The sequence below is a fragment of the Pseudonaja textilis genome, chromosome 4 (assembly GCF_049901715.1).
Source record: "Pseudonaja textilis isolate UNSWEBS1 chromosome 4, rPseTex1.2, whole genome shotgun sequence".
Lineage (NCBI taxonomy): Eukaryota > Metazoa > Chordata > Lepidosauria > Squamata > Elapidae > Pseudonaja > Pseudonaja textilis.
The window spans coordinates 59,995,791-60,067,879 of NC_141993.1; the positions used below are offsets into that span (position 1 = coordinate 59,995,791).

Here is a 72,089-nt window from a genome sequence, read left to right on the forward strand (position 1 = left end):
ATCTTTTTTATAATTGGTAAATCTGGAATCCAAGTGTTATCCTTCCATCTAGATAAAATCTTGAAGTCCTAAAATATTGTTTGTTATCAAGCAGGGTGTAGCTCAACTGCAGCACCTTTAATATGTGGGGACTTCAACAAGCTGACTGAGAAATTTTGGGAGTTGATGTTCATCCATCTCAACATGGCTAAGATTGAGAAATACTGGTTTAGAAGAAAAGGAGACATTTAATTCATAAAGAAACAAGACCTGAAGAAAAAGTATTATGGTAAAATATACTACCCTATAAAGAATATTTTATATAGTCTTTCTTTTATGTTGTGAACTTCATTCCAACGCCAATGTTTTTTCTCCCACTCTGATAATTTAAACAATCACATTTTTTTTTTCATTTGAAACACTCTTTTCTTTGTGTTTTAAAAAAGTGAATGAAGTCTGATTGGTTTGAATAAACTCTATTTTATTTTGAAGTTTTGAGCAGTCCAAACAAAATGTTGCCATTGCAGCATAAATACAAAAAGTATTTAAAGCACATATTTGACAGCCAAAAATATGGTATGAAATTAAAAATGAAAGTTTGTAGGAGTGGTAGAATGTTTGACTTTGTAAACAAGAGCTCTACAAAAAACCACTTTCACATATAAAGGGTATGCAAGCTTTCTGTACATAAAATAAAAACCTGAAATTGGACTTCAGGTATTTATCAAAAGATAAAAATTTGAATTCTGAAGTAGCAAACGGATATAGGCACACATCATCAGTATTCTGCTAGATTGTAGAATTTATAAAACCTAATAAAAACAAAATAATCTACAGATTACAGGCTGCAGTTATATCATACAGATTTGAAAGAGTTAAAAATGAGAGGTCACAATATCTTCCATCAGTTCTAAAATTATAGTGTTAGATAGTCATAGAACTACATTTCAATGATACATTACTTTTAATAAGTACATTTTATGCTTTTCGAGAAGAAAGGAAAGCATTGGAAACCTACTAGGTATGAGTAAAGCAGACTACTAAGTACCTCACATGCAAAATCTCAAACTTTTTTTTTGCATGGTGGAATAATAACCCTTTTACATAAAATTTTAGATTGATAACCAGCCTACTGAAAATGTCACATTAGCTGTTTTATCATTTAAAGTGTCAAATTTGAGTCAAAGATTTATGTATGCTTAACAAAACTTTGCTTACAATTAGATAATAACATATAAGAAACCTACGAGTTATTCCTTGATTTAATGTCATTTTACACAGAGTAATAAAAATCTGGCAAGTGCAAGTTTTATTACATTATCTACTATGGCTTGTTTCTGTGCTACACATTAATAGATATGAATATACACATCCATACAGATACACTTCTGGCACTGGCATTACTGTAGTGCCACCTTCTGGTTAAATTTGTTTTATTAAGAGAGTTGTATTTATGGTATCTACCGCAGCAAAAAACCAGATGTTTAGTAGAACGAGCTCATTTATAAGTCACAAACATGTATGCCTTTTAATACATTTTTGTCAGCTAAAGATGCTACCAGACGCCCTTTTATTTTACTGTTTGTGTCTGTCTTGTCATTTTTCAGAAGAATACAACAAAGTTCCAAAGTATATTATGCGCATGGAAAAATCCTCACTTTTGAAGTTTTAAATCCATTATTTCATTCAAAAAGATATACAGGAACATAACTACACAACTGAGGATTAAATTATGTTCATGTTACGTAATTATTTAACCAAATTGTATATGCCTGGAGAAAAATGGGTAACTCTATTAGTTCATCTTATAAATTCAAAGCTGGATGCAAAGATCAAAAAGCCATAAAAGACTAGTACATGGAAAATGTATAGTCTTTTCTTCAAACTATCAAAAAAATGTGGGGCAATCCACTAATATTTTTGTTAATTTTTTTGTTTTTTATTTCAACCCAAGTGGGCACTGGGTATCAACATTCCTTTGGTGGGAAATGGTACTTAGGGAGCTTTCTGAAAATATTCCATTGGGTTTCTGCTTCTTCTTTTAACCTCCCCTGAGGTCCCTAATCTGAATACAGGCTGAAGCTAGGATAGCTCATTAAGGCAATTTTGCTAAAGGTCATCAACATTAATCTTGAATTAAGGGAGTGTTTCCCAATCTCAGCAACTTTTAAGATGTAAAGACTTCACTGATCAGCGTTCTCCAACCAACATGTTGGCTTGGGAATCCTGGGAATTGAAGTCCACATACCTTAAAACTGTAGGAGTTGAGAAATGCTGGACTAAAGCAAACAAGTACCTTACAGATTCATGTTTAGCAAGTAATGCACTAATAAAAAAAAAAAAACTACAAGGAATCAGGATGCAAAAAGAAAGTTACAACTGTCCATACCTTGTTAAATTAATGTAATTTTTTCTGGGATTCTGTAGTCACTGCCTTAAGAAAGGAACAATGACGTTGTTTATAAAGAATCGCTGACAAGCACAACATACACACACACACACACACACACACAGATATAACTATTTCTCCTTTGAACCTAGATATTCCACCACTCATGTCACAGCATATATGAAATGACAATGACAGTAAAAATACTTAGGATGACTTTATTACTTCATCACATCCCTAATTCTTAATATATCCATCATAAATGCATTTTTCTGAAGACAGAGTATAAAAATTTTACCAAAGAAGTTTATATGTTTTGAATTATGCCCAAATAAATGATAGCTAAGAGACTTTGTTCATCTAGCAAAGTCATATGTGCCTTAAGCAACTGCATGATCAGAATACCGCATGATCGTGTACTGAGTGGGATCTACTTTATAATAAACAATAGAAATGTGGATTCATAAAGCTGGCATGCTTGGAACAGCTTATGATTTTGAAATATTCATTTTTAAAGACTTGTCAGATTAGAGTTAGTAAGTAATCATGATTTTACCTACATTTTAAGCTTGCCCCAAAGTTCTCTGACTCATCACCTTTGGCGATTGTTGTTGGAATGCTATCATATAATGGTGATTGCAGGGGGGAGAGACTTGGTTATCTGAATCTACCTGAGTGTAGAAATAGAAATATATGAAGTCTATTTTTCTATAAATTTTTTCATAACAAAGTAATATTACTCAATTTTATCATTTAAGACAGCAAACACGTATAGCCTATTGTTTACTACTAGTAACATCTTTGTCAGTAATATTTACAAGCAAGAAATTTGTTGGGGAATCCATTCCTTTAATGATAAGTTTTCTTCATTCATCTTCAACTAATAATTGTATCTGTCATGTTAATTAAAATAATACAGGTAGTCCTAAATTTATGACCATTCATTTAATGATAGTTTGAAGTTACAATGGTGCTGAAAAAAATGATTTATAGTATGTCCTTGAATTTACAACATCACATCATCCGTGCAAGTCACCTGATCACAATTTGAGCACTTGGTAACAGGCTCACATTTACAACAGAGGCAATATCCTACAGTCGTGTGATCATGATTTGCAACCCCCTTGCAAACTTCCAATAAGTAAGTCAATGGGAGAAGCCAGATTTGCTTAATAACTTTGGTTAGCAATCAAAATTTCAGCCCCAAATGTGTTCGTAAATCAAGGACTACATGCATAACAAGATCAGTCTTATTAAAGAAAATTATTTTCTGCTAAAAAGGTCCAGCAGAATGATTTGTAACAAGAGGTACATTTTAATACAACCATCAAACTAAATATTGCAAGTCTATAGGAAACATATCTGCTACAGAATAGCCAGGGAGAAACTATTTTGACAGTTGGCTATATTCTCAGTATCCCTGCAATATTTTAAAGTAGCCTGCAATAAAAAAATTGAACAATTTATAGAAATAAATGTTACGCCTTCCTCGTGCCACTATGTTTCACTTCTCTGTATTATACAGTAACAAAATATATACAATAAAGGGAACTAACCATGATTTAAGCCAGTTGCCTTTCAGCTATAATTCTATTTAGAAACAACTGACTTAGAAATAAATCTTTCTACATTCTTTGTAACTTCTGAATAGGCAAGAGTAGGATTGCACCATTACAATTGTTTAATTTTCTTAAATAAAAAAATCAAATGCACTAATGATACACATTTCAAGAATATTTTCTTTGAACTAAATACCCGCAAATGAATTCACAAGCTTGTTTCCTGGTATCACTAGCTAAATTTGCAAATAAAAAAATATTCAATTAGAAAACAGTAATACATAGGCAGAAAATTTGCTTGGAACAGAAGGGCTATAGTTAAAAAACTGAATGTAGGATTTTTATATTAATTATATAACACTAAAACAGGTTACTTGTAATACTGTGAATAGTGTTTGTTAAAGACAACTAAGTTACTATGCCTTAGTGAAAACCAACTATTAAATTATAGCAAATGATATTGTATAAATGTTGAAATAAATTTTAAGGATTATACTTTGAGGGGAAAAAAAAGAAACATTCATTTTTCAAGTTCTGTACAATGCACCAGAAATTAAGCAAATAATAAAACACAAGGGACTGCTTGAACGCTGCGTATTGTTATTTCTTCAGTTAATTCCATTAGCATTTGATTTTGATATGGCCTTGAAATATAGTGAAGTTTGGCATTTAGTTGATGCAGATTTTAGCTCAGGTGAAGTAACTCTTACAATAATTCAGTTTGCTGAAGTCTAACATAATGCTGAATTATTAAATTATTTGCCACTATTCAAGGGTTGGTTCATTCTCGGTTCAAAATAACACAATCTAGAAATACTTTTAAGTCCTACTAGGATTCATCAGGATTCATCTAATAGGATTCATACAGGAGAACAGAAGTAAATCTTACGCAGATCTTAACATTCTTCTATTTGTACAGCAAAAATAAGTAGGTTATTAAAATATGCACCTACAGCACACTGAACCCCAGGGTTAGTTGTTAAAATTATTAGAATTTTGTTCTTTCTGTCCTGCCCCCATTTATATAAATGAAGATTTCTATGTTTTTAGAGGGATTTAGGGATTTACATTTCCTCCTGAAACCCACTGAGGTAGTAAAATGGGAAGCTTAATGTAAATCTTCACCTTTCATTTTATTTCAATTGCAAAATGGACTTTCAGATACGAGCATGAATCAGGTTTATCCTGACATAGCCTTCAAACTGCTGTAGGAGAACATAACTCTATAGCCAGTAATGGATTTACACCTTGCACTAAAAGTTAAAACTTCCTTACACCAAGCCTTCTCTGCTCACTGCATAGAAGTAAAAAAGTTAACATGTTAATAGGAAATTGCAACTGAAGTATGACATATTAAATGCAGTCCTCAAGAACAACTTGCAAGAAATACCATATAACAAGCCAGCAGAAGTGTAAATGATTGCCTATCAACAGTCTTCCACTTTGTCCACATATGCATATAGTTGTTATACGGGTGATATACCTGGATGATATATATATATGTGTGTGTGTGTATAGCTGCTCTCTGTCATTCATAATGTTTATGGTCCATTGCAAACTTTTGGTCTTTCATTTCCCTATAGTCAGATAGTAGTGCTGCTGTCTATTGAGCAAGTAGACTACCACTTCATAGGTAGTCATCATTATAGCCGTGTTTGGTATTTGTCTTATTAAATGTGTGGCTAGGCCACGGTAGAAAGAACTATAGCCTTCTTCTTGCATAAGCAATGACAGCGTCTGGAAAAAGGATCGGTACTTTGTTCCTTCTTCTCGTAGTCTTGTTCGTACAACCTCTGTATTAAAGAAAAAGGAGAAAGTCTCATATTTGATAACTGTATTTTGTATAAAAATCTCAATTTCTAAAAAATATTCATAAGCAATCACTATACAAAGACCAGGAAAACAAATTTCATCTCTGTTTGATTCAATCCACATTCAACCACCTTTAGCTGCATGGATGGCTGCATGTATGCTTTAATCAATACTGCTTTCTCCAGGAACAAAGCATGTAAAGTAATGGCCAACAGACTGTGAATTTGATCCATCAGGTCCAAAATAATTAAAGCCATTTACCATCTTAGATTGGCTGACAACAACAGACTGTGAATTTGATCCATCAGGTCCAAAATAATTAAAGCCATTTACCATCTTAGATTGGCTGACAGCAATATAATATTTCTTTCCTTCATCCAATTATAATACTTTTCTAAGTGATTAGCATATTTTCATCAGAGTTTGGGCCAAGATCCATAGTGATGCTCAAAGTCTTGAAAGACTTGCAGTTAAAATAAATCAAGAGTATTTCAACTAATAGCTTTAACTATTTTGCCTAGGCTACCTGATCCTTGTTCAGGTCCTTGTTCAAATATCTTCTTAAACTTTACTACAACACAGAGATCATTCTCATTTTGGCTACCTCTCTTTGAAATGATCTTTCCAAGAAATAAAACCTGTTACTTGCATTTTGTCTTTTTCAGAAACTAGGTAAAGATATTCTTGTCCTGACCATATATATTTAAATGTCTGCATTACACCGGAATAATGACTTTTAACTGCATTAAAGGCATATTTCTTGTATGACTTATTAATTGTATTTTATTGTTTTTGGTTTATAATGTTTTAGAAATATCAGTGATGAATATTTTTATTAATTATGTCTGGCTAGCATTTTCATCAGTTTTCTGAAAACTGCATGTTTTAAAGAAGATGAACATGGTCATCATTTAACCCCAAAAAATTTAACATAGTCTATGATTTATTGCAATATATGGACTGTGATGCTATCTTATTTTGTTCTAAGCAAATGATCCTTACCATGTGGATAGGCTATAGATGTAGCACAGGTTTTGGAAGTGGCTGCAGCTGCCATCATACTAACAAAATCAGATGCTTTTTTGACAGGCTCATCCTCTTTATCCATCCCAGAAGCAGAATTACATTCCAAGATTTTTTGTTTAATATTCTCATAAATAACAAAATGAATAACAGTCTCTGATATGCCTGCATAAGAGGCAGACATCCCTCGGTAAAAACCTTTAATTCCATCTGACCGATAAACTTTGCGTACACATTCAAAAGCATTCATCCGCCTTTCTCCACGATTCCTAAAATGGAAAACAAAACAAAAATAAAAATTATTTCAAATCTGAATAGTTTATAATATTCTACCAAGAATCAGCATAACATACTCCATGCAGCAAAGTGGCCCAAAGCTTTCAAAGTCCTCACATTTGCATATTGTTTCATGCAATCATTTATACATTATCAATGATCAAAGAAAAGATACAGCCTTTCACCTACATACAATAGCTTGACTACATTAACCCTGATTAAATAGTTCAACTAGAACTAAATGCCTCAATGTGTTTCAAGGCACAGGACTATTGTTTACTGGTAGTTCTTAACTTGTTATCATAATGGAGTCCTTCCACAATGTTCGTAAAATGGATTGGTCATATGACTGACTTGATTTTATGACTTTCCTGCAGCGAACATTAAGTGAATGCTGTGGTCAAACTATTTCAAACCAAAGATTCGCAATGGGTATGATTTTGCAAAAACCTGTAAGTGCTAATTGTTGGCAAAACTTTTGTAAAACTCGATCTTGTGACCACTGGACACTGCAAATAGTTCTAATGCAGCTATGTTGCCAAGTTCCCAAAATTCGGCCATGTTCACATAGCTTTTTATATTCTTTAATTCTGATAGACACATATAGGATATCAATCAAGACTAACATTTCAATCTTAGTTCTATATGTCTGGATGCTCAGATAAATATGTAAGAAAGGCTTCTTGAACCATGTTATTTATTCATCAAGTTGCCAGTATTACAAGTGAAAGCCTTATGACTGATGCATTTTGAATCAAAATTCTTCCATTTAAGATAGTCCTTCTTTAAAGTCAGTATTTTATTTGTGTGCCTTCAAGTCAGTCTTGGCTCCTAGTGATTGCCTGGATTAGTTCTTGAAGTTTTTGTAGCTATTTGTTTGGAACTAAGACATAGAGGGGCAGACCTAAAGTCACATAGCCTACTAAGACGAAACATAAGCAGAAAAGTTGCTATTTCGGAACCTTTGTTTGAATTGCAGACTTAAGATTACTCCTCTCAATATTTTTTCCAGGCCATTTAGACTGTTAAGAAGCCACTATAACATGTATTATTGACAAGTTCTATGATCCAAATCATTGCCAATCAACAATTTGCCTCAGGTTTCTTGCTAATATATGTTCATAGAACCACAAAATAAAAAAATAAGAACTCAGAGCATTTATAGAACTAAAAAAATTATGATTCACGTTAAAAGGATTAAAATATATGAACGCCTACAGATGATATTTCTAGGCCATGTAGTAAAAGGTCTGATGATACCTAGTTACATTTTACAGCTTCAGTTATCAATACTGTCGATGTACATTCTAGAATCTCTTCTATTATGTAGATAATATAAACTAGATACTGAAAATAAACGTTTTAGGCACATGAAATTTGTGTTTTTGAAATACTGAAGTAAAAAAGATGTATCAATTGTCAGCAAGTCAACAGGTTCATTTTAAAACAGACATAGGACAGCAGTTAACGATGGAATCTTATTGGTTCCTTACATTAACTTTTTATAATGAAACTTTGACCAATTTTATACATACTGATCTACTTATATTTTCAAAAGATCATTTGAGATTTTACCTTGCATCAAGTTGTAATCGTGTCTTTACTAACCAAATTGGATTAGTTATGGTGATTGCAGTAAAACCTAAACAAACAATTAAAGAAAAAAATTATTTTTTCCAACATCATGGCAACAATAGGCTAAACTACAACATACACAGCAAGAAGATATAAAGTGACTTGTACTATGTTTATTGTAAAAATTCAGAAATAATTATCTGCCAACATTTTATTACTAAAAGTCCACAAGGCAAATAATACTCTGCATGATTTCAAAAATGCATTTGTTATTCAAAAATTATTAACCATAGGTACATTTAACTCAGCTTGTACCATTCTATTCATATAAATTTCATTTGGCACCTGTCCCTCAGTTTGAAACAAGGCCAGCTAAGTCTAAATAGAATCCATAAAAGTAAATTGCAAATAACATTAAACCACATCAATAAATTATTCTCTGTGAATTTGCTTTATACATTGAAAATTCAAAGCAGAACATAAAAATATTCTAACTAAACAAGTCGGACAACTTCCTCTATATAAATGCTTGAAATATTTGATAAAAAAGAAGTTGGATATCATACAATTTATGCCAGCAGCTACTATTTAACATTCAAAGTGGGCCACAGAAATTCTCATACACAGAAAAACAAATTATTAGAATGTGAATATTTGTATAATGTGACCTATTAAGCAGGCAAGATAACAACTATTCAAAGTTCCAGTAAGATGATATTGCTGAGACTACTAGATAAAAGTTTATCTCACCCACTGCAGAATCACAAAACACGGAAAGCAGAAGGCTGAAAGGGCAGTTTTAAATAGCTGTTCAGTTACAAGATTTATATAAAATGCAACATTTGTAAGGTGACATAGAAAGAATACATTTTACTAGATTCTGACCACCCATTTCTTTATTGGAAAGAATTCCACTATTCTTGCTATCACAAATCCTACTTTCTTCCTAAAGAAAAAGGATATAAGGATCTTAGAGTCAGTATTGGGTTATCTTTTTCAAGATTTTGTGCACATTCCAAACCAGAGAATGTAGAAACTTGATTTGCTAATGTCATATATAGAGCTTCTATATAATTTCTACAATTGTTCACAGCATAAAAGTTATATTTAGACAACAGCACAATCCTATATATGTCTATTCAGAAGGAAGTCCCATTCAATGATGTATTATTTATAAAAAGTATAAATAAAATGACCAAACAATTTTGAAATTAATCTATTTTTAAAAAAACCATACAATTTTTTAAAAAATCATGGTTTTGAGCGCAAGCATTTTAATTACTTTCTTATTTATAAAGTTATCTTAGAATGCTTCAAATAAATCAGTAACATTCTCATTCTCCCAATGTTGTAATTTTTAAAAAGTTTATTATTTCACCTCTTTCATGAGTTTTTCCTTCAAAAAGTTTGAAGCTCTACTGCACTTTTTATTCCCATTTGACTTGGATGTTTCTCTACAACAAACAAAATTATTTTCCTGCTATTATGTTTAAACATTAGATTCTAATTTTACAATAATTACTTCTAACTTGGGAAATATAACATAAAACAGCATAATATATTTTAAGCTTAAATTTTATTTCACAATAAAATATATTAATTATCTGAACTTATCCCTATTAATGTTAAATTTCTTCTGGTTCTTAGTAAATTAGTCTCTCTACTTGGGTATCTTTAATGTGGACATATGGGTTTTAATATTTTAAAAATGGCTTTTTAATATTTAAAAAATGACTATTTGTACTCTGAAATGTGTGCAGAAAATGATTTAAATAATTTAAAAATGACAAATATATGTAGAATTACAATTTTAATTTATGGTTTGAGACTAATATCCTATAAATCCCAGGAAAAAGGCTCTCAATAAAACTTACTTCTGAGCAGATATGCATAGGACTGTACTGTGAACTTATTTAATTCTGAAAGCTATTGGCTGAAAACTCTGACTACGGCAAATAGCAAGTATACATTGGATGATTTTTAGAAGAAAAAATATCCCATGTTTCAATTAAAACATCTCAAGATCCCAGGAATAATCTGTGCTGACTTTGTGAAATAAACTGAATTGATAAATCAATATGAACCCAAGTAATGCTAAGCTCTGTTTTTAAAGGAAAAAAGGCTCTGATCAGTGAATTCAATTAACTGCAATGGTATTACATGCAGTTGTAAATAACTACTTTGAAATTTCTGTGTAAATTCTGCATATTATCAAAAAGAGAGCTTACTAAACAAATAAGGTTAATTTTATAGCAGTTGATTCAAAGGTTTTCTACCTCTCCCCAAACTGAACGAAAGAAACAGCTGAGTGAACAATATAAGCAACTGGAGTTCAGAAATAAAGATTCCCCTTAGGTTGTTTCTTTAAGAGTGCTTACAAACCCAAACTCTGGTTCTTACTCTAGAGGCTGCAAGAGATGCTCAGTTCAGTACTCACGAGGTTTAAGTTAGTCCATATTTCTGCAGGAAGTGACCTGCGGATGGGGAACATGAGATGACACGATCTCACTCTTTCACGGGAGAAATGTACAGTAAATGCCTAAAATAGACACAGGCTTTTCTGTATCATAACAACAAGCAGTGACCTCATCAGATACATGTGACAAAACTGAATCCCATTGGGAGGGTTTGTGACTTAATAAAAGGTGAGATCTAATTTTTAAAAGTTTAGAACAGTAAAAAAATAAAAAAAAAAGAATACAGGCCACAAATATTTAAAAAAAGGATTTTGTAAAATGCACTGAGTACTGAAATTTTTGACATCTGCAGCAATTTAACCATTTTATAAAATACTTACCTATGAACTTTAAAGAAACACAAAGTATTGCTTTGGCTTTGTTTTAAAAATAATTTAAAATGCTAACCTTGTCATCAGAAATAATATAATGCTGATAAATGTCACTTTGAATATGAAGTCACCCCTGAACTTTGCTACTACAGATCAAGCTGGCTTTGAGCTTTATTAAAAGCATTAACAATAAGGAAAAAATAAGAAAAATCATAGTCGAGCTATTTATTTCCTTTTTTCAAAACAGATGTTTAAACCATTATATCAGCAAGCAGATTTATTGTGAAATGATTTTTTAAATTCAAAACTGTAAATTCTGCTGTTGCTATATAAAATTCATCAAGAAGATGATGTGGGAAAAGCCAATGAATTACAAAATTAGACAGTTCTTCATGATATAATTTTTGTTGTTTCATATTAGAATTGGTGTAAGAAGAAGATCTCAGAAAACAAAAGCTTTAAAGCATACATTTTATATTTATGGCCAACACTACCTGGAAATATCTAATCCAGTATTTTTTTAAATAATTTGCAAAGAACTGTATTACACAACACCTGTAATATCATATCCAACAAATTAACAAAGGTATTGTATTGATCAGGAATAGAAAAACTTTTAGTGGAATAGGTATTTAAATGATAATGCTGTTCCTGTTACCCATCCACAGGAAATGGGGTACAGAAACTTTATGCATACAGTTTTACTATGGTGGCAGAATGTTATCTGTACTTGGCATACATCTGTATCTGGCAGTGTTATAGTTGGGCTGCTTACATAGAACACCATTAAAACAACTAGAGTCTGTAACAATATTAGTCCTTCTGTAATGGGATCAGAATAGATTTTCAAGGTTTTTCTGGATGTGTAACATCACACTTGTCTGAATAGTCAATCTACATTAGTCTATTTTGTTCACCAAGAATGCACTGATATCCATAACAAAATGTCTAACAAAGTATTTCTTACTGGATAACAAAATATTAACACATACTAGTCACTAAACATGTAATAATTAGGCTTTGATAAATTTATTTAGCTTTTGTAAAAATTATTACTTGTATGATTTAATACATTAAACAACATTTAAAAAAACAATTAAAAATTACCAAAAAAGTATTGATTGAGAAAGTTAAGAAAAAATTCATACTCTGTGAAAGATTTTAAAATATATTTGTATGCAGAAAGTCTAATATAGTATTTCTTCCTTAAGACATATTAATTGTACTAGTAAATGTAAACTAAAATGTATCTTGCAGGCAGAATTGTTAATAGTTTAACTTATTACAGTAAGTAAGCATTTTAAAAAGCAAAAATGACAAGGTTAGCATTTTTCTCATATGCTGTTTGTATTAGTTATGAGCCAATCAGCCAAAATTATATGTCAGTAGTTTTATATTTATCTAAAAAAATTTCAAATGCAATCTATGGGATTTCTAACATCCTAAAAATATGCTAATTCAAAGGGAAAGTAGCTACCTTCAAAGCCAATATGCACAGGACATTCTCTTTCACCATGTAGTTTAAGGTATATAACTGCAAAGCTGAATGTTATTGCCAGTCAATTTTTTGTAAGCACATGAACAAGATAATTTCATGTAATAAAAACAGAATCACAGAAATTCAAAAGAGGTAGCCTTTTATATTAAATGTAGAACAAAGCATATTTGCCTCAAAATAACAGCTATGAAAAACTAAATAATTAAAGAAATAGATCTAAAACAGAATTTTCATATACATAATTCAAATCATAAATATAAAAAAAAACCCTGCTGGATAGGCAAACTGGACTTGCATGTAGATATGAAATTTGCCAACAAATCAGTTTTCTACATATTCTGGGCAAATATGCATATTTACAACAATAATTATAACAACTAGGTAATTAATGTTTAAGCTAATTACAAACAACTATTAATGTGTATATATACAGGTCATTTTCTGTTAAAAAATTACTAATCCATTTTCATCTGCTGCTCTGTTCTTTATCAAGAGAAATTTAATTTCTTTGTAACTTCTGAGGAAAAAAGAAGACAGGTAACAGTCTCTAAATCAATGTACAATTTTAAAGGAATCCTCATTTGCACTTCCTTCCTATTCCCCATGGATTCTTTAAACAACTGTATACAAACAGCTACTTAAAATGTAAATCTCTATTCTCCAAAATAATAAGACAGAACATTAGCTATGCTTATTAATTATATGGGCATTGTCAGGATTTGATATAGAACACATTATGTAAGCCACTAACTGAAACATTTATTCTAGAATAGCACAATCTTACATTTTCTCATCACATGCCTCAGAGACAACTATTACAGAATTGCAACTGCATGAATTCTATTATTAATTCTGAATAAACATGTAAATAATGTTGGAGTACATTTTTATCTCCTCTGTTTCCTAAGAAACTCATTTTCATATCCTCCCCCCCCCCCATGCCATCAGGAGAAATTTTGCTTGTTTTCTTATCCCTTATGAAGGCAATGAGCTTTGAGGATTTATCTGATACAAGCTGGTGCACAAAGAAGATATTGCAGGTGACTTATCAGAGGAAGAAGTTTGCAATATAAAGTCTGTCAATGAAAAGGAAAAAAAGAGGTGCTCCTTTATTCCACATAAAATTTTCTTAGCTTGACAGGACTATGCACTGATCAAGATTCAAAGGGGAATGGTGCACTGGAGCATACATAAGTGAGCACATGTATCTGTTGGCATTTCTTAAAAGCGTATGTATATTTATCTGCAATTATATGGCTACTGTTTTGTAAGCCCATGAAATAATGCAGCTTCTTTAAAGAGTTAATGGAAATACGTATAATGCTCCTGCATGCTACAAATCACCATTTCCCTTACTCCAAATCCCTGAATACTCCTACAAACTGTGTCTACCTGATTCACTAACTTGGGAGTTATGAAGAAAATAAAATACTTTCTAACTCAATCTTCTATCAATGATTGTAGAAAGCATTCATACACAATCAGTAGATTTTCATATACAGTATTTTAGTCATTGTATCTTCATTATATTCTGAACTATTTCCATTACTTCTTTAGGTTTCATTTATTATTGCAGCCATTTCATTAATAGCTTTTCAATAGATTAAAGCAGGAATTCAAAAATCCTTACCTGCCACTCCAGCTGAGGTCATATGTACTTGAGTAGAATCTGGCTCAAATATGTTATTCATAATTTCTTTGGACTTGGAGTAAGTTGCAAAATATAGCGCTCTAAAAGTAGAACAAAAACAGTTAACCACAACATAGCTATGCTTTAGACTAGTATTAATAGTTATGTTGCAGTAATAAACAATGTTCCACAGTAGTGTTTCTTGGGTGAAGTGTGTGGAGGTGCAGTTTTCCGTTCACCATCTCAGCTCGTGTGAGTGAACTGGCAAGACTCACCACCTCAGTTTCACCTCTTCACATAGACTGACAGCTTGCTTCCCATTTCTACACCTGCTTCCTGAAGTGGTCTCTGCCCATCAGCTGGTTTGTGAGAATAGATCAGTGGCAGAAAACTGGTTCATCAATACAGGCAGGTGATAATATAAATGCTCATAAACACTCAAGTAATTCAAGTAATTAAGAGATGTCTAGTGCAGTTAACATTCTGGAGGTTCTCATATGTTCAGCTAAGTGGAACTATGTCTGATAAAACCAATTCGAAGAGAAAAGATAGTAAGAGATTTAAGCAACAAAAATGGGAATTTATAGAGAAGATAAATATTTATAGAGAATTAATGTTCAGAGATTTCTTGTTGAATAGTATTCTTTAGCAAGTTGTATTAAGATTTATTATTATAGGACATATGATAATAAAATAATTCATGATACGTAACATGCTTAATTTAAAAAGGCCTCTAAAATCAATGATATGGGAGAGCACATATGTGTGGGGCTATAATAATTATTTTATAATATGAATTTCCAATATTTTTTGAATGTTCATTTAAATTTGAGAAATTCAATTCTAAGCTTTCAATATTTAAAAAAGGAAGTACTTAGTTATACTACTGACATATTAAAATTTGAATGTTAAGGATTAGTATTCCACTATGTCCAAATTCAATTCTAAGCTTTCAATATTTAAAAAGGAAGTACCGTATTTCCCCATGTATAAGCCACCCCTTTTTTCCAAAATTTTCAAGCCCAAAAAGTAGGGGGGTGGCATATACAAAGCAGGTACACTTTTTATATGTGAAAAATGCATAAAATAATAAAGTAGGAATAAACTGGTTTTCCAGCAGTATGCTATCCTTTTTTGTAAAAATTGTACGTGATGATACAATTACGAGTGCGAGTACGCGATAGAAATGCATACGCTAGGCATCGGCCTGAATGCTTCGTTCCTACTCTCGTTCCGATGCGTAGATTGCTAGCGTCGCCCGCACCGCTTTCGGCGTCATGACCGAAGTTGTAGATCTAGACGTCGAATTTTGTTTCTTTGTAAAATTTCTTTCTTCATAACTTGTTTCTCTAATAAAATATTTTTTTCAAAACTTCACAGTCCAAAAATTGGGGGGGTGGCTTATACAAAGGGGGTGCTTATACATGGGGAAATACGGTACTTAGTTATACTACTGATGTATTAAAACTTGAATGTTAAGGATTAGTATTCCACTATGTCCAATAGTTAGGTATATTACTATAACAACATTGAACATTTAATGATATTTTAACATAAAGACTTTTAAAATAAACTTCATAATCAATAAACCAAATTATTATTTTGCCATACATAATTGTACTGATGGTTTGGAAAATGCTGTCCACAGAGGTTGTGATCTGAATAAATTAATTCACACGTCAGAACATTAGTTAATGCCATTAACTTTGCAAACATGTTGCCTTTCACAAAATGTGATAAAGTGGTTGTTTTACGTGATGTAGTTAGCAACGGGGAATTTGAAATCAGTGGTGTATGCTATATATGTTATAAAACAGGCCTCATTATGTCTTATTTAAATAGAGAAGTGCTGTTAAAGCTACTCAGCAATGTTTAAACAAAACATAATGTATTTGTCCAAAGTTGATGACTTGAAAAGAAAAGCATTAGAATTTATTCATAACCCCAAGAATACACAAACAAATGGACAAGCATAATACAAAAATTGAAAAAAGTCCAAAATTATATTTTTATTCAAAAGTGAAAGAAACATACAAACTAGATAATATATTTTTCAGGCTAATTCCCATTTCTCTCCAACCTTTTGATTCCTATTTTTGATATTCTATTCAAGTGTTGTATGTTCCTTATGTTTACATAAAAGATTATATAAAGGATTATTTTTGCCTACTTTTTTCTTCAATGCAGTGAATAATGGATTATATAAACTAGTTGCTAATTAGAAAATTTAATTAATAAGTCCTGCCTTATTCATGGGTTAGGTTTACATTTCTTTTAAAATTCATTCACAGATAATAGCAGCCAAAATTGCAACTTTAATACTGTAGTGAAATCTTTATTAAACATATACACACAATGAGAAGACATGGTGAACTTAAATCTGTCAAATGTATATAATTTTTATTAATGTGATGGCAGCTTATGATACTACAAAACTAAGCAGTACGTCATATGATTATGAGAACCGTAAGTACATAACCATATTCATAATAAGACTAAACTAATATTGTCTCCAATGCAAGCATCTAAAAGGAATCATGTTGAATCAACTCTTGGTGTCTCAAAGCTTTTAGACAAGTGGATAAGTTGCAAATTAGACGTGCCTGGATAATTCAAGTCTCTTATTTCCTGCAAACAATGACTGAAGTTAACTCAGAGGATAATCCATTTTAGGATGCTATACAAGGCATTCCAAAACTGGGCAGGCAACCATATGATTCATTCAAAGAATTGTTTCTTAGCATGCTTTCTCCTCTGCCATTATAAACTGTTTGTTGTTCATGGTTCATTCCACTCATTCATCTTCTATAGAGGAATAATGAACTTAATATCTACACGAATTCTATATTGACTATCACTCTATAGATCTGATCTTATTTTGTACAATGTGAATTACAGGGAACTGATATTCTGATTTCATGAAACAAAAGTTTACTAAAATTGTCCTAAATAAAATGGCATGTACCTATTTTACTACGCAGTGTAAAATTAAAATTAACTGTACAGGTAGATATTTACGTATATATCTCAGTTATATAGTTGCAAGACTTAATGACATTTGTTTACAGAAAATTTCAATTCCCAAATTAGAAAAAAATACAATAGCATGTATTATTGTTTATATGGTTTCCATTATAGTATATTTTAACTTGAGAGTATGATGCAAGTTTACATGGTTAGCATTTTTGCCAGGATTCATAAGATGACTATAAATATTAAAAGTATAGTTTGCATCATATTTATATTAAAAGTTCAATAATTATCACTGAATAGTGATAATAAGGATAGAGAAATAGCTTCCCAACAAGGAATGCCCAGTGACTTTAAAATAATGAAAAGCATTATAAATTTCTATTATCAGATGAAATAAGCCAAATAATTTTTTTTTCAGTTTACCTGGATGGAGCCACGCCTACCAAGTTAGGACCTAGTCCTCTGAAAAATGACCGGGGACCTTCATTTTGTAAGATCATCCTGTGAAAGAAATACATATATGATACCATAGATTTAAGGTCAGATGGAGAGATTCCAGTTAACCCAGTTTACAGAATATCTGTTATACAAATGTTGTGGTTCCTATATGGAATATGCCACTTCAGAATGGCAGTGATCCAAGCAGAAGCTGTGATGTTAACAAAACTAGCATTGCTTGTCTCTGGCAACTACGTTTTTTACCTCAACTTCCTGTAATTATATGATATAGAGAAATGGTGTGGGGCTATCTGTCTCCCAAGAATATATTTTACCAAAGAGAATAAGAGAAAGATTTTAGGATACTATAGTTAATCGAAAATGCAGTTCACACAACATTTCTCAACAAAAACTATAAGCCATGAGCCACCATATGATATGGTCCTAAAAACAAGCAAAGCAATAAGCACCTGCCAGGAATTAAGAACAAATTAATAGTTATGTGCCACCTCTAGTGTAATGAAAAGCCTGAGAATATCAGTTAAATCATATCAGCTAGGATGACTGAAGAGAATCACTATTTTAATATATTTTCCTTTAAAATCAGTCTGCTGAGCTTTAGACCTAGGATTCCATGTTCTAAGTGTGTCCAAGACCCAGTTAGATGAAAAAATTGCTGCAAGTCTGAACCTGAAATATCAAGTATTCTGTAGCAGTTAAAACACATATTCTCTAGTTTTAATTTTGTCTGTGTAATCTCATTGACCACAGACAAGCATGCATATAAGCAATGTGGTCCAAGTTTTCAGAAAATGCCACAGAAGAAATATTCTACTATGGATAATTATTACCAATTATCTTGTAAGCTAGGAAATTTCCGGGACCAGCTTCACTTAGATTTGCAGGAGAAAATTGGCCAAATGTTTCAAGGACAGGCACTTTGCTTGCAACAGTGGTCTTTGTAAAGAATATCTTTTAATATTTTCTAATTATTATTGGTGACCCACACAGTGTCATCTAACACTGAAGTGTTAGTTTCAATTGTTAAAATACTGTGTTTCTGAATATTTTCAGAGCTAGTTTATAAAACTCTCAAAATTAACATTATCTAATATCAACATGCTATATACCGCAGCATATTTACCAATAGTGTTCTGTATTATCAGAATGTCTTTAAAGTATTTCTTGTACAAATAGAAATACAGGGTGATGACATGAAGATTGAGCAAACTGCAAACAGTATTTAAAAAAAAAAACCTCAGTTGTAACTGTTTAAACATACAGCCCAACAGCATTATGCAATAAATTATAGTAGTTTCAAATGTCAATATTTATTCTTGGTAACAACATTGAAAATAATGATCCTCCCAATTTCTCCTCCAATTGTACAATCAAAATATGAAGTTTCTCTTATAAGAATTGCTTATAAACAAATTTGGTTCCTGCAATGCTTTTAATCCACCTGAAGAAAATTCAGAGCTCTGAAATATGTTGTGCAACTGCATTCCTGAATGATCATGTACCTTTAATTATTTAGAGAGTTAAGGTATGATTTTGCAATCTTAGCCATCAGGTGTATCAGTACACAAGACAAGCAAGATCAACAAGAATATAAATTTTCTGCTGTTAATTTAACTGTAGTTGATGCTTCGCATGCATTTCTCTCAAACTAAATATAATTTATCTGAAAGTTTCTTCAAACCGCAGAGTGTGAGGAATTTTGGGAAACTTCAAAATAATGCCCAATATAACAATTAATTCCTAGCTTAACTGAACTATCTTTGCTAGTTACAGAAAGCTGGCAATCATTTATGGATTGTGAACTTCATTGCATCAAATGGTAAATCATTATTGGTTTTATTAGTAGACTCCGTCTACTGAAGTACTGACTGAACAGGAACATACATGCAAACCCAACTCCACTTCCCAAAATTTCCACTCATTGAGCCATTGGCTTTTTAAAATTGTGGGAAAATATCTGAAGGAGGCCCTGTATTATGTCCATTTGAATACAGACAGAAAGAAATCCTTAGCTATTTTTATTCACATTCTGCCAGTGTGAAAGATCTTTTCAAAATACTTTTAAATCTCCTTACTCATGGTGGATAATCAGGATTCAAACAGTTTAAAAAGCCAATGACTGGTTTTTTTTTAAACCTTAACAAGGCTATCTCCAATCTCCAGGTTGAGACATATTGGCTGCAGCTAAAATGTGTACCAAATGAATTTAGGAACAAGCCAAAATAATTACACATTTTAACAACAGAAATAAAACTTGTAGTTGAGGAAAAAGAACATTTTTAGAAATATCAGATTGTTTCTAGTTATTAAACTAATTGCTGACATCCACAACGGCTGATGTGTGTGTGTGTGTGTGTGTGTGTGTGTGTATGTATGCATGTATGTAATCAAAGAGCTTTCCTTTATTCATTCAGCAAGAGCAAGATAGATGGTTTTTGGCTGGCAGTACACATTCTAGTTCAGTTAGATCACTTATCCTAAATAAAGGATAATGCTGGCTAGTTTTCCAAAATCTTTAGCTTCTGGCTTTGACATATACCATGTAAATAAATAAAACAGAATTAATTCTTATGATTGAAGAAATAATTGTCCACAAGATTTCAATAAGTGAATATTAACCATAGTATCAAAAACTTGTGAAACTCTCTACTTTGCAAACTAAAGGAATAGGTACCAAGATAAAGATGATAATATGGACAGCTGCACTTAACTTGAGAATACATTTTATTTTAATTGTCCTTTTAGAATTTATTCTTGTAAGATACTTAAAATGAATTTATGTAATAGTAAGAGGTGATGCTATTCAAAGTGAAATTCCATGTCTATACTCTATAACAGTGGTCGCCAACCGGTGTTGGAAATGCCAGCACATATTTCCAGCATGGTCTCCTCTGTTCCGAAGCAGGATTGAGTGCATTAATCAAGATCAAGCGAGGTACTAATACCACTCTATAAAGCCTTAGTAAGACCACACCTAGAGTACTGCATCCAGTTTTGGTCACCATATTATAAAAAAGATGTTGAGACTCTAGAAAAAGTGCAGTGAAGAGCAACCCGGATGATTAGGGGATTGGAGACTAAAACATATGAAGAATGGTTACAGGAACTGGGCTTGGCTAGTCTAGTGATGAGAAGGACCAGGGAGACATGAAAGCAGTCTTCCAATATTTGAGGGGCTGCCACAGAGAGGAAGGGGTCAATCTATTTTCTAAAGTGCCTGTGGGCCAGACAAGGAATAATGGATGGAAACTGAACAAGGAGAGATTTAACCTGGAAATAAAGAGAAACTTTCTGACAGTAAGAACAATCAACCAATGGAACAGCTTGCCCTTGAAAATTGGGGAGTGCCATCACCTTCAAATCCTGGCTGGATTTCCTTTGGTATGGGGGGGGAGAGACCAAATGCCCAGACCAAAAGAGCTCTGAGGAAGATGGGCTCCTAATAACCAGCCTGTTTGTGCAGGCAAGAGCTCGAGCTTTTCTGGGGTCAGCACTCTGGTCCCTTTCGGCCTTCTCTGGGAGAGACCCTTCTCTGCTTGGAAGGAGTGGGAGAAACCTGGAGCTTAGCCTCGGGGGGGAGTCTTCTTATGTGGAGGCCGAAGGGGAGGGTTGTTGCCTCGTTATTAGGAGCCCGTCTTCGTCGGAGTTTCCAGTCCGGCCCTCCTTCCCTCCCCAACTCCAGGTAGCCACACCTGGCAAAGGAGAGAGAGGTTTCCTCTGACTTGGGGGAGATATGAGATGGCTCTGCTTTTTTACTTATATATTATTAAAATTATTTAAATTTAAATTATTAAATATAATACTAAATTTATATGAAATATAAGAATTAAAAATTTTATATTAAATATATTATCTTTTTTAATAATTCGTATTAGTGGCCCTCGGGATTTAAAAGTATGAGTTTGGTTGTCCCTGAGGTCCAAAAGGTTGGCGACTCCTGCTCTATAAAACAGGTCACCTAAACTTGTTCTCTATCAAATATTCCTTACTTAACTTAAATCCTTATTATACACAGAAGTAGGAAGAAATAGGTGCTCACTTAAAGCAATGGAAAGCCCGTGGAGAAACTCGATTAACACTTGCACCATTCACAGTATTCAGCTGAACTTCAGAAATGTAGAGAGTAATAGATGAAGATTGCAATCGTGTTTTCAGAACTTCTAGTGGACATGTCAGGATTGCAGCTACTGTGCCTCCACATCTGCAAAGAAAAAAATTGGGATTATCTCATTGAGATATATATTCCTTTCATAAAAATTCAATTTTATATCTCTCCTTCTTAATAGTCTTATAATTTTCACTAAAAAGACTAGTAATATTCAATAGGAAATCTAGATCAAGCTGAAACATACGTTTTCTCAGCCTCAGCTAAATAAGACTATTAATTTAGATGCTATAGTTATAAAAACGTTACTTCTTTGTTTTACATAATTTCTACTAACTTCCAAAACTCAAAAGAAATTTATATAACTATATCAAATAATATGATCAATTCTATTATACTTCATGCAAACTGGTAGTCCACATCAACCTCTTATCCATCAAAATCTCTGAAACAGTTTTGTCTTCAGGGGAGGATGCTATTGAGATTTCTGGAAACAAGCTTTTCCATGGGAGCATATTAGAGATGAGGAAAAATACTCCTAAACCTATTTTATCCAGTTACAATTTAAAATAAAAAATAGAATAAATCATCCATTTTTTTTTAAACTGGCATATATTTATGTTCATTTCACTTTTTGTACTTTCTAGAATAGGAAAGAATATTAGAATTGAATTGAATCATTAATCTCTGCACCTTAGAATGTCATATTAATTTTTCAAAAAGCTTAATGTCATTCACACCTCTTATATTGAAACCTGTTGAAAGAACAATTATAGACATACTATCAACTATTACAATCTGCCCTGCAAGACTTCCTGCACATCACTACATTTTTATTTTGAATGTCTAAAACTGAATAGGGATTGTTTTAATTATTGAGCAGCAATTTTCACCATTTTCTCAGATTCAACTCTGGAAAGAAAGATAGAAATAGTTGGCAACCATATAATCAATACATAATCAATTATCTGAATCAAAATTCGTCCACCAGCAAAATTCCAAAATTAGCTTCACTAACCAGCATTCACACCTCTCTCTCTTTTTTTTTTTTTTTGCACCAATCCTGGCTTACTTTAGCTAAAACAATGAATTCTGTTTTGTTCTTCCCTTAAAGAAGACTTAAGGGGATCTCTGGGTTTCTAGTCTGGTTAAATATTCCTACATTTCCAATTTCTGTGAGCACTCTCAGAAAACTCAATACACATCCAGATTGATAAAATGACTGACCGATGGTAATATAGTTTCCTATACTATGATGATATGCAGTAAACCTGTGAGAAGATACATCAGGAAAACTGAATGTTCTTTTATTTGGTATCAGAATAAAGAATTTATTTTCTTTGTATGAGTATGTATATATTCATATAAAATGTCCATTATATATATAACTGTAATGCCCAAAACCAAATTAGCCATTTGTGTGTTCCTTCTAAATAAAGTTCAGTCTAAGTGAGTAAATAGTATATCTACAGAGTTCTAAAAGACATGTTAAGCTGCCAAGTACAAAAATTGACAAATGCAGGTTTTTAAATGTGAGACTTCATGTTCAATATGCTTTCTTTTTTAAAAAAAAATTCTTAGTTTATTTACTAAACTATTTCTAGAAACACAGGAAAAGAAACAGGAATATATTTAACTTAATTTTCTCATGAATGGAAACTGGTGATTTCCATAAATAATCTCATGTGTTTATCACAAGTACTGCATGACTGGGTTCCTTTTTTTTTACAAATATGACTTGTTAAACAAAGATGATATATATTAAATTTGTATAACTCTTTCATTACAGAAAGGATTTATCCTTTTTCTGCATTTATAAACAATTATTTCCACTCACAAAATATCACTTTTAAATAAGCAAATACAATGAGTTATCTTCTTTCACTATTGCATAACTACTCAGTTATCTACAACATGTAGATTTTCTGTCAGAACTTTTGAAAATATGTAGCAAGAATTACTATCAGTAAATTTAAAGAAGCCCAATTTCACATTTGGTTTCTAAAAATGGCAAATAAAGATTCCAGTGGAAATATATTGACGAACACATACCTTTTCTTAAAAAGGAATCACTTTTACCTTTGCATTTGAATCAATTGCACTAGTACTAGTGTATCAATAACAGCAAAGTAGAGGGCGCCTGCATTTATGGCATATAATTTAACTACTAATTTTTACCATGGCTTTTAGTGCTCTGAGCATTTTTTAAGTAGGAAAAAAGTATAAATTGCAAATATACAAATTTGAATATTACTATTTTTATTTTAATAAGTAACTTTTATTAAGATGTATTTCAAACTCAAGCTTGGAGTCTTGACACAGATAGGCTGGTAAATTGGCCAAAGTTCCAATTAGGACTGGAGACACCCAATTTCAAATCCCCATTCAGTAAGTTTAATAGAGGAATCTTTCAAACAAACATGTTTTGATACAATGCACATATTTATTTTTTAACATTTGGTAGTAGGATGAATTTGAAATCAAATTGATCTGTTTTCAAATTTCATTACCTTTACATGATAAGTTGAACTACAGAAGAACTTGCCTATAAGAAGTTTACCACTTTTATTTATGCAACTAATGCACTTTTATTAACATAATACATTACATTATTTGACATAATGGCATTTTTACCGTACTAACTAAATAATAGAGTACTAAGATTATAGTACTCTAAGGTTAGATAACTTAAACCATTAAAGATACAAAAAGGAAAGTATTACGTCAATATTAACTATCATGTCGGTGTTAATAGACATGAGATTATTTAACTTTGTATCCAGAACTAAATATAACATTAAAAACTACTACAAATTTAATCAACTATTTGTTGCACCAAATGGGCTTCTGCCTTACATTAGTTTCCACTGTAATGCTACTTATCTGTCTGTATTGAAAAAAATAAAGCAAATTTGACACTAACTAAAAATAAAAGAGACAAGAGAGAGGCTGCTTGTTTTCTAACTACCCATTTTCAGCTTCTTCTAACTTACTTTAAAAAGATTTCTGCCCTTTTAGAAGCCAAAGTGAAAACGTATATATACATTTGCAATACTGCACATATGGGAATCATTCTTGCTTAAATTTGATTAACTTCTGTTGTAAATATATACTGTTAATTTTCCTCCTGCTATCTATTCTACTGTTTTGATTTTGGTAACTCCTTCCTTTCTTTAGAACATGCTTTTTCCCCAGTTAAGATAGTTTTGTAAAGCAGTAAAAGTGGTATATTTTGACTTTATGCTAAAGCAAAATAAAAACTAGAGGACTAAAAACTAAAATAACTTTTGCTGGCTGCTAGTAATAAAAATACTTGGGACTGATAACTCTAAGCTACTTTCACCCTGCTCTGCACACGAACACATATTTTTTGTATTTTGCTGACTGAGGGATTAGGCAGAAGCCTTCAACTACTCTAATAACAAGGCAGTCAAGGTCTGTAACATACCTTCTGTACAGTATGAACTTTGACCAACTTTCTGAGAATTGGAAGCAGAAAAAAAATCCTACCATAGGAAATAACCCAGAATAAAAAGAAAAATGATAAGTTTTGAGAAAGCATATGCCTCTGTGATATATGGTTATGGTCTTTGTCCGCAAGAAAAAAGTACTACTGAATTAAGAGGTATAAGAACACTGGGGAAAATAGTATAACTGGGGGTGTCCATATGATGTCAAAAAGAGTGTTGTGTTATACTTGCATAATGATATGATGCATAAATATGTAAGGGACAAATTTGCATCGTCATGTTGCAATACACGCTTCCTCACTTGCCTGTCCTTGCCCCCGATGACATGACAGACAGAATGAATCAATCAAATTCCTAAAAGAATTATTGACTGTCCATGTAGACCATCTCCAAATATGCAACTACAAACCAGAAAGCGTTCAGTAGAGATTCTGAGTCATCCAGGTCACGGTTGTCCCAAAGGTGCTTTTTCAGGAGGCAGCTAGATTTTCTTGTCTCCCCCCCGCTTTTTTTTTTCTTTGAAGACGATTCGCTTCTCATCTTAGAAGCTTCTTCAGCTTTGACAGGATAGTGGGGAATGGAAGGATTTATATTCCTTTCAGGCAGCAAATGATCAGCTGTCTGCAAGGAATATAAATCCTTCCATTTCCCATTATCCTGTCAGAGCTGAAGAAGCCTCTTAGATGAGAAGAGAAATGTCTTCAAAGAAAAAACAAAAAAGTCCAGTTGCCTCCTGAAAAGCACCTTTGGGACAGAGATCATTCAGAAATGAAAAACTAATTGGTAAATCTGGGTGAAAAGAAAAAGAATTTAACATGTAGGTTTGTAATTTGAAACAAAAGCTTGAAATTCAGAGGCCTCAATTAAATAGCATGTGGATTTTGATAATTTAGAAACTAGCAGAATATTTCAAATTTTTGAAGAAAACGAATTCTACAAAATCATAGCTTTGATATACAATGCCACAATATCCTACTCTAAATAAAAACATCCTACAGATATTTTGAACCAAATAATCTAGAAAGATTCCCATACCAACCACAATAATGGCAGAGAACCATTATTTATGTTCAATTATCCTATTTATAGCCCTTGTCTGATTCAGATACATTATCTTTTGCACTATTTGGTTCCACGCTCTGTTCCTAACCTCAAAAAATAAGTATTTAATTTCAAAACATACAGCTACATTGCACCAAAGAATATTTTTATGCTCTAAGACTTTTCTGGTAATACTACAAAATCAGGATCAAAATCCATTTCATCACTAAATAGCAGCACAGAAATCTAACTCTTCCCAATTTTCTTTCAGTTGTCTGGATCTACCTATTTTGCCTGCAAGCCCTATATAAATCCAGAATTTTTATTACAACATGAGGCATCACAAAATTCTTTCAGGGAAAGTTATATTTATGGATGGAATTTAATTTTGCTTTGTATAAGGAAACCACTTCCTTTATCTTGAATATTCTCATGACCAACTAAAATATATTCTGGGCAGCTCAACATTTCAGGGCACATTTTGACTGTTTTTTGCAACACAATGAACAGTAAACTAGCCTGCCATATATTAGTTTTGTCGGTTGTGTATAAACTCACCATGCATTTGCTAATAGATCAGTTCATTCTTTTAACTTGGAAAATTTAGTTAAATAAACCAAGGTTCAGAAAATCAGCTTAAGTAAATCATGAATATGTGTGTCATCTAACAGACCTGGAAATATTATGAAAGTTGCAGAATGGCGAAATTTAATTTCATTACTGGAATATTATCAGTGAAGCTTTAGTCCCACTGAGGTCAGTGGGACTTGTTTCGCCATATATTAACAATGTCATTTGAGTTTCCTTGAAATGTTCAGGACTGTACTAAATCTGCAAAGCCCTTCTTTGAAAAATAAAAACAAGTGTATATGGTCATAATTTTTCATTCAATTGCCTTTTTACATATACATACATAAAACTACCCTCTAGTATTTGGTATTTCAGCTAGACTAAGTGGGCTGTATATCTGATAAATGATATAAGATTACAAGCCAAATTGTTGGAGTATATTATCTATTTCTTATTTATACAAGGTCTATAAACAAGAGCAGTGTTAGAATCAGTTGTCTCTGGATCAGCTTGAAGATACTACAGAAAGAAAATGCACCTACTACACTGCAGTGGATTATCTGATCGACTGTATATTTCAAGAAATCAATGTTATCCAAAAGAAGTAATTTTTATACGTTCAAATACGTTCCTAGTGTACATCTGTTTGCAAGTTAGAAAACATACTCCAGCCCCCAACAATAATTGATGAAGAAGAATAAAGAATGCAATAGGGAGAAAACTAGTCAATTCAAGATCATAACCTCTGCACAAACTAACTGAAGTTTTAACTTTCTTCCCTGCAGCACACAACATGAATGTTACAGATGTATCACACCATTTTATTTTAAATCTCCGTGAAATAGTAGTAAAAACCTGTATTACCTAATGTGAATTACTGCACGGTGACTTAAAAAGGGTTGAAAGTCAGTCCGAAATTTCTTAATTCCCACAAACTTCCATTCTATTTTGAGAAGAAAAAATGCCTGTCTATCCTATGCATAACACGCTTCCACACACTCCAGCAATTAAATGTCGTACGACACACAGAAGTTTTGTCTATGGAGCAGTCAGTCAATAAATTTCAAGGCAGGAAGGAAGGGAGGTTATCATAATATTTCACCTACCCTCCAGCAAAGAGATGTACGCAAATGTCTCTCTGGCTCATATTTTCATTCTTATCCCGCTTAAGATAGAAGACAGACCGAACGGGGGAGCCTCTTCCCACTCCGCTTTCTTGTTAAATCTGAACTGCGATGAGCACAAACTCGGAAGCCGTGACGCCGCTTCCTCAGAGACGCCTTAATCTTAAGAGAAACTCCGGTCCCAGCAGGAGAGGCAAGAGCAGCACCAGCCAAGCAGGCAAAAGCGCAACCGCCTAGCCTCTCGCTTCCAAGGCGAAACGAAGCCCAATATAAACAGACACGGCCATTGGCTCACGAACGACCGTGACATCACCGGCTGAAGTTGTGCTGGCTTTGTGCACGTGACTACCCGCTGAACTGTATACTGATGCAAAACACGAGCACCCCCCCCCCCCCCCCAAAAAAACCCAAACCAAAACAATAAAACTTCCTAAGTCAATTGCGCCGGGATAGCGAGCAAGAGGTGCTGCATCTCTAGTTTGCCTGGGAAGCGCATGCTTCCGCATTTCTTTTTCTTTTCTTGGGATCAAGGCCCCTTGAAGTCATTGGCTTTCACTTCCGCGTAAATATGCATCAGAGTGGCTTACAGATCCACGTGTTTGCAAGCAGCAGAGGAGTGTAGAGACTTTTTTCACATTGTTTCTCGCGGGTGGAGGAAAAAAGGGCATTGGAGCTATTCACTGAGATTCATATCCATCTCAATTTAAAAAAAAAGATATGAAGTATTAAAAAGTTATGAAGTAAGATAAGTTTTGCACAACCTGTTTTCCACAGCTAGCAAAACCATGATATTTAGTTCATCTAATTTTCTGAATCTATTGGGTAAAGATAGTTGGATATGTAGATTGATCAAACAGGTAGTGATGGTCTCAAACAATATCCAATGGTTCTAACTACACCATTGTTTTGGTGGATTTTTTAAATTTTTAAATATTACATAATATGGAATCAATATCTGTCCCATGTATGTTCACAATTCTAGTTCCTGCTATACTCCCATCAATTTTACTAATTTTGAAAGAACACAAGACATAGATGATACTCAGCTTTACAAATATCTCCTTTACATACTGTTTACCCTTCCTCATCCCTATGGAACTCAACATCTCAGATTGTAATTATTCCTTATCAACTTGTTTATGTAATTTAGGTCCAGGACCTTTCTATATTTCCCTTACAATAGTTGTACATTTCTAGTTTGTTACAAGATTCTCTCCCTCTATCCATCTCTTCAATGGATATTAGTTATTAGTTTTTTTAAAAAATGCATGGCCATCAGCTTTGGAAAAATTCTATCATTCCCCAATCCCAATTATCAAGAACAGGGGTGTCAAACTCATGGCCCGTGGGCCTGATGAGTTGCGTGCTGGCCACGCCCACTCCCATTTTAGCAAAGGGGAAAAAAGTCACTATGCTCGAGTTTGACACCCCTGATCAAGAGGATTAGACATTATTTGGAAATGATTGCATAAGCATTAAGGGACTTAGCAGAATAGGCCCTCAAGTCAGATCCATTAACAGCCAATTTTTGTGAACTGCTGGATGGGATCTCCCTTCTGTGTAAGTAGCCTTCTCTAGCCCAGCACTTTCAGATGTGCTGGATGACAACTACTCACATAGTATTGTTGGATGTTAAGGAATACAGTTCTATGGTTTTTTTTTAAAGCTTTATCTTATTTAAAAAAGCTTGATTTGATGATACTGTTTGCTATCTTTCTGCATTTTTTTCAGATATCTTGACAATTTACTGAAATGCATTAGTACTAATATCTTTCCTTTCAAAGTTTATGCTACCTTGATAATTTAAATGGACGGTATCTCACTTTTTAAACAAAGAAACTCTGAATACTATTTTAGTATAAGATACAAATTGGATAGTGTTAAAACATTATCTAAGTCTCCCTGAATCAACAGAACTTTACATTCCTAGCACACTTAGATAAGGGTGAAATTGAAAATACCTGAAAAGCTTTCTCTTTCCTGTATTGCAGCAACAACTACTTCTCCTGAACATACTTTTGTGACTTTACTCTCTTTTTTGTGATTATTTGAAGTGCAAATATGGAAAAAGTCCAACTTGGTTTAAAAGGAACAAATACAGGTCCAGTAATTCTGCAACAAGATTACATTTCCCCCATCTGCAAATGGGGAATTTATTATAAAAGACTGCTGAGGCATTTTTGCATTATATTTGTAGCAACATATGTGTAAAAATATATAATCATCCAATGCCTTTAAATAATTTATGCAGATTGTTTACCTGTTATTTCTAAAATGCTAGGGTCAATATTTTCCACAGAGTGAAAAACATCCCAAGGCCTGATCATACTAAATGGACATGTGTAATTAATACATACTGAATTCAGAAGCACCTGAATTCATATCAGATCATTTGATCTTAAAAAGGCTTGAAAACAATGTTGCAATATTCAGTGTTTAATTTATGTTGATTTCAAACCTTTCACAATATATTAAGCTGTTGGCTGTTTATTGCTTTAAGCTTTAGCAGCCCATAATCCTCCATGAATGAACAAATGGCTATTTTCAGCAGCAGAGTATAACTGGTAAACCATATTTTGGCAATATCTGGGTTAAGAGAACCAAGATGAATACACCACTGTATAACCAAATATGCCCCTTACATATTTAGATGCAATACCTAATACAAGTACAAAAAATGTGGACATGTATAAGTATTCAATTGATAAAAAGTTACATCCTGTTTTGATAAGTTTGTCTAAACCTATTGTTTCAAGAATTAAGAATAAAACTTAATAAAAATCTATTAAATCTGTGGTTTTAGCATTTTTGTATCCTGCTAAAAATGGATTAACTATAAAACAGATTAATTCAATATTGTTTGCTGAGTCATTTTATGTTTGATTTATAACCTACCTTTCATTCAGAAACTCAAGACAACATACTGATTTATTCAACAATTCATGGCTTAGTGCATGTGTCAACCCCACCCAAAATTGTCGTGCTATGCTATGTATATATTATTCAGTTTGAATTTGTTAATGAATAAGCAGTGATATGACATAAATGGAATCTCCCTATAATGTCCAGAATATAGCATCATGTGTCTTGATGACACTTGTATCTTGTATTTTTAGTTTGAAATCAGTTTTAGTTCAAAAATTATTTTAGTTGAAAAATTATTCAGCTGAATACCATTATATAAGAATGCCTATTTTGTTTATGGTTTTAAGAACATCGTTGCAATAAAAACGACACAGGATTGATACTGAACCATAAGCAACTTCCAAAGAGTGACTCCTGCCTTCCAATGAAAAGAAACAGAAGAAAAGAAACCGAAAAAGGAAACATCCCCCCCAAAAAAAACCAAATCTTGCACAGGGCCAATTTCATTAGTCAGAGCCAGAAGATAATTCCTTATATACCCTTATTTTTCTGGCCTTAATTCCTACCGTCCAATTCGCAGACAACTCCTTTCCCCATATTCTAGCTTTACATCAGAGTCAACTTGCTTAGGCCTCCTGCATTCATCTGGGCTCCCTCCACGGGCAGGCCCCACACCCTGGCCAGCAGCAGATGCTTCTAACTCTCGGGAAGCCATTTCTACGGGAACTGCAAACAGGAGGCCTGCTTCCACCCAAGGAATTTCTGCAAAATCCGGAGAAATCTCTCGCAGAGCTTATAGCTAAGTTTTTCATATTATCGTCCCCTTTAGCCGCTGACTAGTCTGGGCGAACCAGGGAACCCCTCCCTCTTTCTGTCCAGCATCACAGCCGGCCAGAACGCTTAGGTGCCCGCACGTTTTCCCGTCTGACGTCCCACCCCAGGGCCCAAACCTGCCTCAATTCTACCTACCCTCCAGCAAATAAATGGATGGCGGTATCTTTCCAGCTCATTCTCTCTCATTCTTTTCTCCGGCGGTCGGGAGGGGGGAGAGGAAGAGCAGGAGATAGTGTTGGACACTTCCTTCCTCTGTGATTGCTTAAAGGTGCAGCAGGGCCTGGCTAACCCCCGTGAGCGCCATCTTCTGGGCAAGGGAGCAATTGTCATTTGGGAAAGCGATAAATGATCGCTGTAGACTAGAGGTCCATTCAGAGAGAGTGGGAGGAAGAGCCCGAACATGAATTGAGCTTTACACGAAGTGGTAGAGGCTTCAGACAGGCTTGCTTTAGCTGGGGGAGCACTTAAAAGATTTCGGTGTAAGGTAACTATTTTATTTTATTTCTTTAATTTTACTGACTGCTCAAATGCACTCGGTTGCTAAATGCTTTCGAACCTAGTTATTACTCGGACGGGTGAGTATGGGAAAACCCACAACTACGATACCACTAATGAAGAAAATCCTGAAAAATGGCAGGGGCAAAGGCCATCTCTTCTGTAGCCAACATAAATAGATATGCCCAAGCAGTCGCCAGAAGTAGAAATCGATTTCTCGAATGCTTTAAGAAGGAGCTGCTACACAACGCTGGTCAATTAGTTCACTTTAGAAGGGTAACGTTTCTGTCCCCGACCTTGAGCAACGGTGTAGCAATGCAATTCTCTTCCACTTGTGGCCTCTAGGTGCCTGGATTTTCCATTTGAGGATTGTTGTAAAACACGTTATGGGAGACTTAGTAATGCATGATCTGCCTGCGTCAGCACTGAAGACCAAGCACGGTAACTCTCCCACAAATACATGCATTTTAGATATTGCTTCGTTAGATAACATCTCCTTGGCTTGGCAGTTAGAGGGTTTTCTGTGGAAACTACAACTTCCAAAAACTGGGAGGCAGCACGACGCCACCTTACTTGGAGAAGGGGTGCTGTAAAACAGTCCTCTCGCTTGTCCCGCCCCTTCCTTTTAAACCAAAGGCGGCTCTGGCAGTAGGCGCGCAGCCAGCCGATTGCAGCGCAGGCTCTTGACACGTACGTTTCACTAAGGGGAAGTTGGAAAATTGCGACAACTTTAACATTTGGGGCTAAGAATTATAACTATGTGATATAAAAGCACAGACGATCGTAGAAAAAGTGCACTTTTCCTGATCAATTTAACGGAACAACAACAGAGTTGGAAGATCTTTTAGTCCAATCCCTGCCCAAGCAGGAGATTCCAATCTCTTCTTAAAAACCTATAGTGATGCAGAACCACAACTTCTGGAAGCAAGCTTCATACTGTTAGGAAACTTCTTAGTTCTAGGTTGGATCTTTCTTTTATAAGTTTCCAACTATTACTTCTGTTCTCAAGTGCTTTGGAGAGTAGGTTGACCCCCTCTTCTTTGTGATAGCCCCTTAGATACAGGAAGATTGCTATCATCCCACACCTGGTTTTTGTTAGACACCAGAAAGTTCCTACAAGCATTCTTCATAGTGTTCAAGTCCTTTTGGTTGCTCTTCTCTGTACTCTTTCTAGAGTCTTAACATTTTTTGTAATGTGACCAAAACTGGATGCAGTATTCCAAGAGAGGTCTTAAAAAGGATTATAAAGCAATACTAACACTTCACCTGATCTTTGTTCATTTGCTCTGTTTCTCAATCTTTTCGGATTTCTGGAGATTAGCTACAGTATAGTCAATGGCTATATCTCACACTAGCACAGCTTTCAGAAAGATATCCTTTCTGGGACCTTTAGGAGGGTAGTGTCACACTAAATAACACAGCACACCAATAACTAGTCCTCTTATTTTGTTATTGGTTACAATAAAGCAAACTGATTCAATACCAAATAAGTGGAACACAACAGTTCCTTAGTACTCGGGAAATCATCCAAGTATAGGCTATCTCACATTTTATGCATAGAACACAGTAGCATTCATATTCCTTGTTAGAAGTAGTCCTTGATTTATTTCCACAGTTGTGACCAGAACTTCCATTACTAAGCAAGAGGGTCATTAATATGATATCATACCCTATTTTATGGCGTTCTTGCCACAGTTGTTTGATGAATCCCTGCAGTTGTTAAATAAATCACATTGTCATTTAAGTGAATCTGGCTTCTGGATTGACTTCGTAGGTGGAAAGCCAGCAAGGAAAGTCACAAATGACAACTTGCATACATAATCCTGGCATACTGCAACCATCATAAATACATACTAGTTGCCAAGTGCCTTATTTTTTATTTGACTGCATGGATGCTGCAACAGTCATAAGTGCAAGGACTGATTGTAAGGCACTTTTTTCAGTGCTATTGTAACTTTGAATGATTGCTAAACAAATGATCATAATTCAAGGGCTACCTATCATTGAGAGGCATTCACAACAAAAAGCAAAACAGCAGATGAATATTTTGAGATTAAACAACAGTGTAATCATCAGCTGAGTATCTGCAAATAATATAGTCATTGTGTAATGCACAAATTACAGATACAACTTAGGTTATAATCGTCCATTCAGCAACCATTGAAAGTTACAATGGCACTGAAAGAAAGGGACTTATGACCACTCTAGGAAGTTGCAGCCATTGTTTAGTATTACATAATATCCATTTGCAACCTTCTCTTCCCACAAAGTCAATGGGAAAGCTAGCTGTAGGTTGCAAGCTGCTCCTTCTCCTTGCTACTTGCTGACCCACTCTTTGTAGTATCCTTATAGTAATTTTTATGCCTGTTTTTTATAGGACACTCCTACAACACCTTCCTGCCTGCACATCAGCTCACTTCATATGCTTTGTAGTATCCACTGATGTCCTCCATGCTCTCACCTGGCAGCCTATTTGTCTGGGACTCTAATCACTTCCCATGTGCTCATTTAAAACCTCATTAATTGAAATTACAATGGCAACCAGGACTGCTGGTATTTCCATCACTAAATGATGCATCATGTGACATTTTACTTTACAATCACATTATGTAGCAATGGAAATTTCAGTCTCAGTTGCTCTCATAACCTGCTGACCACTTGCATTTCTAAACCAAGGTTTTTTAACCTTTTTTCATCCATGGTCTTGTTCCTTATTTTTTCCCTCACAGTGTCCACCCAGGTGCTACTATTAGATACAGACACAAGACTGTGTGTGTGTTTTCTGGTGTCAACAAGTTATACCAGGGCAAGTAGATTCCCACATTTTACGGTGGAAGAGTGTCACAGAGAAAATAAGAAGCTCTGTCAGCTTTAAGTGTAAGAAGCAATGGGACTTCTTACATTTCTTTATTTGTTATCCCACCTTTATTATTTTTTATAAATAATTCAAGGAAGTGACTGTTATGTCTTGGGGACCGGTTGGGGTTTCTAACCAGGTCCGTTCTTTAAGCGGGAGCACAAGCCGCTCCCATTGGCTGGCTCCGTTTGACAGTCGGCTATAAAAGCCAGCTGTCGGGCTGAGCCAGTCGTCGTTCGCTAGCCAGGTCTGCCTGTTAGTAAGCAGACGCGACGACCCTTTATTCCCTGAATAAAGCCTGTTCCATTTATGCTCTGGTCTAGCCTCTCATTTCCTCGATCCACAACAGTGACCATACCTACTACTCCTTCCTTCTCTTTTCCATATAACGATAACCCTGTAAGGTGAGTTAGGCAGAGAAAGAGAGAGCAACTGGCTCAAAGGTACCCAACCAGCTTTCATGGCGAAGGTGGGAGTAGAACTCAAGTCTCCTGGTTTTTAGCCTGGTGCCTTAACCATCATTCACATATCTATGGTTGCTTCACACCCAAATGGGCACAAATAAAAAAAAAATCCAAGTATTATGAAATTTGTTGTTGGGTTTTGACAGTTTTGTCCAATCTGATGCCAGAAGTTCTTCTGGATAACAGAAGAAATAGGCAGACTTTTGGTGGTTATATGTTTGGGAGTGAGACAAGAACCAGAGGGGTTATAGCAAAGATGCAAAGTGTTTAAGGCCCAGCTTTTTAGTTTTTAAATTTGGGAAGAAGAGTTTCCTTATTTCATTTACTCAAACAAAATTCTTCTGTTGTCAGAGTGGGAAAACAGGGTTCCAGGAAAGAAAGGAAATATATTTGTAGCTCAGCATCAGGATAGCCAAATCTGAATTAAATGTTCTATAATCCCCGATTCAACTACATATCTGAATGATTATGAAGAGGAAGACACATCAGGGATCAAATGCATGGAAGAAGAAAGTGATTGCTACATTTGTGAAAGTCAATAGGAAATATTCAATCACTGAGAATGGGAGAAAATGTTACAAAACATCACACTAAGATATTCCCTCTCTTTTCTTCTAATCCAGTTTGAATCTCTCTAAGATATTTTTCTGTGGTTTTTTAAAATGAAGTTTTGGAACATATAATATATAGTGTTTTAATCCTTTTAAAATCCTTTTAACAATTTCAAACAAAAATTACCCTTCATACCCTCTAAACAGAACCTTCAGTTCTGATTTAGATACTTAGTTTTGTTTCGCCTTATGAGCATAAGCAGAAACCAATTACAGGATTTTAAACATATATTATATAAATTGGATGTGCCTCAAGTATTTATAAATGAGTTTTGAATGCTTCAAAGGGTGAACAAAGTAAAATTTTGTTCAGTAAAATGTAAGTATCATGTGATGCTCTGTTTCTCGTGAACAGTATTTCTTTTAAATTAGAGGAAGCACACTGATCAGTGCATAATGTTCTTATTTCAATTTTAAGAACATCCTTCGAGCCAAGATGTCATATAATAGGGGCCTCCATCATCCAACTATGACATTTACATAGCTTTTTTATTTCACTTTTCTGTGTCTTTCTTGGCCCTTCCCAAAATTTCTAAAGAGACACAAATAGTGAGCCAATTGAGCCAATGTAGATCTCATTCCAACCTGCTGTTTTAATGTCTTGTTCTTTCATTCTTATGTCAGCAGAACAGTATCAGGATAGCAACTAATCTAATCTACACAAATTCTTGCCAAGTTCTTGCCAAGGAAGAACACTGTAGGAAGAAAAAATGGAGTTAGAATGTTTCAGAGAATCCTTTTTAAATAGTTCAGACTATAAATATTGTTCTCTCTAGAGAGCAAGAAGATCAAGAGAACAATTTCTCCACAAAAGTAAAGAAAAGTTGATAGCTTGGGGGCAATGGATATTCTTTGTAGAAAATAAGATAAAATAACCTTTATTGTCATTTTTTGTGAACACACTGGCACATATTAAAAAAATGAAATTCTGATGCCTGCTCTCAAAAGAAGTATTTTGTGATAAATCTAAAAGGGGGAGAAGCCGATAGCTTATTTTTTTCCTCTTCTCATTGGCTTGTTATAGGAAAATGGGAGGAAGAAAAGTTGTAGGCCTGGAGATGACAAGGCAGGTATCGGGAGCCATGCAGCAACAGAGAATATTATTATTATGGTGAAGAAGATTATGTAAGAACTACATTGAAATCCATAGTGTCTTAGGGCAGAGATGCTAGTCAATCTATTAGCTTGTTAGTCAATAGCTCCAAGATTGCAAAGCACAAATCAGACAATATATTAAGCTGTAGGAAAGATAGGAAAAACAAATGCCAGCAAGGGATAAGAGCAGAGACTTCACACTTGCATTGACAAAGGACAAATAACTGTTTATAATGGTTTTTAAAATAGTAGTATGCAGTAAAGAGTTTTATTTAATCTTGTTTTGTCAAGTTTCTAGCAAACATTGGCTGATTTCATACCAGGAAGCCTGACAGGTAAAAAGAATCAGTCGTGTAACTGGCTTTACTTAGCTGTAAAATGCACAGTATTTTTTTGCTGCTTGACTGGTGTATCAGGAATGAGTGCATCTGGGATATGTTGTGGTTGGTGTATACTTCTGGTCAGTTCTGTTCTTCTGTATTTTTGTGTTGTTTTTATACAAAGCAAGAGAAACAAACAAAACATTTTTTTTCTATTTGTAAGTCACCCAGAATTAGGCAGCCTCAACACTTGATTAAATAAATATATTGGGTTTAATTTTATTTAACTTCAATTAATGTTAAATTATCAATTAATAAAAGTTTAGTCATGTATTTAATAATGTTTTGACATAAAGCTTTACAATTAAGTAGCATGTCTTGGCACCCAGAAGGCTATATCAAAACTTTTTGAAGCTATGAATTGCACTCTTCAGTCTTACAGCAACTTCATTCACAATAATTCCTCAGTCATGTTTCATATTCTGCTTGGTTATAAATCACAATGTCCCAAGGTATTTAACTCTTGTTTCAGGCTTGGCAAAGTACTCACAATTCAAGTATGGCTAACGTTTTTTACAGACAAGTTCGAAGCCTAAACTGAATATCTCATAATCCACTGAAGTGCAATGAAGGCAGAGATATCATCTGTTTATGCTCTACAGTATAAATTTTAGGCTTCTAAAATACTAGATACTTGCCTTTTGGTTTTGATGGTTGGAAAGTGTATGCCACCTGTTTTCATAGTAGCATTCTACCTTGGCTTTCTGCTGTCCTGTTTCAGACCAAGCATATATGCTGAATTGATTTGTTGGAACTTATTTGTCAGTAGTGTGTTGAGTTAAAGCATAAGAAAAGAAATCCAGAGTAGTCCATAGAGTCAGGCATCATGGACTGCTAGCTGGTCCACTATCAAAGAGCTGAAGTTCAACAAGGTTCAAGAATATGAAACTGTGGAGCTGAGGTTTGCTCCAGTTATTTACAGAGAAGAAATTGGTGACCAATGGTTGGTCTAATATTAGATTGCCATAGATGTGTTTGAATTATGGTGTTGTTTCTGAAGGAGCTCAGCAGACCATCTCTAATTAGCTATTTGAAGTTCTTGGCATATTTTTGAGCTGGGTGGCCTTTTGGTATCAGGACTTCTATCAGCTGACTCATTCTTCAGCTGCTGCCAATTAATGCTGGTGGAATTTCCTAAGGTGGGTAATTGCTTCTTGAATCCTGAAGTTATTTTGCCAGTAGGACTTCTCCATCTGTTAGTCATCCAAATCAGATGAGACAATGATATCTTCTTTACCAACATCAGCTCTTACAGCTTCAGCTTTTATAATATTTCTATAAAGCATGATCTACAGCAACATAAACATTCACAACCAAAAATACAAGTCCCTGAATATGTCAGAAGATGTTTAAGAGCTTCAAATCTCTCTGGTATGGCAATGTTCATATTACTTTTGAGAGTAGATTACATTTTGGAAGAATCAATCATATGTTTTTGAACATATGATGGCATATGCTGATATTACTAATCTAGAACTAGATTTCTGCACTTTCCACAAAGAACTAAGAAATGGGGACAGCAAAGTAATTTTTTTTATTTGAATATATCGGTTTATAGATAAATTTTAAAAGATTGGCAGAACTCAATCTGTTTTTTTTAATTAGTGTTATCTGATCTTATGGATAGGAATATTTTTGTACAATATACTAATACTAATCAGTTAAGTATGAAGAAGATTAGAACTAATTAAAATAAAACATAGTCACTAGCAAAACTCTAGTGCTCCATCTTGTACTGATTGACATATTGGTTGAATGAGTTCATACAATGGGCCTTCACTCTGAAGTAGTTTTTCAATATACATTTAAATGGACGGAGCTGAAATTCAAGGTGAGGATTTTTCTGCTAGAAAGTACTTGTCCATTCTTTGAAGTTGACCAAATCAGAGAACAGACTTTGCAAGAACTATTGGATCATTGGAAATATCTGTTCCCTCATCTGGCCAACTTCAATTTATTTTTACAGGGAATAACAGCAGAATCTTGAAAGCCTTAATGTACAGATTCCGTCACTCACTTTTATACTAAACTGAATCAAGGTAGGGTTGCTTTGAATCTCTTTCTTATATAAGCTCGAGTGCTGATAGAGAACCTTGAACTGCTATATTCCTGAGATGTTACAGTAGCATTACTACATGAATGAAAATAATGAACTGATCAAAGTATATATAGATAATCATTGACTTACCAACAGTCACTTAGCGGTCTTTTAAAGTTACGGCAGACCTCCTCAAAAGGTATTTAGCTTAGTTTAGCTTATTGTCATTGCACCTTGTACAACGAAATCAAACACCATCTTCGGTGCACATCATGACCATGAAAATAAACACAAACACACACATCCTTCACACATTGAACCAAAAACCCGCAACACTGCACCAACTATACGGTAGAATTCAAAAGAGCTACTGCCCTGGGATAGTAGCTATTTTTCAGCCTATTTAGGATTCATCCTGAAGTTATGTTTGCTGTAACAGCCTTCTAGTCATTTACTTTATGGCCAACTTTAGAGATGCTGCTTTGTGTCCCTCCCCATTTTTCCTCCCATCCTGCTGCACCAGGTTCCTACATACACTGGGTCTGCTTTGCCAGCATACCAGATTCCACACACTCCTCCCACCCCCATCACCGATCACATATTTATTTACTGTTGAAAGTTCTCTAGAGCTCTGGAAGTTGGAGTTGCTAGACCACATGGCAGAATCCCACAAGCATCCATCATTTTCTGAGAAAAAAATAATAATGCTGGCAGAACTAAAGCTAACTTTAGCAAGGAAAATACATCATCTTGGTTTTCTTTTTCTTGCTAATGTTAGACATAGCTCTGCCAGCATTAGTGGTGCTCATGCAGCTAATGCTGGCTGAAATAGGGCTAGCTTTAGTGAGGAAAAGAAAATGGAGAACTTCACCTATATCACTTTTTGTTCAGTAAAAAAATATGCTACTTCAGATTTCTGTAGAGTTCCCTTGAAGATACTAAACTGTCAAACATAAATTCTGTGATTCCCAATTAGAGCTGTCAAATTTTCTGACAAGTAAAAGTCCAGTTTCTTCTTCTTCTGACACTTTCCAGCAGGTACATGTACAAAAATCTTTCTGATTTCTGCCTCTTTTATGAAGCCATTTCAACTACTGGAATTGCAATGCAAAATGGAGGGGAATTGTATCATTTCTGCGATGTAGAGCTCCTTATTGAAGCAATGCAAATGCATTTTGTGCTGGGTCAATGTGTACATACAGATTTTGTTGGAAAGAGTGTAAGAGAACATAGGAAAGTGGTGCAAGGGAAGTATGGGAAGTTTTATATCAAAATATGGATGACTTTGGACATGTCATTCTCTCTCAGCTCTAGAAAAAGGGCATTTTTTTTTGTTTTCCCAGGTGCTGTTACCTTATCTGCTGTGCTGCTTCCAAAACAAATTTACATTTCAGCCTCTATCAGTAATCCCATCATTTCCTTGCATAGAAACATTCCAGCGGAATGAAAGAAAGAAGAAAACACCTAAAGGTGTGTTACTTTTTACCTTTTACCTGTCTGTTTTACCTTTTAAAAACTCTAAAATTAGTCATGAGAGCACATTTACTGCGTTTCATCCTTGGCCCTTACCATTGCATCTGATAAGGGTGAAAGGTAGAGAGAAAACAATATTGATAGCACTTCAATGGACAGGAATCGTCTATCTGAGACACAAACAAAAATGCTTCCAACTGTTGGCTCTGGAAATAATACAGGTAGTCCTTGACTTACAGCAGTTCGTTAAGTGACCACTCAAATTTAACCTGGCACTGAAAAAAGTGATTTATGACCATTTTTCACAGTTATGTTCTTTCCAGCATGCCTATGGTCATTTGATCAGAATTCAGATGCTTGGCAACTGGCTCATAGTTATGACCATTGCTGTATCCCAAGATTATGTGATCTCTTTTGTGACCTTCTGACAAGCAAAGTCAATGGGGAAACCAAATTCATTTAACAGCTGGGTTACTAATTTAACAACTGCAGTGATTCATTTAACAATTGAAGTAAGAAAGGTTCTAAAATGGAGCAGAATCTTACTTAACAACAGGAATTTTGGGCTCATGGTTGTAAGTCAAAGACTACAACCTCTTCTCATATCCTCTTCTTTGCAATATGTAATTTGGAATAATTGTTAAGAAATGGGAAAGATCTCATTCTGGGTAATTATTAAGAAATGGGAAAATATTAAATACCTTCGCAGTTCAAGTAATGGACAGTCCAAGTCTTGCCTTAGGGTACAGGTGAATGCAAATATTCATATCACAATACGGATGGCAACAGGACTGAGGCCCAAATCAAGAAACTTACCAGATAATGAGGCTGCAAACAGGCAAAATCAGTTATAGCACTCATCCTTTAAAAAATATTTTAACAACTAATCTGTCTCCTGTATAGCTAGGGGACATTAAAGAGTGAAAGCCAGTCTGATATCAAGCCTTCTTGAACTCCAATCAGTGATTTGCTGACCCTCACCCAATCTATGCCTAGCAAGAGAACCTTACCCCTCAAAGGAGAAGGTTTGCACACCCCATGTGGAAACAAGAACCTGCTGGTGGAGGTAATTGGAAGCTATAGAAACCAACCTGAAAAATGCCCAATGACTACTGAACATAGATGTATGGTGAGTGTTAATAGAATCCTTGCTCCCCCACAATAACGGCTAACATTTGTCTTTTGATTCAGCGGACTTCAATGGGAACTTATCCGGAGAAACTGCTGTCACTTCAGAAAGTCTCCATGCTACTGAAAACTAAATAGCATTGGACATTGAGAGCCTTCACCAACCAAACTGCTTGTCTGACTTTTTAACTGCACTTCTTTTTACTGACCATTACAAGCTGAAAAGACCAACCTGCATTTCAGTTACCAGAATGTCATCATTGAACAGTAATATAATTGATTGAATGTATATTAGGACTGATGTTTTAGTAACTTAATAGAACAGAGGGATGATGGAAAAAATGGTATTCATCTGTTTGTAATTATTGATATGCTTTAATATGTGCATTTATTATTGATGTACCATGTATCATGTATATGTGCAAACAAGACCTCAAGCAAATATCTGAAACTACAGGAAAAACTGGGTGTGGCAGATGGAGAGAGTTGTAACTTGCTGCAATAATTGTATTTATTCTTCAAATTATTCTACTCCCAAAAGAATTTATCACACCATAGAACAGAGGATTGCATCGCTTGAAGCATGCTAGCCAACATCACACCATTATTTTCTAACCCTATCATGTAGATGTTCTGTATTCTCTTTGCTTCCATATAAAGATCACTTTCCCAAGCAAGCACCTTTCATAAGGAAATCTAGGTGACAGTTCACTACAAACCCAAAATAGGTCTCTTTCATAAGAATGCAAATAAATCAAAATAGGGCTGCCATGACAAAATGCAAATTAAGTGCTCTTGTTTCACATAAAGGGGGAATTGTGGGAAGTTTTATATCAAAATTATTTTATTGCGTATACTGTCTCCACCTTCTCTCAGACAGTCTACAATGGACTGAGAATCAGTGTGTCTGCTAGATAATTGACAGTCAAGCTGAAACTAAGTTAATCAAGTAAAAATAGAAAATGGAGGAAAATCTTTTACTCATACTGTCAGGATTCCAAGTAACGCATCCACCAAAAGCAGAACTCTGAGGCAGATAGATTCCCCATTGAACATGTTTATTGGATACATCTTATCGGCACAGCTAGAGAAAACCACTCTAAAGGTTCCCACGGTTTTTCCCTAAATCAAAAGAACAAATATTTCCCTCCCCAAGTATCACAGATCACATTGTCCAATGAAGGTAGATGGAGGCTACTTGGTCACTCCTCTCCTTCACTTGCCATTTGTTGGGATGACCTTGGTTCCCACAAGAAATGTATTTGTTTTGACTGGTAGCTGGTCTAGCTGCTCCCCCCCTCTATTTCCCCTTTCAAAGTTCATGGCAACTTATGAGGCAGGAAAAGATGGATTTAGCCAGGTCAGCATCACAGTTGACAATTGGATCTTCGCCCTTAACTGGAAACTTCCTTAAACCTCAAAATAAGTTACCCAGACTTAACTCACACATCAAAGAGTTAGTTAAAATAGAGTTAGTTAAAACTATCCCCCAGTGGAGCTACATGTTTACAAGAATAACCTTCACAAATGACTTGTACTTACATATGCCCACATCCCTCAAATGGCATCCTAGAACTAGCAAATACACACATACACACCTCTCAAGATCCACAGCAAGGAAAAGCTACCCTATACTGTAAAGCAGCCCTTTTGTACTTCATTTTGTCTGTAGCTGTTCCCATAGGAAAACCTTTTTGCTTTTGGGAATAAATACATCTTCTTTCCTCATAGCTGTCTGGACTTTATTTTGATTTATTCTTGCACAACCCTGGCTCAAGTTTGAACCCCAAATTAATTTTCTGACAGAAGTTACAGTTGTTCATGGGGCTCTACAAATAATAAGCTTGGTAGATCACTATCTAAAATGGCAGTCAGGCTCAAACCCAGAGATAATATTGTAAATTCCAACGAGTTCAGTTCTTTTACTTGTTTACACTTAAATGTACAGATACTTGCCAAACTTAAGCTATAACCTCTAACCTCCCAGATATATCTTCAGGGATTCTATGGTGTGGCTATCCTGAACATTCCCCTCCCTTCTCCATCCAGTTTGGGACTGCCCAGTCTCTTAATCTGTGCATCTCTCTGGAAAAGCTCAGTGTTGCCAAAACTGGAATATTTAGGGGAAACAGTCTTTTATACAACAGCACATATCAGAATCCAGCTCATTTTGGTTGATCTTGAAAGGCTGAATAGTACTGGACCTGGTTAGTATTTCAACCTGCTAAAGCTGAATGCTACACTATGTTGTCAAAAAAAAAACCCTCCATACATGAAGCCAGTGATGTATTATTGCAAAGCTAACTGAAATGATGAAGTTCAAGTTGAGAAAGACTTTTTTTTTTCCTTTACCAGTTTTATGTATTTACTCCTATAGTTAATCTTGATGAGCATTCTGCTATATAGGAAAAATGTCAACAGAAAAGGCACATGACTTCAGTTCTGCCTAATAAAACTATAAAAAAGAGGAATGATTAAACAAAGAAGTAAAACAAAATTATCCTTTTTAACATTTTTATTAAATACAATGGAAATTAGTTCGTTCTGGCCTCAGCCTTTTATTTTTCTGGCTTTGCCTATTACTTGGAATGTTGTCCCCAGTATAGGACACAAGGCTAAGTGCTCTAAGTAACTAAATATAGACCCAAGTATACACCTTCCTTGGATATTATATACCGGTATACATTAAAACAAAAACAAGCTGCCTCTTGGCAGCTGACGGCAAACTTAATTTATTTTGTTTTCGGTGGTTGAGAAGCAAATGGTGGGATCAGAGAGATGATGATGCCATTGGAGGAAATGTTGGAATTGGCAATTTTGTAATTTTTTCTTAATTTGTTTTATTTTGTTTTGCTTTAAAGTAAGCAATTATTCAGTAATTTGCCACTAGATCTTGTTGGAATTAATTTGAAGAGCTTTAGAACTCATAAAAGTGTGACTTAACAGCCATAGTTTATTCACCCTGAACTCATAAAAGTATACACACAGATTTATGGTTCAATTTTCATTAAACGTGCATTTAAATTTATCTGTTTGGGAGAAAATGTTTAATTCCCACTTGACTAAACAGTTTCACCATATTTTTAATGTGTCAAATAACCCCACCATCCCTAAATATGTCAATAGATTTTATTTACATGGCACTGCAAAAAAACAAACCACAAACCTGAAATATTAATTCTATTTACTTCTCAACTAGTTGTCCTAGGCACTAAAATATGTTTTTGGTCATGAGAAAACCAAATAGATATTTGAAACTTCTTTATGGAAGTCACTTATATAGTATCAATTCTCACTTAAGGATGCTAAATAAGTACTTTGGGAACCATTTATAGCTTTATCAGCATCTATTTTGTGATCTCCTAGAATTCACAAAGAGGAATAGGTGACCTAATTGTATCAATCAATCCATTGTCAATAACTTCCCTGTTTTACATTACTTTTTTTGTTTTTGGAATGTTACAAATTTAGAGGATTTCATCTGATTATTAACTTGTTCAAGCCTAAAGCCCATTTCAATACCTAAAATCTCTGAACCCCTGCGCCCAGGGGTTTTGAACATTGCACTTTTATTTTTTTAAAAAATATATACTTATATTTAAGCATAATAAAAAATAAAGCATGAGTATCTGAAGAAACTTGTCCTTAAACTTTAAGAAGGATAGTTTTGTTTTGTTTAAAATATTTTAAATTGATCAAGCAGTTGAAGTCTGCCCTCTAGTGATTCAAAAGCATTTTACATTACAGAATTATATACTGTATTCCTTTGAACTGGCATGCTGAATATCTCCTTTTGATACATTGTTTTAGTGCAATGGGTTTCATGTATAAATTGCTTTCCCTTGTAAAAGAAACTTATTTTTTCCCTTCAAACTTATATAGGGTTCTACCTGTAACTAGCATTTATTCAATTTTAGGATTTGTTTGCATGCACCGATTGCTATTTGGTAAGTCCAGAAACACACAACAACAGCCTCTTTCCAGCCCTCTGTGAAATCAATTTCTGCTGCTCTTTTTCCTTTTTTGTCATCACAAATGATACTGTCCACTTCATCTACTATTCTTAATGCCATGACAGACAATTACATATATTCCAATTGTCTACTGTGTATCATTTATCATGGGCACTGGCAATGGTAATTAATTTTTGTTTTATAAATTGTAAATAGTAAAACTCTCCTCCTCCTCCTCCTCCTCCTCCTCCTCCTCCTCCTCCTCCTCCTCCTCCTCCTCCTCCTCCTCCTCCTCCTCCTCCTCCTCCTCTTTCTTTTTGTAGACTTGAAAATGGTAAAAATAACACTTTCTATTTAACTTCCATCCATTTATCCATCCATCCATTCATCCATCCATCCATCCATATAAATATACAGTTAGGGATTGATGGGAACAGGGAAGGAGGTAGTTGAAAACTGGAAAATGATCCCTTTAATTTCTAACCAGTTTACAGATGGGAACTGAGAAGTTTAAGGCTGCAGTGTGAAAAGTCCATTATTAATATTTCAAATTAAAAATAAAACTTGCCTGCTTGTTTATCTTAAGTGCTATCAATTTCTGAGAAGCTGATGTGGTAAAAGCTACAATGGTAAACTTTTCATTATTATTTATTTAGTGTACACACAAACCACATAATTATATACAAAACTTCTATGGACTGTGGCAGTGGCCTCATAACTGGATGTCCAATTCAGCTATCCAGATTATCGCCTCTGACATTGCTTGATGCAGATCTTCTAGAAAGCCAGAAGATGCATGTTGTGGGCAATCTTGCACAATATTTTTAATAGTCTGCATATCAGCACCACAGCCACAATAAACGGAATCTTTTATTGTTTTTTTATTTATAGCTGCTTTTTCATTAAGCTACAGAAATGATGTGATTGGCCATCCTTAACAAGTCATGAAGCAAAATTCACAACTGAAGATGAAATCAGTTTCATCTTATTTGTAATAAATGAATCATTTTTGAGAGGACAACTTTGCTTGACTTTCACCAAATGTACTAGCCACTTATGAGTATCATAACCATCAGTAGTACATGTCCTGAGGAATGTAGAGAAACAATTTTCTGGAGATGGAATTGAGAAGTAATAAAATGGGAGAGTTTAGAGTTAGCAATGGAGGAAAGATGTTGATTAGAAAATGACTCCTTGTTGTGAAGGCATTAAAATAGTGAGCTGACCATCCTTGGTGAGCAAAAAGGAAAGAAAAGATGAAGAGTAGGAAACCAGGAGTCACAAAGTTCATATAAAGAAATTACATTAAGGCTCAGAAAACATTCTCAGGAGAAAGAGGACAAAGTGGTGATCTGGGAAAGGCAGAATGCTATTAGAGGTGTAGATACGTGTAGGTAAGGTAGGTACAGATAAATTATTCTCAGAAATCGAGTAGACCAAATTTTTCAGAGATTCCAGGCAAAACTGACCTGAGGACAGTTTAATCATTCTCCCAAACCTTTCTTATGTAGCTTTAGTTATTATGGTGGCTTCTGTATAAGAGAATGAAGCAGTAAAAAAAAACAGTTTCATGGAATCCATAGATAGGACAAGACAAGTAGTTTTACAAGAGAGATATGTTGCATTCACTCAGAGAAGAAATTCTAGAGAAGCCATTGGGAGGAAGATTAAGGCTGAGAGAGATGAAAGCTAAGAGATAGGAATAACTGCTATTCTATTATGAAAACTAATGGAGTCAGATAGTTAGAGGAAGAAGCTGAAAGCAGAATAAGTGATTTTGGAAAGAGGAGTGGAATGGAGAGAGAAAGTGAGAGGAGAGGTGGTTAAAGTAGGAGAGTAAGAGAGATATTGTAAAGCAATAAAAATAAAACAAATAATGGACATAAGTGAGCAAGAAGGAATAAGAAAAGGAGAGGTGAATGAAAATCTTTGTGGTCAGGAAAACAAAGTTGTTACTAATAACAGTGTACTTACTATGAACAAAACCTGTTATCTAACTAAAAGGAATTAAGTTACCACAAGTTAGAAAGGAACACCTCTTAGAAATACAATAGGGGATAGGAATAGAAATGGCACAAATAATACATTTCAGTTTTTAAGCAACTGTGAACATCCAGTATAATTTTGTTATGCTTTGTTCAACATAAGTCAATCTCTTCCTGGTTGCTTGCTGCTGCTGCTGCTGTTCTTTTATCCTTTACCTGCCCCCACTCCCCTCCCCAATATCTTCAACACACTTTCATCTTTGATATAGATGTATTTCAGACTTGAACACTGGTCATGAATACTAAAACTACTTTATTATAGGCTTACAATAACAGAACCTTGTGAGTTTGAATGCACCTTCCTGCCTTTTTCCTAAGAAGAACTAGATAGAGTCAAGTCTGAAATATTTTATAAAACTCCATTCCTGCTTTCAAATAAGATTTCTTTTATCTGACCATTGCCTGTTTAATAACCAGGGGTGGGCTGCTGCGGGTTCGCATGGCTTCAGGCGATCCTCTAGCTAAGATTCTGTGCAGTTTGGTGAACCTGCAAATCCCACTCCTGGCTGGCCCAGCCCAGCCCAGCCCTCCCCTCCCAGGAGGACCCATCCAGCTCATTTTGGATGCCAGGTAAGTACAGGGCCCATGAGGAGGCTCAGGGAGGGTGAAAAATGGACCTTCCAGAAGGCCAGAAACGTTTCTAGCGTCTGGAGGACCTACAAAGGCCTTCCAGAGAAATGCCAAATTGTTTAACCAGAGCCTTTTTGTTTTGATGAAAATAACTATGACTTTCCCCTGCTGATAGAGGGGAAGGTTGAGGCATCTTAATACTGATTGGAAGTATTTTACAAGCAGTATCAGCTACCTGGTTCCCTTCAGAAAGGAAACCTGGGAGATGTTGATGACTACGTATGTGGGCTACGAATAGGGAATGGGTCCTAGATTGAATGAGCATTTGCAGCTGAAGCAACAGTGTCATTAATGATGGTTGTATAGAAGGAGATAGATATGCCTCAAAAATATGTAAGACCAATTGGGAGACATATAGACTATCCGTTATGATGTTAATTGGTTGTTCAGGAAATGTTTTCAAAGCCAAGTTAAAGGCAGCCAATTCAGCTTGTTGTGCTGAAGATTGGGGCTTTGTCAATTGCTTGTGCCAGTTGCCTTGATCATACCAGACACAGGCACCATGAGTTTTAGAGCCATCAGTGAAGATTGTGATGGCTTGAGTTAGTGGAAAAGCAACTACTGGAGAGGAAAAGGTAATAGGTACCGTTTTTATTAGCTGCAAACGAGGGTCAGAAGGAAGATGGCAAGAGATGGGACCAATCCAATTTTCCAGAGCGTCCTGTAATACATCAGATGTCTGAAAAAGGGGTCCCATTGAGACAGTTTGAAGGGAACATGTATTGCCTGGAGATCATGGCCGAGTAGGGCCTTAGCTCGGTGACGCCCCTTAGTACAGAGCAAGGCGAGCTGAAGGGCCCGGGAGGTAATAGTTACCCTAGGAGTATGGGAAGGTGAAGCCATTCAATGATGCACAGCTTCTTTGTTTTGGGGGCTGTTTGGAAGAGAATAGCTGTGAGGAGAGCAGGTGTGGGCAAGATAGCCAAAGATAGCAAACAGTTGGGGATGATGCGATCCACCCACACTTGCTTTAAGGTATTGTTGACTTGGGCTAGTGCCTCCAAGTGCTGTCTTGTAAGATGGACCACATCTGAAGGATGTTTCAAGCCCGTGAGGGCATGGAATAGAGGGGAAAGGGTTGCAGTAGTGACAGAAAGATAAGGCCGTGCCCAATTGAGCGTGCCAAGATATTGTTGAAGTTGTACAAGGGTTGGAGAGGAAGGGAGAGTCAGAGAAGGTAAGGCAGGAGTGGCAGCAGAAGACAGGAGTTTGTGACCAAGATATTGAAAGGGATAGTGAGATTGTATTTTTCAGGGGCTATGTGGAGGCCTGCTGTGGTCAAGAGTTTAGTGAGGATGGGAAGGGTTTTTGCAACTGTGCCTTTAGGGCCTTCAGCTGCGACCAAGATGTCATCCATGTAATGGTATACAAGAAAGGAGGGATATAGGTTGCGATATGGTTGGAGAGCCATGTCAACATAGTGCTGACACATAGTGGGAGAGTTTAGCATCCCTTGAGGAAGGACTTTCCACTGATACCTTTTGGTGGGTCTGGAGTTATTCAGTTCTGGGACAGTGAAAGCAAATAGAAGCCTATCTTGGGGTTGAAGAGGGATGGAAAAGAAGCAATCCTTAAGGTCAATAACTAGAAGGTCAAAATGCTGTGGGATAAGGTTTGGATTGGGAAGTCCACATTGCAGGGCACCCATTGGTTGAATGATAAAGTTCACGGCCCTTAAATCTTGAAGTAGACGAAATTTCCCAGATTTCTTTTTATAACAAAAACTGGGGTATTGTAGGGGCTGGTAGAAGGTTCAATATGACCAGCACTTAATTGTTCAGAGACAAGAGCAGTCAGAGCAAGCAGCTTCTCTTGGGAAGTGGCCACTGATCTACCCATACAGGAATGGATGATTTAAGGGTAAGAGGGAGAAACAGACATGATGAGAATCAAGGAATGTGAAAGGTAGCTCCAAGCTGTTCTAAAAGATCCCGACCCCACAGATTGTAAGCAAGGGGAAGGATATAAGGTTTGATGAGAGCAGAAGCAGAAGCATTAGGGGTAATGGCCGTAAGCCAATTAGAGCTGACCTGAGCGCTTTGAACTCCACCAACACCTTGGACAGAAGGTGATTGTTCAAGGGGCCATTCTGGGGCCATTCAGTGGTTGAAATTACCGAGGCATCTGCTCCAGTGTCCACCAGTCCTGTAAAAGGACGCACCATTAAGAGACACTGTTAGCAGAGGTTTTGAAGCTTCTATAGAGCAGTCAATAGCCATGAGGGAGGGGAAGAGGAAGTGGGGATGGAGGAGGGGAGAATGATAAGAGTGGCTACGATAGTGTTAGCAGGTAATGAGAAAGGTCTATCACCTACTGCTGTAAGAGAGGCAGTTAAGAGCGGATGAGTCATAAAGAAAGGGGCGGCGATCACCCCTTCCATGATCAAAGAGGAGTTTGGGATGAGCAAGATGGGCGTGTGAGGTGAGAGTGGGCGGGGAAGTGTAACTGTGAGAGGGAGGGTAAAGACAGATCCAGGATCCTCATAGATGATAGCAGTTGCAAGCAGAACAGGAAAGCTGATTGGGACGAAGTAGATGCAACCTTGGAGGCAGGGCTAGTTGCTGGCCCCGAAATTAGTTTCCGAGGGGGCATTTGGAGAGGGATGTGGATTAGAGCGACATTGGCTAGCCCAATGGAAACCTTTACGACAGCGAGGGCAAACTGTTTTTGGCTTGACAGAGGAAGGAGGAGGTCCCTTCCTTGGGTGCACTGCCACCTCCTGGCGAACGGCACTGAGACTTAAAATGACCAGGTTTGCCACAGTTGAAACAATTCCCTGCACGGGGTGGTCATGGCAAACGAGGAGGTAATGGCTGAGGCAAGGGCAGTGGCTTTATGCGCCTCAGTTCCCACGTTCTGACATGCTTTAATATAGTCAGCAAGGGTCTGATGTGGAATGGACTGAAGAGGTTTCAGGATTTGTTGGCAATCATCATTAGCATTAGTCACTGCAAGCTTTGAGAGAAGCTCAGCTTGCGCATGGGGGTTTTCTATCTGCCGGTTAAGTGCATCTGATAGACGGTCAATGAAAGAGGTATAAGGTTCAGAAGGACCTGAAGAATTTTATGAAAAGACAAAGAGGGTTGAGATGGGTCAGGAACCCTACGAAAGGCATTAAGAGCAGCATTACGCATGATAGGATAGCCCTCAGTAGCCATTTGAATCTCATCTTGTGGGGTGATCACAGCTCCTTGGCACAAAAGGTGATCCAAGGTGACACCCTGGGGAAGCCCTGCTGTTGCAGCCATGGAGGCGGCCAAGCGATAATCGTTGTGCCACGCTGCAAGCTGGGAGGGGCGTCAAAAGCATTGAAGCCATTGTTTGCCATTCAGAAAAGAGAATATTATGGTTGTTAGAGATATTCTCCAGCATGGCACGCACATAGGGTGACTTTAGACCATAGTTGGTGGTGGCAGATTTAAGATCTTTCATAAGATTCCATTCCATGGGGGCATACTGAGCAACTGGATTGCCTCCTGCCACTGGGGCTTGGAGGATCATGGGGAAGCAAGAAAGATCTTCTGCATTAATCTTCCCATTAGCTAAAGCTTCCTGAAAGGTGTTACGAAGCAAGGGGGAGGGGTATTAGAGGGGAAGGAGTCAGGTTTTGTAAAGGAAGATTTTGAGGCTGAAATGCTGTAGGGAGGGGAGGGGGAAGGGGGGAGAGGAATGCGAGGAATGTAAGGCTTTGTTGAAGGGGAGGAGGGAGGGGGGAGCGGGGGCGTTTGGAGACAAAGAGTAGGTGGGTGGAGTTTCTGCTGGAAGAGGAGAGGGGGATTAAGGGGGAGGAAGGAGAGGAATGTAAGGCTTTTGTTGAAGGGGAGGAGGGAGGGGGAGCGGGGGTGTTTGAAGACAAAGAGGAGATGGGTAAAGTTTCTGCTGAAAGAGCAGGGGGAATTAGACAAAGGAGCTGCTGAAAGAGCAGGGGGGATTTGAAGAAGGAGGGAGGGAATCTTGTTGATTCAAAGTTGAATCAGGAGAAGGATAAAAAATATCAATCGCAGCCATGAGCGCTCTCCAGGTACAGAGAATATGTGGCGCTGCCCGAGGAGGTTGATGGATCCATTTCCCAATTTTCTCCCATGTGGAGCGTTTAAGAGTGCCATCCTCGGAATAGGCTGGGCAATGTTTTTGAAGATAGAGCAGAAAAGAGATTATAGCTTTCCTTGAAAGAGGAAAGACTGTCATGCCATTAGTTCTTTGCAGAGCATTGGCCTTCCTGACTAAAAAATGAAGTTCATCCACATGCTTGGACAGAACTTTGGAAAGTGGGAGCCCATACTTACGAATGCGCTTGCTGTTGCCCAGTGGGTAGTACGGGAGTCAGGGCGACGTCTCCCTAGAAAAGGAGCACGTTGTGAAATCACGTCGGGGTCACCAGTTGATGAGTTGCAGGTCCCAGTGCCGGGATGAATCAGCTGACGACCTGCACCCAGACAGACTGTCTGGGTGGGCTCCTCTTGATGGCAAAGATGACAGACACAAAGGTTTCTTTTGGTGAGAGGAAAAGAGCCCAGAGCAAACTTTGCCCCTCTCTTTTATTGTGCAGCAAGCAGGGGGTGGGTTTAGGTTACATGAGGTTAGACAGGAACAGGAAACACTGCCATATATGGTTAATCCTTATGCTATAGCTGACTCAGGATTTTGTACAGGAACAGGAAACATTGCCATATATGGTTAATCCTAAGTGACTCAGGTTTTACACGTAGCTGTTCCTATAGTGTCACCCTATATATGTATTGTATGTGTATTGGGTTGTCTGTGTACGTGACTTCCTACTGATGTGTCATATCGCAACAGCCAGGGAGGCTGTTTTTGCCTCCCAGAGGCTCGATGGAAGCCTCCTGAGCCTGGGGAGAGAGAAAATGCCCCCCCATGGTGCAGGAGGCTTACTAGGCCATGCCCATCATCGCCACGCCCACCCAGCAACTGGGCAGAGAACCGGTTGCTAAATTTTTTGCAGCCCACACCTGGTTACAACTCCTCCAGCTCAAAGTTATTCTCATTTCTCAATACAGGCTTAGATGTGATTTACACAACATACAAGATGTGACAAACAATGTATTGTTGCTTTGCAATGCACTAGTCACTAAGACCACTTTATTTGGCTGAGACCTGACAAGCTAACATGCACACATTATTTTATTTTATTTTATTTTATTTTATTTTATTTTATTTTATTTTATTTTATTTTATTTTATTATTTTATTTTATTTTATTTTATTCATAAGTAGCAATGTTATTAAAGTGTGCATGTTAGCTTGTCAGGTCTCAGCCAAATAAAGTGGTCTTAGTGACTAGTGCATTGCAAGGCAATTTCCTCAGTAGTGTTACATCTGCTCTACTCCTTTCTAGCATAAAATGTAAACATAAACTAGTCCAAATTACATGACTGAAATTTGTATATATTACTAGTATGAAAGGAAGAATGGCAAGGATCTCTACTGCAGCCTTCTTTGTATGCACAGTACAGGATATTAGTGGCAGTAATTTTGGAAAATACAATTGCTGCTGAATAAGTACAGGGGAAACAACATAATGTAATTCTGTACTGTCTGTATTTACAAGATGGACACATATCTTGTAATTGAAGAAAAAAATAGGTACTGCAAAATTCACATTTTTGTTAGCCGGTAGATTGTTGTGATCTCTATTGCTACGAAGTTCTGTTCACACATAGTCCAATTTTGGACTAAAATCTGGCATATATTTAAGTAATTAGCGTAGTTTTAAAATTATTTTTTCATTCTTGTGCACTTGATTTCACCATTTAAAAATGTTAGTTCTTCCTGCTTGTCAGCTGTTTAGTGAAACTTATATCTGGGACCAGTTTTTTCCACATTGTCGTTTGGGTATTCTCTAGTCAAATTCATGTCATCTAATTTTCATCCAGTAATTCAGTGTAATTCATTTAGACATTGGAAAAAATAATTGTATTATCCACATTTTAGTTATGGAATGTATTTTCAAACATTAGTCTACCACATCTCTTTCTTTGTTCTTTTCAGAGACCAAATGGATAAGCACGAACCTATTTGTGCTGGCAAACTGCCTTCTCCATACTGAAGATACTGAAATAGGCTGAAACAGAAGATACTCCTCCATAGAAGATAACTGTACTGGAACAGACTTCAATCTAGAAATTCGTTATCATGACACAGTTTTCCCAAATGATTTACCTTTTGTTGGAAACCCAGCAGTCACTACTGCAATGATCCCCACAGAAGGATGATAATAGTTCTTGGGAAAGGTAGTTTGGAGTTTGTAAATGTAGATTCTTTGTGGATGATTGAAGGATGACAATCTCATTTGACTAAGAAATAATAATAGTAACAGTAATAGCAATTTTAAAAAACTGTGGTTCATTACTTTTTACTGATTTATTTTTCAGCTGTATAGAGAATAGAAAACTATGTTCAGCAGTAAAGATGACATATTTTTAACGAGGTAGCAATTTGAAAGAAAGTTTCTTGTTTGGAAATAAGGGAGCTTTCTTTCTCAATGAAAAGTTCATATTTTCCAGTACGTCAATGGATTTTCAGTATTTCTTTCATTGCTTTTTTAGATCTTATATCATTAATTTCTTCTTGGAAGAGCAATTTCGATCAGTGCTACATATTGCTGCCAGAGGGAGCTTGTGTTCCTTTACTAAATGCATGATACAATGTTGCTATCTAAGCTGTTAATATTTCTACTTTAGAATTGCACTAAATCTAAACAGCTGTTGTTGCAATACAAAAGTGGTTTATTTCAATTCCTGGCTTGTTTGTTTTAAATAAGACAAATAAAGTAAAGTAGGATAAATCGGAGGAAATGTATAAAAGGAAAGAGATTTCAAATCAAATGTGAAATGTTTTCTTGAAGTTGGTTTCCTCCCTCCCCCCCACATTATAATTACATTCTCAGACTAGAGAATCTAAACATAGTCAGTATACTTGCCCTAAATCCTATTCATATAAGAATGATATATACTGAAGTAAAATTTTCAGAATTTCTGGTCAGCATGCCTTTCTAGCTATGAATTTTTAGAGATACAATGTGTCATATTGGACTAAACCTCCAGTTATATCTGTAAATCTCAAAGATGCTTTTTCAAAAGGCAACTAGACTTTGCTTTTCCTGGAAGACATTTTGCTTTTTCAATCAGACCGAAGAGATGAAAAGCAAAACCTCTTCCAGGAAAAACAAAGCCAAGTTGCCTTCTGAAAAAAGCACCTTTGAGACAACCATGACTTGGATAACTGAGACTCTCTATAGACATATATCTGCAAACCAATAAGCAGAGCTATTGTTGAGTATTTAATAAATTGTTTAGCAATGGATTGGATGAGGCAAATTATGTTTATAAGAGCAACACAGATTTTCAGAATAACAACAAGAACAAATTGTATTGGGAGAAGTTTCTTATAATAGTGGAAGTTGGTAACCTTTCTATATGATCAGTCTGGATTCCAATGCAATAAAAGAAAATAAGATTTTTTCCCCACACTTGCATTTCTGGCTGTGCAGAAGTAACTTTCCAGGAACTATCTGGAGGGTATCAGTGGCAGTTGAATTCTTTAATTTATAGTCAGCCTATTTATTTTTACTGTTTCCCCTTCTCTTTCATTCACATTTCCAAAACCACTGATGGCTCATTTCCTAGGTTAATGGCCTTCTTTAGCTAAATTCACCTTTCCTCTTCTTGACTTTCTTTGATGCTCACCATAAACTCCTACAGACCTTCTCAAAGCTGCATTCATTTCTTTTTTTAGCCATGCTAGAAACTTGTTGTTAGCCATAACTGCATGGTAACGTTGATGCAACAAGTCGATAAGAACTCGATTTCCTTGACCTGGGGATAAGTGCCCATTTACCAGAAGTCTGTATCTGTTACCACAAACACACTGTAACTAGAAGCTCTAAAAGTAAGGAAGACCTTGACTGTCGTATCTCTCATACGAACAAAGGACGCGAATTATGACTCTGTCCCCCCACAGTAGACAGCCTTTTTGCGTTGATAGCTCTGTTTGTCGGCTCCGGTAAGCTTTGAACTCGTTGTCCACGTCCTTTTCTGGCCACCCTTTTCCCACCCATCTTAGGACCTGCGCCAGACGTTTGTCTTTATTGGTTGCTAGGGCAATGTCTGACGCGGTCAGGGGTAGGTTGGGTAAAGTCTCGATGCTCAGGGTAGATGTTGTGGGTGCCGGGTCAGCGTCCAGGGTTGGCAATGGTGTGCGGCTGAGGGCATCCGCGTGCGGGATTGACCTACCGGGCGGTGGATTAGCCGGTAATTGTAGGCGGCGAGAAATTGGACCACCTTGTCATCCTTGGGGAGAGGATGATTGGGGTGGCCCGGTCTCCTGCCAGTATTCCCAGCAGCGGCTTGTGGTCCGTGATTATGGAGAAAGTCCTGCCGTAAAGGTATTCGTGGAATTTCTTTACGGCTGCGACGATTGCTAGAGCCTCTTTGTCCAATTGGCTGTAGTTTCTTTCGGGTTTTGAAAGGGTCCTCGAGAAAAAGGCGATGGGGGCTTCTTTTCCGTCGGCGAGGGTGTGGCTGAGGACGGCTCCTACACCGAAGGGTGATGCATCGCATGTTACCGTGATGGGAAGTGTCTCGCTGTACTGGATGAGGACAGCGTCCGATGTGAGAAGGTCCTTGGTTTTGTTGAACGCGTCCTCTTCTTGTCTTCCCCACGTCCAGGTGGCTGCCTTGTCGAGCAGCCTATGCAACGGTTCCGCCACGGTTGCCTTTTGGGGCAGGAAAACATTGTAGAAATTAATCAACCCCAGGAATGCTTGTAACTCAGTTTTGTTACTGGGTCTTGGGGCTTCCTTGACGGCTTTGATTTTGCCCTCAGTGGGGTGGATTCCGTGCTGATCTAGGAGATATCCCAGGAATTCAACCCGTGCCGTGCGCAGTTGGCATTTCTCCTCTTAACTTTTAGCCCTGCACTTTGGAATCTTTGCAGTACTTCCCTTAGGCGGCCTTCCAATTGTTTCTGGTCGGCCGCGGCTACCAGCACGCGTCGTCAAAATAGGGTACTACCCTCTTATGCCCCGGAGGAGCCTCTCCATTAGGCTTTGAAACACCCGGGCTACGCTGACTCCAATTGGAGTCTCTTGCAGCGGAATGCCCCTCGGTGTGTGACTATGGTCTGTGCTTCTGCGGTTGCCCCGTCGACCGGCAGTTGCTGATAGGCTTGGGCCAGGTCGAGTTTGGCGAAAACCCTGCCCCCCAGTGAGTGTAGGAGGTGCTGCACTACTGGGACAGGGTAGGTGCTTTGTTGGAGCGCACGGTTCAGGGTGGCCTTATAGTCCCACGCAGATTCTCACCGACCCATCTGGTTTTATCGGGTGACTATAGGGGTCTCCCACCGGGCATGGTCCGTTGGCTCGAGAACTCCCTGCTCGATGAGCTTATTTAATTGCTCATCGATTTTGGGGCGGAGGGCAAAAGGCACTCGCCGGGGTTTGAGGCGGATGGGGGCAATGGTGGGGTCCAGGCTGAATGATATTGGGGGCCCCTGGTACTTGCCAGGTTTCCGTCGAAGACCTCTTGGAAGTCGCGCACGAGCTGCTCCTCCCAGTCTGCCTCGGCGACGTGGTTGGTGCCGGTCACTTCTATTCCCAGCGGCGCGAACCATTGGAGTCCCAGGAGGCTGGGGCGGTCTCGTTCGACGATGGTCAGGGGGAGTATTTCGGTGCGCCTTTAAATGTGACCTTGAAGTGCCGGTCCCTACCACGGGAATGCGATTCCCGTGGTAGTCCTTGAGGATGAGCTTCTGGCTCTCCAGCTCGTGCCGCTTCATGGAGGGAACTAGCCGCTTAATTTCCTGCCACGCGACCATGGATAGGTAGGACCCGGAGTCCACTTCCATCTTGCATGGGCGGTCTTCGATGGCGACCTCCACGTGGACCTTCCGGCCATCCCAGTTGGACGAATGGCCGACGATGATCGTCTGGTGCATTTCCTCGCGCTGGCGGTTTTCGCTGAAACGGCGGCTCCTTGCTTCCCGGCTCCAACGGCTCTCGCTGTCCCGGTCTCGGTTCCTCGGGGGGGTGTTGTCGCGCCTGGCGTTGTCACGTCTCCGTGGGCTGCCATCTCGGTGGCGGGGGCTGTGGTTTCATTTGAAACAGCAGACCTTGGCGATGTGGCCCCGCTTGTCGCAATGCCGGCATATTGCATTGAAGAACCGGCATTCTGACCGCGGGTGCTCGCCGCCGCAGCCAGCGCACTGGAGCTTTGATTTTCGGTTCCGTGGTTCGCGCCGGTCACGCCCCGTCTGCAGCCGGTGGATGTCTTCCTCGCTGCCTTCCGAGTCGGAGGGGGATTCGAGGTCGCCATGGTGCGTGGATGCGGCCGCCGGTGGTTGATTTCGGCCCGATTCTCGGGGTCGCAGTCGTCTTGGCCATGGCGGGCCGCTCCGTGGTGCTGGCCTGCCGCAATTGGGCCGCTGATTTCCGGGTCGCCTCTGCTGCGGTGGCTTCGGCAAGGGCGTCGGCGAGGAGATGTCGCCCTTTGCCATGATCCGACTCTGTAGGACGGGGTCCCTGAGGCCGAGGACGACGCGGTCCCGCAAGGCTTCATCGAGATCGGTGAACCCGCACAGTCCCCCGAGGTCCCTGAGGTCAGCCACAAAGTTGCTGACACTCTCGCCTTGCTTCTGGTCGCAGCGGTAGAACTCGTGCCGGCGGATGAGGGTGGGCACGGCGGGCGCGTAGTGGCTTCTCAGCAGCGGTTCGAGATCGGCCCAGTCCATGGCTTTCACGTCGAGAGGTTTGGCGAGGGCTTTGCCATTTTGAACACTGCGGGCCCGCAGTGCGTGAGGAAGACGGCTCGTTTTCTCTGCCCGTTCGCGTCCTTGAGGTTGCTACTCTCCAAGAACATGAGGAATCTGTCTATGTACGATTCCCAGTCCTCCGTGGCTTGGTTGAAGGGAGCGGGTGGCACGTTGCCGCTGGCCATGTTGCCGATTGCGGTTCCGTGATCCACGTGCGGTGTGGGACTTGTTTTAAGATCCCACCTTCGTCGCCAGTGTCGTATCTCTCATACGAACAAAGGACGCGAGGCAGTGACTTGGTTCAGCTCTTTATTTGGGGTAAAACACAAGTGGGGTGAGTGGGGAAGAAGCGCGGCTTAAAAGCATTTTCTGCCGAGTGCTGCGGCCAATCGGGTCATTTTGAATCGCCCGCAATCGGCTCAGCCAATCGCGGCCGATTCCGAACGACCAATCAGTGCCGCGCACTCAGCCAATCCGGTGGCCGTGCGCTTTAGCCAATCCGGGCTGCCGGATTTCGAGTATGCAAATGTCTGTACAGAACATTGACTTTAGTCTGTGTTGGTGTCATTTGCAAATAACTGATTTGGGAAGGCACCATGGGATCTCCTGTTACCAAAGTAGTGTATATATAACACCAGGCATGTAATTTACTGAAAGGAGAATACCTCCTTGTCTTACTAGGTGGCTTTTTGGACGTTATATGGGTTTTATATAAATTCTAGAGATATTATGAAACATATAGTTACCAAATTGTGAATCAACTGTTATTATTTAGATCTTCTCTTGATTACAAAATACCTAATTACAAAATATACACTTCCAAGAATGTTCATTTTTACAAAAAAAAAACATGTTTCAATGAGAGCTCTCTCTGTAGTTTGCTGTTATAAAGTTTAACAAACAGGTGATTTTCTATGTTGGAGTGTCCTTTAAATAACCCTGTCCTATATATTTAGAAGCTTTTCTTTCTTTTAGGTCTGGTTCTTAATTATATATTTCCCAATTTTTATTTGCCTGCTGACACCAAACTATAGCACAGAGTAGCAGTTCCATTTGAGTTATGAACTACTACTTTTTTTTTAACACCTTAGAGAACATTGTGCAGACTTCTGAACTGCTAACATGAGTGATCTTTTATTTATTATGCTAAATGTTATTGAAATATATGTTTAATTATTCCCTACTGAAAATAGTGGTAGTTCTTAACACATAGGCATTTTGTGATGTCCTGCTGCTGGCATAGTTAATAATGCATGTAATAATAGTAATAAAATAGAAATTATAACTGCATAAATAATACAGATAATGAAGATTGTTGAATTCAAATGGTCAGTTCTATAATTTAGAATGAATGCATTATATGTAAATAATTCAGATAGATAAAAAATAATGGAAAACATGACATTTCAGTGTTTTGTATGATCCTGAAAAGAAAAACTGTTTATCTTGATGCTACTGTATGTGTTCAAGAGCCGTTTTTCTAGCATAGTGCAAACTATTATACTTCCATTCCAATAAATCTGCCTGCCTATAGAAAGAAAGCTTGTCATAGATAGCTACTTTTATATTACCCAAAGAAAGAAATGTTTGTTATAAAAGAAAAAGGAAACCTCCATTTACACAACATTATCAAATGTCAGTGATATGTTAGAAGCATACAATTGGAAATAATTATATTTTAAATAGAGATATACTCCTGGTAGTCGACTATCTGAATGAGTATCTTCTGATGTCCTTGATTCTTTGAGAAAAACTGTTCTTCATCTGCTTGTGTATCTCATGATACTTACTTGTAGAGGATCATTCCATAGGATAAGACTATTATTGATTGTCAGGGCATTTCAACAGGCTACTACTTTTGGAGTGGGGAGGAGCTTAGATGGAGGGTTTTTTTATGATTTTCAATTCACATTTCATGATGACTCCAATCATAGCAATGCACCAAATCTTTGTATGTATTTACAAGGCTGAAGAATAACTGGAAATACTTTATATTAAAATAAAATGAATAAAGACTGAAGAAGGTAAAATGGATGTCTGCTTATATAGTGAACAGTATGCCTGCCCAATTCAGGGTCCAATTATAACAAATTAATTTGAGGTGTTTGGTCCTTCTCGTGGGCATAACTCTGAATGTATGTGTGTGTGTTATCCTTTCATTGGGATCAGTTTAGATTTCTACTAACATGGACCGATAATCTTTTAAACAGGAGGTTAAATGGGAAGGTAAATTATATAGGGGAGTAACAAAACCTTTCTCTGTCACTTAGCTTCTGACCTACCACTATCAGTATGCATGCTGCAAAGCAAAGTATCCCTGACAAGAATTGTTAGTATAATAAATTTAAGAAATATACAAGTGCACTTCCATTTCAAACTAGAATAATTATTCAAAGCCAGGAGTCTATATCTAGGAGCAAAATCAGGTATCGAGAAGGAATGATTTCATATTGGGAAGAGGGAAACACAATGAATCTTTCATGAATACAATTGTTTTAATTCATACAGGTTTTTATAGTGCCAAAAAAGGTAATATGAAAAATAATGCAGACCTTTAGTGTAAGATATACTTTTAGAATATCATTATTCCACATGGTGTCATTACATGTCTTGTTATGTTATAAGGAGACAAAAATCTCTGATATGTCTTTTAAAATTTCCCTTTGAAATAATCACATGCAGCAATTAAAGTATATATTGAACAAAGGGTATTTTAAGATTCAGTGACTGTTTGCAACTTCTCTGTATTTAAAGTTTCATTTTTTTATTTGGCAAAGCAAACATGAATTTAAAGAAGAGCTACCTTATATATTTGTTTTCACTTGTTCTTAAATAATATACTTATATTGAATTATTTTTAAAACTATTTTCTTGTTATTCTTTGGTAAGCTTTGATCGATACAAATGGGAATGTATAAAAAATAGTATGAACATAATGTAGAAAACAAGACTTTTTTGTTTTGTTTTTGTTTTCAGAACTGTGTTAAATACAAGAAAACGAAATAAGACACCCTGACTAAGGATTCTGTTGTGTGCTTTTTATACTTCAAACGTGTAATTCTTTCAAAGATCCCACCTGGAAATGTACTAAGATGTGGCTGATTTCCATCAGAAATGGAACTTTAAGGATGTTGGTTTCTTTAAACAAATGAAAGAAATTTTCTTCATCAAGAAAACGTTTTAAACTAATGTAAATAAAAGCTTATTATCTGGTCCCAAGATGGAAGCATTTTTCTTCTATTATAATGTTAAGCAATCAATTCTTTTCATGTCTGTGCAAAATGTTGACTTTGGGCTGAACATTAGCATGTAGCTGATGTACTCTGTGGTCTGCTAACTTAACAGGAACTGGGTTTCAGTAATTCAGGTTTTTGCAATAATTTTGTATGAAAGTTTTAAAAGACCTGATGTTATTGCTGCTATTGTAATGTATGTAGGTGAATATATTTCCTGGGACAAAGAGATTAAACAGTTTATGGAGCTTTACTTACTTTAAATAAAAAAATTGTAGCTTATTTTCTATAAAATTTAAATTTAACATAAATTTCTTAAACATTTTCTTGTTTGATACTGTTGTCCATATCCTTGTACCGGAGCTCTCCCAGCAGGAAAATCGAATCCTTGAAAGAAAGGCATTTTGGCACCTTTCAACAATACATAGACAAGAATAAATACATGTCTGTGCAACATTCATTCATTTATTCTTATATTCATTTCCCCTAATAGCTAGTCATGTTTTCTCCTTTCAATTTTAAAATAATCTATAGTTTCAATTACTGAGATAATTTATATCAGTTGAAATTCTTATGTTAAGGCAGTTTTTTTAAATTGCACTGTTTTTCTTTGCTGTTGTAGCACTTGAAGGACCATGTTGTAGAAATGGGTAACATTTGCAGCAAAACAAATCAATATTGGGGCTTAAGTTTCTTTTTTCTTTTTAATGCCTCAGTTAATTCAGAAATTGAGGTGTAACTGATTTTATTGAACGTAGTACAACTTATTTCTCAGAAAACAAACCTAAAATAATTTCTCAGCCATTTTTGAAGGTAGGTGCTCTACTTTTACAATTAAATCTGTGCAAAGCAAGGGACTTCTCACTACTACTTCTAAAACAGAGCAGCTAGTCTGCTTCACTTAGCTATAAGCCCTTATTGTGCTGGGAAATTATTAAAGCAGGTTCTAGAAGGGAAAATCTTGATGAGGAGAATCATGTTGCTGCTGCAAAAGAAAACACATGTTCTCTCTCTCTCTCTGGTGAGAGAGAAGTTCCCTAAGGATGGGCTTAGCCCAAATCTGAAAGTTTGGAAGACTAAACCTTTGGCCCCAGTAACCAACTGAGATTGAATGCCCTCATCTGTCTGCCTAAAGATTTGTCCAGGAGGCAGCCTCCATGAGGAAGTCTTGTTAATGAGAAATTAGGGACATTTTACTCTAATCAAATGTTGTACCTGTTTATCTTACCATTCTATTCTACTTAACCCTGGAATCCTTAACTTGCCTGCCTTGTTACGAACATGTGGCTTTTGTTGTACAATAGAAACTACTTTTTCCTTTTGTTTAACATATCTTGGGGCTCTCTGAACTTCAATATTTTCTTGCAGATGTTTCATTACCAAACTAGCACTGATAATGTTACTACTTTGGTAATGAAACATCTGTAAGAAAACAACCAAGCTCCTAGAACACAAAAGGACCCCACAGTTCAACCCTGAGCTACAAATATTTTCTTCTGTTCTATTATCTCACTTACCCAAATTTTGCTCACTTTTCAGATGTCTTCATTTTCCTGCCTCTCAACCTCTTAGTGCACTGTATAAGAATCTCTGCCTTTCTATTGTTCAGGTCCCACTTTCTTGAAAAATAGACATCCAAAGATTATTGAATAAAGAGCTGGCAATTTCTCCCCATCTTGTGCTCCTTTCTTCAGCAAGAATTCCATGACAGAGAGAAGACTGAGTAAAAGATTTGAAATGTCAAAAGGAGATGGGCTCCTACTATGGTTTCTGTTCATGTTAATGAATGTCAATGAAGTGCCAGCAAAAAGCTCCATTTTCTTCACCCTGGGGCAGCTGCACCCAACTCCTAGTAATGCTTGATGCTAGGATACAGATCTAAATTTAATCTTTCTTGGGACAAAAGTACATGGGGGAGATTGCAAATTAACTTGAAGGTGTTTGACAGGCTTGTGAATTTGTGAATAATACAGAGATGGTGGGTAAACATCTTTTGATTGTCTCCCAGTTTCATTAAGCCACGGGTTGCAGACTTTGCATATTCTGGAATATTCCTATGTGGCCTTCTGGGCAGAAATAAAGAAACCTCTTCTGCAAGGCTGTATATTCAGGGTCATTCTTTTTCAGATTGATGTGCACCCAAATCCCACTTCAATTAAATGGCATTCAACAGCCTCCCATTTAACCTACTGAGACAGATATAATTTTCTCATTTAATCACTGCATTAAGTGATGCTGCAGCCTTCATTTTGATTCCTTTCAAATAGCTAAAAGGAAGAGCTCTGTTTAAAAGGAGATGCATTTAATAATATCTCCTTTCTATTTCAAAGACATTTGTTAATTTTTAAAACTGGAGCCTGGAAACTGCATCTCTGTACATTAATCATCCAACAGCAAGCCGAATTATATAAACTATCTACATAGAAATGGCCAGCCTTGCAGCAAAATATTCTATCTGCAAAAAGCATTCAAAGCTAGCAGCTTTCCTATTTAAACCTTAAGACTGCAACCACTTTGGGTACATTCCTATGCATTTGATCATTGGGACTACAGTAAATACACATGCTGATTTTTAACACTGTTTCAGGTCACAGATTTTTTTTTTTCAAAAAAAAATCCCACAAATGGCTGAGTTTGTATACTACAAGTGTGGGAAGTATGCAGTGATCCACTTCATTTCCATTTCCCTGAACATTTGTTTCTCTCTCCTCTCTCAATTTATCCCTTCTCTACTGTAAGCAGTATTTTTCTGTCCCTGACTCAGGGGCTAATTCCCTGCTTTTTTTCCCTCAGTCTATGTTCTCACTTGTTCCATCACCTGTCTCTACCTGCTTGCTGTCCTACCTTTATCCTTTCTGGTATTTATTTGGCCTGTATTGAACTGAACAAACAAACAAACAAACAATAACAAAAGGAGAAGTGAAAGCAAAACACCCACGTGCATACAAACACATTTACAACTTCTTATGTTGTAAATATCATAAAAGTGTTTGTGTGTAAATTATTACTGAAGTAAAAAGTCTCTAAAGATTCTCAGTTATCCAGGTCATGATTATCCCAAAGATGCTTTGCGTCTCATCCAAGAAGCTTCTTCAGCTCTGACAGGATACTGGAGAATGGAAGTATTTATCTGTTCTGTATTCACAATTTTCTTTTGTATCATGCATGATGATAAGTGACTTTGTTCCAGTAGTCCATTATCATCAGATTTTCCTAATTCCACAACATCTGACATGGATCTTGCTAATCTAGGCAATGACTTAGCTGGCATGATTCCCCTTGTTCCCTCTCATATTTTGAGGCAGGCAGTTGAAACATTTTGGAGTGTTTGCCCAAGATGTCAACTTGCAAGGTGGATATCAGCCAGAACACTGGTCTCCCAAATCACAGATGGTGGGTGCTCTAACCACAACACTATCCACCCAACCCAACACTAAAAATGGCATAGTTCTGGAACCATGGGTCCTCAGTCTTGTCAGGGTTCAGTTGAAACCTGTGGTTCATCACTCAGACTCTTCCAGCCTCCAGACACCACAATAAGACATTGCTTAATTTACCAGGGCAAAAATACATAAATGGGTATCATCATAGTACTAATAACATTTATAAACTAACCCAGAAGCCTTATGTACAGAAGTGCATAAAATATTGGACTCTGTGGCATCCACATAATAGGGGCCAAGGACAGGGTATCATCTCGCTAATCATCACAGACTGAATTGGCCCTGAAGGATATGGTGTAGGGCAGAGGTGTCAAACTTGATTTCATTGAGGGTTTCATCAGGGTTGTGTTTGACCTTGGAGGTCAGGATGGCCAGCTCGATGTCACTCATTTTGGGATGCCCGAGAGCTCTGCCAGTGAAATAGGCTCCTGAGTTCTGTTTTTGGCTACGACAGCCTCCTGCAACCTTCTACCAGTGAAAATGGGCCACCCACAACCTTCCCGAGCTCCGTTTTTGGTGGCAGAGTCACTGTGCGCTGGTCCTTCGTTGTTTCCAGGGCAGCCCCATGGGCCAGATCTAAGCATCCCTGAGGCTGGATCCAGCCCTGGAGTTTGAGTCTGACACTGTTTTGTTCTTGGAAACAAACACACCACAAACTGAGGCGAGGCAGCTTGCTTGGTTGTTTAGGCTTTATTTAAGCTTTGTGCACTAACAATGCAAGTTCAACTCAGCTGTGAGGCAACGCTGTTGGCCCGTTTGACAGCTCCTTTTATACTGAGCTGTCAAACTGGTGACCAATCAGGTTGCGGCTGGGTGCCCCATTGGATCGGACCAGAGGGAGAACTGAAGACATAGCAGACACCCCTGGTGTAGGGGATTTGATCAGTTCTAGCGGAAGAAGAAACTGAAATGGAAGAATAAGCATAACACCATTCAGTGTCCCATTACCAGTGGAAGGAACAAAAAAAAAGCACTTGATATTTCTGTAAAATGACTGAATTTTTTTTGCCCATTCATTTTTTTTTGAAAACAGTTTTATTAATTTTAACAACAAACAAAAACACATAAAACATAAAAACATCATCCTTTCTTTCATGAGTTTACAGACAGTGTATCGATTGGTTTATCACTCTTTTTGGTGCATCCATTTCATAGTCTCCATTTTATTGGGAATCTTACCTGATACATACAATAAAATTTTTTTGCCCATTCATGATCATTCTGTTTCTCTGTTTAAGTAAGGGAATGTTTCTTAAAAATTGACCCAGTAGGGCCACAGTTTGTCTAATAAATACTATCATTGGTTGTAGAAAAAGGGGAAAGGAAGAGGACATGAGAGAGAAAAAAAGAGCATTAAGAAGTCCCCAACTGGCAAAAGTCAGTTCCCCAAAACTACTTGTGAACAAGAAATGAAGTTGAGAAGAAATCTGAAAATTTGAATTAAGAAAGATGCTAATATGAGTCAAAGAAGAAAAAAGTGGAGTGAAGACTAGCAACAAACAACCAGCTATAGTCCTCAACTTACAATCACAATTGAACCCAAAATTTCTGTTGCTAAGTAAGACAATTTTAAGGGAATTTTGTTCCATTTTACAACCTTTCTTGCCACAGTTGTTTAGGGAATCACTGCAGTTGTTAAGTTAATAATATGGTTGTTAAGTTAATCTGGGTTTCCCATTCACTGTGCTTGTCAGAAGGTCGCAAAAGGGTATCACATGACCCAATATGAGTCAGTTGCCAAACATCTGAATTTTGATTATGTGATCATGAGGATGTTGCAACACTCAGAAGTGTGAAAAATGGGCATAAGTCACTTTTTTCAGTGCTGAAAAAAATGATCACTAAATAAATTGTTGTAAGTCATGGACTATCTGTATATTAGTAGGCACAGTATTAGTAGGCACAAAACTAAAGAGGATGGGGAGCAAAACAAAAAGATTGCTGGACTGTTTATTTGTATAAATATACTATTATATCACTGTGATTTTTGTATGTATATTTTATTATTTACACTGCATGATTTTTTTTGTTATACCTGTGAGATCTGTCTGTTTGTATTTTCTCTGAATCAAACTCAGTTTGATACATAATGTGACTTTAAGATATAGTTGTTTTTAATTAAATAAAAATAAATATAGTATATAGTGTCAGGTACAAAATATACTACTACTCATGCCTACGCACATAAATCTCAATTAATAGCACTATTTTGGCACTAAATAAGAGTCAACAGAATTCAAGAGGGATTGGATTTAAAGTAGAGACTTTAGGCTGATTCCTTTTTTGATTCTGTCCCCAGGTTATGCCACTCCTTCTCTCATGCATAGGTAGTTCTCAATGTCTATTCATTTAGCAGCTCTTCAGAGTTACTACGGTGCTGAACCAAGGGATTTACAACCAGCCCTGGAAGTTCCAGCTGTTGTAGTGCCCTGATGGTCACATAAACAAATTTTGGGCCCATTTGGACCCACCATTTATGACTACCTTTTGACTATCTGCCTATGTGCTACTGCCAGATCACACTATCACTTAGCTCTGCCATGCCTGTTGCATCATACTCTATAACAACTGGGGCTTTCATTTGTGCCTTCTTTCATGCTGGTACAACCAGAGCTTTTCTCATATTCTTCCCAGGGTGTTTGTTTGTGTACCAGCTAAAGCTTACTTTCACAAAAGAAGCTTGGCACATGAAAGAAGGCCCCAACTGCACTGGCACAACAAAAGGGTTAGCTGGGTCTTTTTTCACACAGCTGAAGTGAACTTTCATATGCCAGGCAAGGCTTCCACTAGCACACAAGCCAGAGCCTCTATTCATGACCTACCAAGGCCTTCCAGCCAGCTCTGTCTTTTGTACCAATATAGCCAAGGGCCAACATTCATGTACCAGTGAAGATTCCAACATATAGAAGAAAGTCCCAACTGTGCTGGCATGAAAGAAGGCCATGAGTAGGGCACTTGAGAAGTACCAACTGTATTCATCCAAATTCATCCAGTGCAGTAGTGGAGCAAATACAGCAGGTACTCCCGTGGCAGACAAATCTGAGTGACAACGGTAACTTGTGGCAGCAGATAGGCAGCAGAGTGGTATTCAGCAGGTTCTGACCAGTTCTGGAGAACTGGTAGTGGAAATTTTGAGTAGTTCGGAAAACCGACAAATACCACCTCTAACTGGAGATTTCACAGTATCCTTTCCCTGTGACACTCACCAAGCCACGCCCACAGAACCGGTCGCAAAAAAAGAATTGAATCCTATCACTGGTAGGCAGGCAGCCAAAACAGGAGAGATAAAGATGATAGATGGCTGAAGATCATTCAAGAGGAGGCAGTCTCTTAACCTACCAAGACTCAGGGCTGGGAAAAACCAAGTCAGGAATGGTTTAGGGTGTGATGGGTGCTTGCCTAATGGCAAGTGAAATTCAGTTAACAATGGCTACTGGGACTGCTGGGCTTATGCTGGACCACAACCATGCTAGTCGGGTGGAGGGATCAAATGAGGAATTAGCATGGACTTGTAACATAAACACAAGAGGGCAAGTCTGACTCCTTCCCCCTTGAATTCTTTTGAGCCTTATCTTGTTTTCTCAAGCTAAACTGCCAGTCTCAGATGATTCCAGTGAAATAGTTATAAAACACATGTGGAGTTCAAACTAGCTAAATTATTTTTCTATAACTATTTTACTTTAATCTTTTCAGACTGGCAGTGCTTTACAAATAGTTGTTGCTACATAATCAAGTTACATGTTGTGCTTTATGACCATATTGCTTAGCAATATAAATTGTGGTCCCAATGACTATTGTGCTATTTGAACCTTGCAAAATCAGCAGTCACTCATCAGAAGAAAGACTGAGTGATGGAAAGATCATTTCCTCAATGCAATGTAACTGAGGACTGAGAATAGAAGAGTGTTCTGTTTGTTTCTTTTTGTCTATCACAAAAAGAAACAATCAGAACACTATTCCATTCTCAGTATGGTATGGTCAAAAGGTACGAATAGTTCTGGTTTACCAAATGCCTCATTTCATGATCATCTGTTAAAAAAAACAACTTTGTGATTCCATCCTTGTATTTATGACCTTTGCAGTGTCCTGAAGTCACATGACTGCCATTCAGGCACTTTGCAACTGATGCACATTTATAACCATCAGTGTCCCATAGACATGTGACCAGCATTTGCTTTCCAACCAGCTTATAATAAGTAGAGTTAATGGGACACAGAAGTAAAATTGCAAGTTGCAGTCACATAATGTTTTGCTTAATTGCCACAGTGACTTGCTTAAAACTCAATGGGAAGTGATATTGTATGTCTGTTGCATACATATTTTTTCATTTAGCAACTAGAGTGCTTAGCAATGAAACTGCTAGTCCTAATTGTGGTTGCTAAGTGAGAATTCTCTTAGACATAACAGTGGCTTAATTGGTATAAAATGTACCATATGAATATCCTTTTGTCAGGAAGAAATTGAGTGCTGTTTCAGGAGAATCATGTCTGTCATTTAATTATCATTTTGATATTTTTCAAGATGAATTAAGTAGAGTTTCTATTAACTCCAGTGAATAAATAAATGACTTTACAAAAGGTAAGTTTTCTCTATATTCCTGGTATATGAGACTGTATTGTTAGCTGGTCTCAGGAATAACCAGAAGCTGAATTGTTATTTCAAGATCTTGGGTAATTTCTTCGAATAATGGCAATGGAGGTTGCAAGGCTGAAATCAATCTGATTTGAGTCCTGGAAAAGGAATTTAATGAAAACATATGTTATAAATCTGGAAAACTTTAATCAGGCAATTTTTATCTTATCTAAGAAAAAAAGTAATAGCCTGCACCAAATACTGATGTTGAAATTTAGAAAGATGATCTTGTGATGCTTCAGGGACTGAACTGAATATGATTGAATATGTGGCCCAAAGGGTAATGGTTACTTAACTGTGATTTACCTACCAATTAACTTCCAAATAATTCTTTGTAACACAGACTCCCAATCCTCTGTTTTCTTTGAGTGTGCTGATGCTGTACGGAATAAATGTGACAGCAATGAGATTTTAGGGTATTTTTGTTTCCAAATTTATTGTAAATACCAGTACTGATTAAAATATATTTTAATGCACAGTGTAATCTTAAACTTGGGTAGTTTAAAGTAAGTTCAGAATGGGAAAATGTGTCTCCTTTTACGTTGATGTAAGAGAAATGAAATAATGTTACATCTCTCATTGTATGCAATCTATTAGGTCGGAATAAACAATCTTTCCCTAAAGGATTCTTGGACCAATTTGGATTGGTATTTTCCACAGTAATACAGTTATTGTATATAATAAAGTATAGAAATACACCTTAGTTTCTGAACTAGGTTGTGGTTTTCCACATTATTTTCTACCTGATAGCTTTGTTTTATCCAAACTTTGAGGAACAAACTATAGAAGTTTTGTTTTTGCTAAACGGTTTGTTTTGCAGGTAGAACTTTTAACCGACAAATAAAGCCATCTCAAAGAATAGTTTTCATTATGTGA

General features: G+C 36.7%; 1 protein-coding gene and 1 long non-coding RNA gene across 3 annotated transcripts; one reads left to right on the forward strand and one right to left on the reverse strand.

The window, feature by feature from the left end:
• Positions 1–443: 443 nt before the first annotated feature.
• On the reverse strand, positions 444–32,272 carry SLC25A36 (solute carrier family 25 member 36). Of its 2 annotated transcripts, none has more exons than XM_026701503.2 (7): positions 32,106–32,272; positions 22,001–22,162; positions 17,926–18,003; positions 14,530–14,630; positions 8,614–8,680; positions 6,742–7,031; positions 444–5,720 (listed from the first exon to the last, which is right to left on the reverse strand). In XM_026701503.2, exons 1-7 carry the CDS (start codon positions 32,144–32,146, stop codon positions 5,497–5,499), a joined length of 963 nt encoding a protein of 320 aa, XP_026557288.1. In that variant the 5' UTR covers positions 32,147–32,272; the 3' UTR covers positions 444–5,496. The 2 variants fall into 2 exon arrangements, with proteins under 2 accessions (XP_026557288.1, XP_026557290.1); XM_026701505.2 differs by lacking the exon at positions 32,106–32,272 and adding an exon at positions 28,254–28,493.
• Positions 32,249–44,239, forward strand: LOC148125855 (uncharacterized). Its single transcript, XR_015743569.1, has 3 exons — positions 32,249–32,454; positions 41,254–41,380; positions 42,575–44,239. It is a non-coding gene; the product is annotated as an uncharacterized LOC148125855 (long non-coding RNA).
• The last annotated feature ends 27,850 nt before the right edge of the window (positions 44,240–72,089 follow it).

Bases quoted from the DNA above. Each gene is read 5' to 3' on its own strand.
- SLC25A36 (XM_026701503.2), bottom strand. From the start codon at position 32,146: ATGAGCTGGAAAGATACCGCCATCCATTTATTTGCTGGAGG. The intron at 8,681-14,529 runs GTAAGGATTTTT...TTGTTTGTTTAG, and splicing joins GACCTCAGCTGGAGTGGCAG to GTTTTACTGCAATCACCATA. The intron at 7,032-8,613 runs GTAAAATCTCAA...TTTCCATTTTAG, and splicing joins CGATTACAACTTGATGCAAG to GAATCGTGGAGAAAGGCGGA.